Here is a 72,089-nt window from a genome sequence, read left to right on the forward strand (position 1 = left end):
CGCTTTGCCACGGACAGAGCTACCGCCACTCATTGGGGGTGGTTTAATTATGTCAACAGGAGAGCTCTCTCCTGTTGGCACAGAGCAGCTACACGTGAGATCTTACAGCAGCACAGCGGTGCCACTGTAACGTCTCTAATGTAGATGTAGCCTTGAGCTTGCTCATGTTTGGGGTCCATTGTGTGAAATGAATAGCTTATCTGTTATTGTGGGCCAGGATTGTATGGAACCTCTCTCTAGGAGGGAAATAGAATGTGAACCCTGGGAAGAGTTATGAACGTCAAAGGACTACACGGAACAATATGCCAGACAAGACTGGACCTTTGGGACGGTGTCATGTGTTTTGCCTAGGGAATCTGTAGGGGGAGATGAATGTAAATTCCCTACCTCTGGCTATACAAAAACCCAGGCTTTTGAGGCTATACCCTGAGGAGGGATCCATTGTCTGCTGATTACCTGTTTCCAGAGTCTCAAGATGAAAGGCCCAAACTGTATAAAGGAAAGACTGAACTATTCATGGGTGTGCTAGTTCTGAGCTGAGGCTGTTATGAACTTGTAATCACTGAAAAATCCTTTTGTGGGGTTTGAAGGACTGACTCCTACTGGGAGCCATTGCTGGAGTTGGGACATGACCTCTGGTAAGATTTTTAGCATGCATGTAGGTTCTGTTATTGTTTTAAAATGTTTTTTTCCCCCTCAGTAATTCTTTCATTTTAAGAATCGATGTGCTTAGTAGAAAGAGGTGTGGGGCAAGTTATAATTGCTGGCACTTGCACTGTTTATAGCCTTTGGAAAGAAAGTGAAATGCAAACACAGGCCTATTTAGGCAGTCTAGATTCCTTGGAATATCACAGTGCAGGCAGGGACTGTGCAGCCTAGAAAAAAAAAAGTCAGGAGGGGGAGAGACACAGGTCTCTGCCCAAGAAAGGGGATGACCAAGGAGCCAGATGCCTAGGTATATGCCCTCAAGGGACTACAGAGGGGGAATACAGGTGCTGTTGCCCTGAATTGTGACAGTCTCTATCCTTTAACAAGTTTTAAGAGAAAATATAGTCCTAGTATAGGTATTGAAACTCCAATGAAGTGACACCACGGTCCACTTTGTCCCCTACTCTAGCATTTAGGTGAGCCCCATTTATAAGACTCTTCTAGGTCTGGATTCAATTCTCAGCCATATCACTGACTTATGTGTCTTTGAGCAAAGTCACTTAATGTAATGTGCCTTGGTTTCCCCAACTGTAAAATGGAGGTCATAATAATGCATGCCTTTTCAAAGCACCTCTAGGAACCTGGGATAAAAAGATCTGTTGTTATAAAATGAGTATCTGAAATTAGTGTTATTCCTGATGTGTTTTGTCCAGTGAGATAACTGATATATTGGTTTAATTTGGTATATAATCGGAGGTAGTTCTACTGGAATAAGAGATCTTCATGTTAATAATAAATATGTTTTGAATGGATTGATTGTTCAAACACCTAAATGATATGAGCTTACTGGATATGTGACACAGTGCAATTTGACCTCACTGGAGAAAAATGTGAATCTTCCCCCTTCTTTCTCATTTTTGCTGCATGGTTTTGTTCTGGAAAAAAAATCTTGAGCTCTAGAGTTAAAAGGCTGGATTCACCTTGTCAAAACGGTAGTCATCAAGGTACAAGCTCATCTTTCAAGGTTGTTTATAATGGGATATAAAGGAACTCAAGAGTCTGAGTTGCAGAAATTATTCAGTTTACAAAAATAAAATATGATGCTGGAATTCTTAAGTGATGAGCATCAGTTTGAGGCATCTAACAAAAGCAGTTCTAGGCCTAGCAACCTTGACTGTCCATTTAAGAAAGAAGGTAATAAACTGAGGTCTCACTTAACTAGAGGGTATTACATTGGATATTGTATAGTAATTCATAGATATTCTGCATCTTTACTTAATGATTTTGCTTTGACTAAATTGATGAGGTATATTCAGGTCAATTCCTTTCCAGTGTTATGATGCAGTTATTTGATGCAGTAGAGTGCTAATACAGCAGTGGGAGGGTGAAGTAGACAATTTAAGTGACCAAAGCAGTTAGGAGTTGATCCACTGCTTTAACGAGAGTTTTCCCATTGACTTGAATGGGAGCAGGATCCAGCTCCGAGTTTACACAGTTACAATTAACGCAGAAGATGAAGAATGTCTATCCAAGACAAGTGTATGGTAGAGGAAAGATACTTATTTATCTAAGGGGTTTTCTTGGAGATGTTAGAATTATTAAGTGTGTATGAAATGATACCCTGAATATCTATTTTTCATCCTTGCCCTGACAGGAGGGGATTCTGGGAAATAGTTAAAAAAATCAGTTATAAACATCTTAAGGTTGTATTTTTTTAACTTGAGTTTATCTTTCCCTCCCAGTCTCTACAACAGAAAAAGCAAAAGCCCTTTGATTGCTTCATATGCTTAGCATTTTATACTCTGTTTACACTGGCAGTGAATAAAAGCTTGGCTTCTACATCAAACCCTCCAGAGTCCAGTCAGTAGACCCACTGCCAAGGTTATTTCATGCCCTATGTTTTAGAGAAAAAAATTATCTGAAAAGAATAGTAATTAAAACACTACATTTATAACATATGATACCAGCTGGCTCAAGAGATGGGTAACAGGAACCTTTCATCTCCCCATCACCAGGCTGAATAGGTTGCAGATCTGTGGTGGCTAAGACTTGTTACCATCTACAGGTAACATCTTTTAAAACCTGCAAATTGCCCCCATCTGGGATTGCTTAGGCAAGTGCCCATCTGGGACTTCTAATTTTTTGCTCTTTGTTTATTTTATCTCTAGCTCTTCCACCTGCTTCTCCCCAACCCATTCTGTTTACCTTTGGCATCCTTTCTGACATATCAATTGTGAGCTCTTTAGGGAATGGTTGTTTTTCTGGACAGTGCCTAGCTCAATGGGGGCGTGATCCTGGACTGAAGTTCCTAGGTGCTATTGAAATACAAATGATAATAAAGGTTTGTTTTGGCCAATAAGACAGGAGTGGACAGTCTCAGTCTAGTTTGTTGTAAGCAAATGTTCATATCACATATTACACAATCTCAGTCCTCTGACTGGAACACCACAACAGATAAAACCATACACTTGATCATTATATTCACTGTTTCAGGAAAAAAAGTTGATGTGAAATCCTTACCAAACATCACATCCACCGTAGTCTCTCCAACACCAAGAGGACAGCTATACATTCCCTGAAATCCAACCAGCAGACAGTGATCAAACCAGCAGACATTGTATTTCTCAACTTTGATGACTACGTTAATAAGGCCAACTGACAACTCTCTGACCCCAACTACAATAAAGAACTCAAAGAAGATCCCACACCACAGTTTACCCAGGAATTTAAAGATCTAATCAAATTCTTCCTTGGACAACTCCAAGAGCAACTCTACTACCTCATTCCCCATGAACTTTCTTCAGGGACCTCCTACATGCTGCCCAAGATATACAAACAAGGGAACCCAGGCAAACCCATCATATCTGGCCACAACAATCTTATTGAAGGGATATCAGGACTCATAGAAACCATCCTCAAACCATTCACCACACAAAGGGTCAGCTTCCTCCAGGACACAATCAGGTTCCTCCAGAAACTCGGCAACATTAACAACCTCTCTCAGAACACCATCCTTGCTACCATTGATCTAACCTCCCTGTACATTAACAACCCTCACAATGACAGCATTGCTGTCTGTCTCAAATATCTATAAGACAATGGACAACCCTCAAATATCCATCTCAAACACATTGCCAAACTCATCCATTTCATCCTCATCTGTAACAATTCTACACGGAACAATAATCACTTTTTCCAGACCATGGGTACTAGGATAGCTCACCAGTTGTCCAACCTCTTCATGGGCCACGTTGAGGAAGAATTTCTGCATAAATGCACTGCAAAACCAATTATATACCTGAGGTAACATCTTCATCCTGTGGACAGAAAGTAGACTCTCTCTGAGATTTGCACCACAACTTCAACAACCACCACCCATCTATTAAAATCTCTCTAGAACTCTCCCACACTAGCATCAACTGCCTGGATACCATGATCAGTTTCAGCAACGAAACCTACAGACAACTATATATAAGAAACCCACAGATCACCACACCTACCTTCATGGATCCAGTAACCATCCAAAACACCCAAGAAATCTGATATCTACAGCCAGGCACTCAGATAGCATAGAATATGAGAGAGAAAGAGTCCAGGATACACATTTTAACATATTTACAACTGCCTTCCCCAAACAAGGACACTCCAGAGAAGTAGATCACATCATGGAACAGGCCACCCAAATACCCCAAGAGAACCTGCTTCAATACAGAATTAAAACCCCTCCAACCACACACCCCTAGTTGTCACCTGTCACCTCACACTGGAACCCATATGGGGTATCGCTAAACAATTACGATGACCCATATTCGATGGGGACCCAACTTGAAAGAAATCAATCTTGCATCCCTTCTTCTGGCCTTCAAACTACCCCCTCCACAGACTCTCCAAACTCATCATAAGAAGCAAGCTCCTCACAGACCAGGACACACCAACTCAAAGCAGCACCAAACCCTGCCATAACAACAGATACAAAACCTGCAGACATATCTCCATGGCTATAATGATCAATACAGCCTGCAACACACCTCTGAAGACCATGGGTTTTACACATGCCTATCACAACCCATGGTGTGCCTCATCCAATGTACTAAATGCCCTTAATAACTATGTGGCTGAAAATAGACAATCACTATACTTTTAAATGAACTCACACACAAAAATAAATGACAAAAACACTATCACCTGAGCGAGAACACTTTTCACCAAGTGATCACTCTATATCTGACCTCTCAGTCTTGATCTTCCAAGGAAAGCTGCACAACACCTTCAAAAGATGAGCCTGGGAGCTTAAATTCATAACTTTGCTAGACATTAAAAATCATAGACTTAGAGACACTGGATTTATGGCTTATTACAATCTTCTATAACCCACTAACACACACACACACCACATTTTTTTTTTAAACACAGAGGTGTTAACTGGCTACATCACCTTGAATGGTCCCTTGAAATATGTGTTAACTATGCTAAACAAATCTGTTCCACCTTGTATTTAGCTGTGATACTGAGTACATTTCCCAGATCGGAAGAAGAGCTCTGTATAAATCTGAAAGCTTGTCTCTCTCACCAACAGAAGTTCGTCCAATAAAAGATATTACCTCCCCGACCTTGTCTCTCTCTACCATCACAATTAGCAGCCTCAGAAAACAGAAGAACAAACTGATATGGAAACAGAATTACCATCCTGGCCCTTGAGATGATCCCTTTCCACATTATTGTTGTATAAATTGGTCAGAATCAGGGAGGTGTGGAAAAGGAAGGGGTATTAAGATTTCAATGCTGCTGCCCATGATGTGGTAAATAAGACTTCAGCGTCCAGAGCTGTGCTCTCAAGCCAGCATTTTGCAATCAAGCAAGCAAGGAAAGAAATACAGCTATAATATATGTATTTATTTTCAGGTTTTCAATTATTTCTTGATTAATTCTCTAACCTGCTGTTTATTTATCCCTTTTCATTTCCTGCTTAGCATTTAGAGAAGAATGCATTACTCCAGCCTAATGAAGAGAACTTTCAGCATGAAATTTGCACGATGTGGGTAGTGGAACAGTAATTGGTTCGAAAACCAAAGCATCCAGAAAAAGAGTATGAAACTAATTTGAAATCTTGTTAGCTGGATAATAGCTTTACCTTACTATTGTCACATGTTAAAATTCTTCATACCTAATAAGCAGCATTATAGGTACAGCAGAATGCTAAAATGCATGTATTACTTCAAAAAAATATGCATTCATGATATAGGCCTGCAAATTACAGACTTTCATACCCCCCTGTTTTACAGTGCGATATCATCAAAATTAACATGACAATATATCATTATAGGAAAGGATTGGCTATCACCCTTATGCCAAAAGCGTAAATGTTCAAAAGGAATTTTATAATACAGCATAATTCGGCAAAGTGTCTTCCAAAAACATTAGCATTTACTCAACAGAACACACAGAAGAGAAATATGTAGAAGGTCAAACATATTCCAGTGCGCTAGTAAATAAAGTAAGTAGCGTAAACTAATAAGTCAGACTGTTCACTGTTTGTGCCTCTTATTGGTAGCCAAGTATTAAAACTAATAACACACATTTAAGTCATAGACATTTCAAGGGGATTGAGAACTGGGACTTCTGAGTTCTATGCCCAGCTTCACTTGTGATTTTGCTCTACAGCAGTGGTGTCCGCCTCCTCAGCCTGAGAGCTGAATGCACTATTATTACAAAAAATGTAAAAGAGCCAGAATAAATGTTAGCTTTTCACTTATAAGCACAATACAAAATTTTACTTAACTTTTATTGTCCTCCTAATGTGACTCTTGGGGTTACTTATCTCCACAACAGATTGTTTACTTTTAGTTGACTCTGAGAGGTTGCCAAGTGTACCAGGCTGGCTAAATTCATATCCTTGAATTGCTCCCCTGCAGCAATGGAGCTGATTCAAATTCTTCAGTTTAAACATCATAATAGGGCACAGCTTTCTACCTAAAGTACTTATATGGTCCCCAGATAGTATGAGTCTTGGAATCTTTCATGTATTTATCATCACAAAACCCCTCAACTATACAAGGAAGCCTGTAGCAGGACAGGAAATTGAACTTATGACTCCCAAGTCACAAGCTAGCATCCTAATCACTATCCTTCCTATTGAGGCTACGGGAGAATATTTTCAGTTCATAATCAAATACCAATTTTCTTTTCAATATAGTCACCCTTGAGAGCAACGATCCCTGGTGATCCCTGAGCTAAATGTTGGACATCACCACTGGAAAGCAAGTTAACTCAGGCAAGTCACATCATCTCTCTCTGTACTTCAATTTACCCATCTTTTAAAAGAGGAATAGAATTACATACCAACCAGGAGTTTAAATAACTTATATGTGAAAAACACTTTGAGATCCTTGTAATGCTCGTGGATATATTAATTATATATTAAAAGTAATCGTTATTATTATTGTTATTATTATTATATATTTTATTTGAAGACTTCCAAAGGTGACACACTTTTATACTTTTAGGTGTATTCTTATCCATCCAAACACTCTCTCACGCACATATGTGTACCAGACCACACAGCAGAATAGGAAGGGGGAGGAACCATATCAATTCGTTTTAATTATGTGAAAGAGAATTGTGACAGCATAAAGAATCTGAGCATGCTGGGCTGTGACTAATACCATACACTGAACTGACCAAATTCTGCCCGAGATTATACTCCATGAAACCCTTTCAAGGAAGTCAAGGTAAATCTTCAGTAAGGTTCTGATCTTGAGGCCCCTTGGGACAGCTCAAATGGTTAAAGTTAGGCATATGTTTAAACACTTTGTTAAAGCGGAGCCTTAAATTGCAAATATGTTTGCAAACTTTTTTTCTGCAATGTTTTATGCAACCCTATTAAATACCAAGGTATGTGTACATATTTGTTGCATGTGACTATATGTATTAAAACTCCAGAAACCTTTGCAGGGCTTTCTCCACCCACTGCTGTTGCTGGGATACAGTTTGTAACAATGGGGTAAATCAAGCCCAAACACTGTATCCAGGCATTAAAGTTAACAAACATATACAGAAATAGATGTTCACAAAGACTGAGACACAGTCAGATAGTACAGATTTGTTTATTTACACATGGGCACTGTCCTCTGCCCCTCTGACAGAGGGGAATACAGAAAAAAAAACATTCTGGAGTTTTGAATCCGTGTTCAGATAAGGATGTGAGATGTTTATGAAATTAATTGTCTGGTCCATACTGATGGTTCTTGTAACCACTCTTATCCATATTATTTGTATTGCAGTAGAACCTAGAACCCCCAGTCATTGACCAGAATTCCATTGTGCTAGTGTGTTGATGGGACAGGGGGAACTTTTCTCTGTATGGTCCACTAGGAAGAAAAACAATTCAGTCAAACTTTTAGCTTGGGGTGGGGTTTGGGGGTGGGAGGTGTGGGTGGAGTGTGTTAGGAAAATGTTGTGCTGCAAGATCCCGACCTTGCCACTACACCATCCACTCTACCATTATAATGATTGGGATTTTCCGTAGTCTGCAAGGAGTGTGGAATATTGTTTTTTTCTGTGTTTGACACTGGATTGCCCCTCCTTTCCTTAGTGACTGCACTGTCATTGTGTTCCTTGGAGCTGATAACCTGCAGCCTCAGCACAAATCAGGTTATACTGCATCCAGTTTATAGGCTGCTTCATTTACATTGATTAATAATGACATATTTAAAATGATATTGATAACATAAATTAATTTCTGAATTGCACATTAGTAAGTAATTAATTTCTTTGCTCTGTGAAACTAAGATATCACTGAGGAATGCATGTTATCTAAATATATAAAGAGAAGAAATGTTGAACTGAAGACTCCATTAAATGTAAAAACTGATTTTTCCATTTACCCTCTTGTGAATTTTTTTTCCCCAGTGCATTTATTTTTCAAGGGTATGGAGAGAGTAACCTCTCCAGTGGTACTTCCAGTGGTAATCAAAAGATCATACATGCTCCTTTCAACCAAATAATGTCATTATCAAGGCTGTTAAAACTGGTGTTGCCTTGGAAACATAAAATACTGACGCTCCAGGTTGGACTTTTGAGTTCTCTTGCACATTCCTCTGCAGGCACAGTAATGAAAGAGTGGATATGGCACTGACAGACCTGTGATGATAGGAAGAGCTGGAAGGACCACCTCAAGTTACACAGATGCTCCTTCAGCCACCTGGATTCCTAAATCACTTAAACATTATCTCCTCTTCCTCCCACCACCATACAGCATTGTTACCTGTTTGGAGCAAGAAATAAAGAATAACTTAGTCAATTGAAGCGTAGATAAGTGCTGTATAGGATGCAGTTATCTGAGTTGAAATTTAGCCAAGGTACTCAGGCTAAAAACCCTATTCTTATGATCACGAATGGCCTTGGTTTCACATCCCATCCAAAAGGTAGCACCTCCAGCAGCATGGTCTCTCTTGCCACCATACTCTACTGCCTCAGAGTGAAGAATGCCACCCAAGACACCAACTTCATTTCCAGTGGCATCTGGACTCTCCCTTCCTGACCAGATCCATGGCCCAATCCTGACTAGCCAGGAGGTGAAACAGGATCACAGCTTCCAGATGTCTGATATATCATTTGTGAACATCATCCTGTTCAGAACAAAAGATCCTTTATACAGGCAAATTCATTACTGGCATAAGAAATCACAGCCCTTATAGAATTCAATGGGAGATGTGCCTGCTAAACAAAGGGCTGAATTTTGTCCTTTTGTATTGGAAGATAAAATTTAAAAAGAGAAAATATTTTGGTGGTGCTTTAAGACATTAATAAGGTCTCCCAGCAAAAGCCCCTTTTCTTATTGCTGTTTCATCTCCTCAGTTTGGGCAAGACCGCAAATGCTTACCTTTATCCCGAAGTCATTTTCATCTTGCCTGAACTTTGCTCAAAGGAAAAGAGTTGCAGGCTAAGTGTAGGTTTATTTTCTCCAAAGTCAGATTGGCAGAAACCCTGGTTTGTTTGGTTTTTGTTGTTGTTGTTGTTTTGCTTTCCTCTGCTGTATGGGGCATGGGTCACTTGCATGTTTAGACTAGAGTAAATGGTGGATTCTTTGTAACTTTGAGTCTTTAAACCATGATTTGAGGACTTCAGTAACTCAGCTAGAGGTTGTGGGTCTATTACAGGAGTGGGTGGGTGAGATTCTGTGGCCTGCAATGTGCAGGAGCTGAGCATGATGATCCCTTCTGACCTTAAAGTCTATGAGTCTGAGTCCATTCAGCCAGCACTTTCTGGTTGGGAGGTTAATGCAATTGAGAGCTGAGGTATAACAACCTTATTTTATTACAGAGCATGTTAGGACTGAAAGGTATCTAAAGAACCAAGTCATATGTGTGTGGTGTGCATATGCTGCACCTATATTTACAGTTATATCATGTATATGGCTGATATTTTGGCTGACATACTGCATACTTTAAACCACAGTCAGATATTTATCTAAAAACAAACATGTTGTTATAGAAATGCACCTACTCTGAAATGATCAGACAAGAAAGGGCTTTTGAAAGAAACAAAGCGTTCCATCCTGTCAGAAACTTTTCCTTGGCAACTACGCTGAGACCATCCACAAAGGTGTCCAATCAGTGCCCTTCATGTCAGCAGTTTTCAGATGGTGAAGATGTCTGTTCACTAACAAACTGATTTAGAAGTGAAACATTGTGTCCCACTAGCCAGTTTCCTTTGACATCTAACTTCCAAGTGCAAGTTACTATTTGAGAAATTTGGATGCACACTAGAGATTAGTCAAAATATCTGGAGCAAACAACCCTGCTCTTCATTGACGAGAGTGGTTCAGAATTCAAACTCAAATTTGGATTGAAACTTTGCAGCTGGTCTATATTTCTATAATTGGCAAGAAACAAAAACAAGACCCACACCACCACCACAACTAACATTGATATGTTCAAAATCTGGATCCAGAGCTGATTTTTATAGCTTCTTCCTATCATTAATTTATACATCATATTCAAATAGCAATGTGATTTTATATCAGTAGTAATTTGACTGATTGGAAATAGTATAACTTTAAATGCTTTCTGGTGATCAAGGGGAAATTTTTGAAATTGGATATAACACAGAGAGTATATCATAAAAATACATTACATTTGTAAAATAAATGAATGGATCTGGTTGAATTATTTATCGTGAGTAATTTATCCAGTAAAGTTTGCTTTTTTCAGTTCATAAATAAACAATGAACAGGTTGCCACATTTACTATTGGTCAATGAATAGTTGGGTGAACAGATTTTAGGTTTTAGTTTGTTTGCAGTCTGGCCACTATTCATGTATTCATAGAGCATCACATGGAAAAATCTTGTGAGGGCTTGCTAGAAAGATAGTGTCACTGATCAAGATACTGTATGAAGGTTCAAAATACTGACTAAGGACAGAAAGCCTCGTGTGCTGTGGGGTTGGATCTTATCACCTATTTTTTCTGTATTGTGATAATTATGGGATGTGAAGAGCAACATCAAAGGAAGATACAGGAATTACATAGAGTAAAAGGAATTTTCAGGTGATATTGTTCCGTTGGACACAGATTATACCATGAAAAAAGAAAAGGATCAATATCAAACATGAGGTCACCAAAGTAGGATTAAAAATCAGCCAAAAGAAAATGAAAGCCACGATTGTTGAAAGAGGAGTCCACAGTGATGTGGTATATCTGATTGACAGTGAAGAATACAGCATGATTAGCGAGTTTGTCTTGGAAGCACAATTAATGTTGATGCTCAATCCAGCTAAGGAGGTGAACACAAGCATTGGGAAGGCAAGTGGTGCTTTTTTGTTACTGGCAAATATTTGAAAAAACAAGGAGATTCACACAAGAACCAAGACAAAGTTACAGTGTTATTGTGATACCCACATTTTTGTTATATGCTTAGGAAAATCAGCATATGCTAGATATCCCGAACAGGAAACTTAACGTATTCCATCGGAGATGCTTGTGGAGAATACTTGGTGTGTGTTGGTGAGATAAGTTAACTAATGCTGGTGTATTACAAAGGACTAACCAAAATATTGTAGATATAATAATCTGGGAAGGAAGGTGGAAGTGGTTTGGAGATGTGGTATGATGTCAAAAAACAAATTCCTAGACAAGTCCTCAGTGGAAGATAGAAACAATGGGGAAAAACAGATTACATATAAAAAAACCATTGAGAAAAATGTAACTGTCATGGAAACAGACCACAAAGAAGCAAGAACTGTGGCATTAGAGAGAGGTGGAAGCACAGAGTTGTCTCGCGTCACAAGGCACAGAAACACCTAATCTAATCAAATCTGCATGATCACTGTTAATCGTTCACTTACTCAGAATGTATGATTGGTCACCTAACTCACTTGTTTCTATTTCCTTATTCGATGACTTAAGTGTTTAAAAACAGAAGTCTGTTAATATCCATAAACTGTGACTAAATTGTAATGTTTGAATCTACTGTGCAAATATTTCAAAGCACATTTCACAATGGTGGTGAGAACCACAAAAAGTCTCAGGAAAAAAGGCTGTTTGAATATATTTGAATAGAATGGATCTCAAACAGCCTCAAAGTAAATTGTCAGTTTGCATTCAAAAGAATCATAGAATCATAGGACTGGAAGGGACCTTGAGATGTCATCTAGTCCAGTCCCCTGCATTCATGGTAGAACTAAGTATTATCTAGACCATCCTTGACAGGTATTTGTCTAACCTGCTCTTAAAAATCTCTAATGATGGAGATTTCACACCCTCCCTAGGCAATTTATTCCAGTGTTTAACCACCCTGACAGTTAGGAAGTTTTTCCTAATGTCCAACCTAAACCGCCCTTGCTGCAATTTAAGTCCTCTGCTTCTTGTGCTGTCCTCAGAGGTTAAGAAGAACAATTCTTCTCCCTCCTCCTTGTAACAAACTTTTATGTACTTGAAAACTGTTATCATGTTCCCTTTCAGTGTTCTCTTTTCTCGACTAAACAAACCCAATTTTTTCAATCTTCCGTCATAGGTCATGTTTTCTAGACCTTAATAATCATTTTTGTTGCTTTTCTCTGGACTTTCTCCAATTTGTCCACATCTTTCCTGAAATGTGATGCCCAGAATTGGACACAATACTCCAACTGAGGCCTAATCAGTGCAGAGTATAGCAGAATAATTACTTCTCGTGTCTTGCTTACAACACTCCTGGCTAATACATCCCAGAATGATGTTTACTTCTTTTGCCTATATGCACAGACTTTTTGCTGCATTCCCCTTGCTACTGAAGAGAACTATCATCTTCGGCAATGTAAAATTTTGTGTAACCTTAAAATGTAAGATACTGACTTATCCTTAGAGTTCAACAGTTTATGGAATAGATGGTTTTCAGGGTCTAGAAGTCGCTATGGAGATGTACACAAGAGGAGACTTTTCTGGCTTGAGAGGCTGGTAAAAAAGGTTGAGGCACATGAGGCATCAATCCCAATCTGTACTGCCTCCTCCAGCTAGGAAACCTACTGTTACCCAAGTTTGCTTTCATTGTGACCCATTTTCCCTGTGCTGCTAGTTCACAACACCTTCCTCAGACCAAGATCCATAGAAGGGAAGCAGGGAAGATAATGGAGCAGGTCATTAAAGAAATCATCTGCAAACACTTGGAAGGTGGTAAGGTGATAGGGAATAGCCAGCATGGATTTGTAAAGAACAAATCGTGTCAAACTAATCTGATAGCATTCTTTGATAGGATAACGAGCCTTGTGGATAAGGGAGAAGCGGTGGATGTGATATACCTAGACTTTAGTAAGGCATTTGATATGGTCTCGCATGATATTCTTATAGATAAATTAGGAAAGTACAATTTAGATGGGGCTACTATAAGGTGGGTGCATAACTGACTGGATAACCGTACTCAGAGAGTAGTTATAAATGGCTCCCAATCCTGCTGGAAAGGATAACAAGTAGGGTTCCGCAGCGGTCTGTTTTGGGACCGGCTCTGTTCAATATCTTCATCAACGATTTAGATGTTGGCATAGAAAGTACGCTTATTAAGTTTGCAAACGATACCAAACTGGGAGGGATTGCAACTGCTTTGGAGGACAGGGTCAAAATTCAAAATGATCTGGACAAATTGGAGAAATGGTCTGAGGTAAACAGGATGAAGTCCAATAAAGATAAATGCAAAATGCTCCACTTAGGAAGGAACAATCAGTTTCACACATACAGAATGGGAAGAGACTGTCTGGGAAGGAGTATGGCAGAAAGAGATCTAGGGGTCATAGTAGACCACAAGCTTAATATGAGTCAACAGTGAGATACTGTTGCAAAAAAAGCAAACGTGATTCTGGGATGCATTAACAGGTTTGTTGTAAACAAGACATGAGAAGTCATTCTTCCGCTTTACTCTGCGCTGGTTAGGCCTCAACTGGAGTATTGTGTCCAGTTCTGGGCACCGCATTTCAAGAAGGATGTGGAGAAATTGGAGAGGGTCCAGAGAAGAGCAACAAGAATGATTAAAGGTCTTGAGAACATGACCTATGAAGGAAGGCTGAAACAATTGGGTTTGTTTAGTTTGGAAAAGAGAAGACTGAGAGGGGACATGATAGCAGTTTTCAGGTATCTAAAAGGGTGTCATCAGGAGGAGGGAGAAAACTTGTTCACCTTAGCCTCCAATGATAGAACAAGAAGCAATGGGTTTAAACTGCAGCAAGGGAGATTTAGGTTCGACATTAGGAAAAAGTTCCTAACTGTCAGGGTAGTTAAACACTGGAATAGATTGCCTAGGGAAGTTGTGGAATCTCCATCTCTGGAGGTATTTAAGAGTAGGTTAGATAAATGTCTATTAGGGATGGTCTAGACAGTATTTGGTCCTGCCATGAGGGCAGGGGACTGGACTCGATGATCTCTCGAGGTCCCTTCCAGTCCTAGAGTCTATGAGTCTATGAGTTCAATGTGAGAATTTAGGCCAAGAAGAGTAAAGAATCAGCATAGAGTCAACATTGCAGGGCAGCAGAGAGATGAACTAGTGGCAGATGAAAGATAGCCAAGGAACACGCAGTAGGACAGAACTTTCAGATCCTCAGTGGGGGGCTAAGGGAAGGCTAGGAAAGTTGGAGGAGCCTCATTTGATAGGGCAATGAGAGGACTGAAGATCAGAGGACAGAGACATCTGCCCACTGTGGGGGAAGGAGAGGAAAACCAGGACTAAAAAGTTTACTCAATTCCAGTTTCTCAGCAAAGAGTCCTAGGGCTAGTTTATTCCTAATTAGTCCTTATGAAAAAAGTCTTGTAGAATTTAGTAGAAAGTTCCAAGAGAACTTCTATCCAAGAATTTTATAGGATGGCTCAAAGACCCACAGAAAGAGTACTGCTGTCCATTAACTTGTACAGCTTTTCAGAGACGCTCTATAGAATACTGTTGGTTTTATCCCTGTTAAATTCAAATTCAATAGCTTCCCTAAGGGAGTGCTGTATGTGTCAAAGACTTGATTCAGTTACATAAAGGGATAAGGGAATTACATTATATAGAACTAGTATACAGGGAGATGGGAGAAGTAGTTTTGTGTGGCTCCAGATTTATTTAAGAATGGCCTGAATTTGTAGATAAGGCTGATTAGAAAGTTGGATGAACATAGCAGAGGTGTATGATGTCAAGCCTGTGGAACGTTTGGAGGCATTTTATAAAATTCTGTGATTAACTGGGATAACATGGAGAGGAGGGGATGATTTCAAAATGAGTGTTAAGCCTCATGCTTAGATATTTGTCATGGTTTTCTCAAAACCGTTTCCCATGCACTTTTCTTGCTATTCTTATCTGTGTGTGTGTGTGCGAGTATGTGTGTTTGAGACAGCGCATGTAATTATATGCACTGGAGTTTATGCAAAGGGATTATTTGCAATCAGTGTATACTGCAATTAGCAATCAGTATTGCTAAAGGCTTTAGTGTTTCTTTTTGTTAATACAGAATACTTTGCACATACTTTATTTCTAACATATTGGTATGCCTGGGCCTTATTTATTTATTTCATCTTTGTAAAATGTGCCTAATACAGTGTTCTGGGCAAATGCACAAACAACAATGCAAAGCAGTGTCTCCACAAAATTCTCTGTTCTTTCTCCCCCAACCCAGTAGCTCACCCTTCCTCACCAAAAAAGCCTGGTAGAACAAAGGGTCCTAGCTGAATGACCTGATTATCAATAGACTTGGGCTGTGCTGAAACAAGGTGGGGAAAAGAATTCCACAGCTGAGGACCCTCACCTTGCCTCCAGCTCCCTCATGATTAAACTGGGGGAAGGAGGTTGATAGTCTCAGCTGCTTTGGTATCACACAAGGAGAAAGATGGTTTCTAAGGGCCAGATTTTGAAAAGTATTTAGGCACTTAAAAATGCAGATGGGTGCCTAGTCGGGTTTTCAAAAGTGCCTAGGTGCTGAACTCCCTTTGATTTCACAATCTCCCACAGTAATGGAGGGCCATATAAAGACCATTTCAACCTGCCTACATCTTTACATCAGAACCACACAAGATTCTTGGCACTCACAAGATCTCTCAAGCAAATATGTCCACCCTCTAGTTCCTTCAGCAACAGAATTAGATATTACTACAGAAGATGGTGTTAGATGGTATCTGCATTGCACAATCTTAAATTAGCATTTAAAAAGATAATTATCTTTTAATTTGTTGTACATGGGTTACTTAGACCATGAGGTACCTGCTGTGTTCCTATTGTCCAGATGTGCCTAAGAGCAGGCAAAGTATAATACACTGTTGCAACTAATGTTCTGGCTTGCACCTCTGGCTAAATCTAAAGATTTTTCTGAGAACTTTTACATGCTGGCTGCTAAGCAGTTTAAACTGCTGTTTAGAATGCTTTCTCTTTGGAGTTTCTTATTTATGTTTAATAAAAATAAACTATTTTGTTAAGGATATCCCAAGTGGGTGCCTTGTGAGTCTTCAATGCACAACCAAATGAACTTGCAACACGAGACACGGCTACTGCCTTAACAAAAAGGACGCTTACTACATGCAGCACTTCTATACATCCCCACTTCAGAGACTGGCACCAAAGACACAGGCACAGTTTCTCTCACAGCCAACACCTGTGACAGCTAAACATGAATCAGTGGAGAGGATGGATACTGATGGAGCCAATGGCAAGAGGAGGGTACTTGGCACATTCCAACACTGCTGCCAGTGATAAGAATGAGCAGCAGCAGGTGCTACAAGGATTTGCCATGCCAGAACAGGTCATTTTCTATCTACCCATCTGGCATCCTGTCTCCAAGAAAGGCCAACATCTCATACTTTAAAACTTGTCCATCTAACCATGATGCTAGACCACTGTGGGGGAAACGTCGTCCTAATCCCATCTGGTGATCAGTTGATATCTAGAAGCATGAGGATTGATAGCCCCTCATTTTATCCAAGTCAGGGTAATGCAGAAGTTATTCATATCCGTATAAATGTCTCATTCATTTTTGAAGCTTACTTAGCTGTTTTCAGCACGGTCATGGAGATTATGGACACAGATTCCTTTGTACATTATTACAAATCCTTTTTACAGCTTCTTTGGATTCATCCCTGGCATGAGTGTGAGACGCTCCATTTGTTTTGGCAAGAACATTTTTGAAATTTATATATATAATTATATAGGTAACCTTTCTGACAGATATTTTAAATTATCAAAGCTAATACAACCTACACATTAAAAATGATTAATAGTACGCTAAATGACTGTGCTTCCGTGTCTCCTTGCTTGTTAAGCATGTCGTCTGGTATGTCCTTGGCTGTTCTCACATCCCTAAGTCACAAGCATTCAGTCAACTATCGGAAATGAATTTGAGGTGGTCTCAGACGAACTCCACGTGTGTAAGTACATGTTCCTGTGACAAAAGCCTCGATACCAGTCGGTGCTATTTGTTGGTAGTCTCAACAGAAAGGTCAAGACTTGAGTGGATCTGGAGATGAAAGTAACTTTCAACCATGAAAGAGCAAAATTGTGGCAAGGATTGCTAGGGTGTGAGAACTTGTACAGAATTGAATAGCAAGGATGAGGCAAGTTTGTACTGCTGCTGCTTGTGTTGTACTGATTTTGTAGATAAATGTAAGACACCCTTCAGACTCTGTCTATTTGGCATCTTTTCCCAATACTGAACTCTCACATAACAGGCCCAATCTTCAGCAATGACTTCAGTGGAGCTACGACAATTTAAATTACCTGAGGATCTGCCCCAATATTTGTTTTAATGCCACAGTGAATAGGGACACTCAAGCACAGCTGGATACATGCATTACATTTGTTGGTTTTTTTCTTGTCACTCAGGTCAGAAATTAGTGAATGCTAGTAAATTATCTGAGTCACACTGCAAAGTTTGAGTATTCACTTCAGAGGAAACTTTTTCTTTCCCCAATAATCTTTCCTTCTTCCTCAGTTTCTGTCTCTTTCTTTTCTTTTTCCCTGGCCAGTAGGAATTGAAATAAGCCCCATACCTAATTACCAGCCTCAGCAGCAGCTCAGAGGATGATGAAGAGATGAAGGTGGAATCTAAAGTGACAGGAGACAGATGAGACCAAGCTTCAATGGAATTTAGGTTAAGAGAGGTGACCGTTTTTTCCGCCATGCAGTCTGTCTCCACAGAATTGTCTTGGAATCCCTACGGGAGTCTAATGGAGCTCTTTACCTCACTCACTGAACAGGAACTAGCGTCACCTGCTGTCAAGGCACCCACTCCCCATATTATTGTGAGGAATAACATCTGTCAGGAAATACATCAAGCCCTTTGGGATAATTCCAGTCACATGGAAGCTCCGCTTTTCTCCAGAGAATGACAGTGAGCATTTAGAAGCAAAAACCTCTTGTGGGTAGTATTGCTGAGAAATTCAGCTGTACTATCTACATGATAGTTTGCACAGTGTTATCCATTATGCCCTGCATTGAGTCTAAGCCTTACAAAGTTTGCATCTTTCCCAAAGACAGTAAAATCATTCATAGTCAAGCCTGAATTGACCTTCAGTCATAAACTACTGTATGCTAACAGCCCAGGAGAGACATAGGTAGCCTCTTCATTATTCTGTTGACAAAGTTACTGCATATTAACTGTGTACAGATTAGATGCAGAAAATGTTACCAAACCTCTTTGGAAAAACTGAAAAAATCAACAACTAAACTATGTTATTTTGATCAGAAGAAAATGCAGGGTAAGAAAGCTGAGTGGAAGTAAAAGGGATGAAACAGGGAAAGCTGACTAGAAGGAGCTATATCTCTTAAGAAAAAGGAACTGGATTTCCATGCCCATTTGGAGTGGACGCTGGGTGCAGCAAAACCTGAACCAGATTTCTCTCTTCACCCAGAATGGATTCTCAGCATATTTCCCAGGAGAAGGGAAAGCCTGAACTAGCTTTCTGTTGCTCCCTGGAATGGACTTTACAAACACATCAGGTGCTCTAACAATTTTGCTGGTACAGAGTGTAACTACCATAGTTATTTCTACCTTCCAACTCAAAGTGTGGGTTACAGGGTAATTATAACTTTTGAATCTATGAAGAATAATTACTATGTACAGTAAACTCTGAGGAATACGTAATGACAGAGTATGGGCAACCTCAAGTTGTCTAAATTACGTTTAGATAAGCATCGCAAAGATTCTTGTTTACCTAAACCTCTTTGGTCTAAACATTGGTCTTCATCAATGAAAAGTGGCTTTCTCCCATGTTGGTAGTGCTTCCAGATCCCCAAATCTTTCTTGTGGTATTTTTATGCTTCTACATCCAGTCCTGGCTCAGCCCAGAAAGTACACAAAAATGAATACGAGCCTGTTTCAAAGTCTACTGCAGTCAATGGGAGTTTTTCGGAGCAGATTCACTGATCCTTAATATAACCAAATATGCAGATTACCAAGTAAAGACATAACATTTGCAATCACTAAAATAAACTGTATTATTCCAGGAATGTTTGGATCAGGAGCTAGATTGAAGGCCTGATTCTCCTGTCACTTATACTAAGTTTACATTGGTATATCTTGATTGACTTCAGCGGAGTTGCTTCTGATTTATACCAGTTTTAGTCAGAGGAGAATCAGGTCCTAGAGTCAGTGGGAGCAATCTGGAGCTAAATCAAAGCCCACTTGGGTCCATTACCAGAGTGAGTGATCCAGATCATAGGGAACCCAGACATTAGTGGTTCATATCAGTATGTTGAAACTGGGATATATTGAAATTAGATATTTTTGAATTTCCCAACCAGCCAGTCAGATATTATATTTTTCCTGGATCCAAGCCTTTCCATTAGGATCCAGCCCTCCGGTCATCTGAAATAAATGATACACATTTTTTAGTCCCCCCAGTTTTTGGAATGCCTGCTGGAAACTGGATGGTGTCACTGAATTCATCTTCACTTGAAACATTGGCCTTAATTCATGGATATTCCACCCATTGGTTACTCTGTAAGGTTTTTTGACAGTCTCAATGAAGTCACTCTAGTCTACATTCTGGGTCCCATCTTTGTCCTGAAGCAAATCACAGCCTCAGGACCAGTCCCATTTAATGGCTACACTGACTGCAGATTTACCCTTTCATGCAGGAGGTGGTGACAACCTTACAAGTAGAGCTGGCAGCCTAAGCACAGCCAGAGAGGCAAGGAGGGTGTGGGAAACACTAGGATTCCCATGTGCCTGGCAATCAGTTGTTCCATAAAGCTATTAAAAGGATTGGAGGACATCATGACCCCATAAAGTTAGGCAATTTCCTTGATCTTCTAATGCCATGGGAAATCATTTACTGGGCAACCTTTTTGATAAAATCTCTTTAAAATACACATAAGTATATGAATCATCAAAGTCTGTCCCACAGGAAATCTGCAAACATGGACGTAAGTACACACTGAATGTATGCACTGCAAGAGTGGTCTAATTTCTAACCACGTGCCAGCCTTCATGTTTGTGTCCTTCCAAAGTGGAACTGGGAGGTTCTGGTCATAGATAGGAACATCACAGATGCCTCTGGTGTTTTTTGCTCTGTTACCTACAGGGAGTAGGTGGACCCCTGGATTCAGAACCTGGCTGATGAGAGGAGGAGGAAAGGATTTTTGTAAATGTAAGGGCTAGATTATGCACCCATGCAGAGCTAGGCACAGGTGGGGAATGGCATAATCAGTTGCCACCTTTCTGGCATGCCATCTCTTCCTCCTTGTGCTCTTGCACAGAAGTCTGGCAAAATCACGGTCCTGGTGCAGAAGAGCTAGCAGAATCTAGTGCAGACTGTGCTGCTAGATTCCTCAGAGGGCTAGGGAAGGACTATGGCTGAACCCCTACTTTGCACCCAGCCACCACAGCACAGCCTGTAAATCAGTAGAGGTCAATAAGGCCCATGCTCTTCCAGTGTTCTCAGAGGCACTGGTCCAGATCCTCACATGGTGAAAATCAGCATAGCACCATTAAATCCAATGGCACTGCACTACTGTACCCCAGCCAAGGAACTGTCTACCTGCCTTAGGCGTAATGCCGACAAGACCAGTCACCAGTGAACAATCTTCCCTCCTACAACTCAGGCAGTGGCTTCGAGCCAAAGACTTGCCCTAAATATATTTTAAAGGCTGCCCATAAAGTCTGTCGTTGATTGATCTTTAAACCATTTTTTTAAAGCATATATCTTCACAAAAACTTTGCAATTCATCCTTACCTGAAATGAAACAGGCTTTTATTTGCTTCTGGTTCCCACTCATAATTTTGGCCAAAAATATACCTGCAATAAAAAATCCATAAGTATGTGTGATACAGTGGACAGCCCTTCATTGTGCCCTTCTGCACAGGGGAACGTGACGGTATCAATGATAAGTGTCTAAAAGTGGGTCGAAATTGATGCTCATTGAAGAGAGGGATGGGAAGCAGTGGTTAGCACCAAACACACGGTGAATGACTGTGTGGAAACTTCCTTAACTAACACAACCTGATAACATACCTCAGTACTTCGCTGTAGCAACCTTAATTACAGTATTTTATTACCAAGCCCTACAACACAAGTCTTTCAATTCAGAAATGCAGTGCTCTGTGTTATTTCAGTAATGAACCCAAATACATCTTTACCTATATACCTCAGTGCTATGTCGCACTACCCTTTTCTGTTCCAGCCCTTACATAAGTCTGTCAATACACAAAGTTCGACTGCACTCGGAGAGAGTCCTCTGAGAATGTCAACCTCTATTTGTGAAAAAACCATCAGAATCGTGAACCTGTTCTTGCCATTGCATTTGAATTGAATGGCTCTAGTGGGGAAGTGGGATGGGGTCTCCACCCAACACAAGGCGTGAAGGGGTAAAATGGGACAATTAACCAATAGGCTGCTTTACCTGGAGGAAAGCCAGGGTGTGCTAGAGCCTAATTGTCTGATGAAGTCCAGTAGGGGTCGGGGTGGAGAGGAAGCTGGTAGCAGGGGGCTTCAGGGAAGTAGTCTGCTGTCAGTCCCTGGGAGTAGGGAGGTGTGTCTGAGGCTATTGCATTCAGTACTCTGTAGTTATTCCCTGGAGGAGGGAGTTTGAGCTGATACACCCATAGAGGAGGGGAACCAGAAGCTGCAGGAAGGAGCCCAGGGAAGGAGCAACAGGATCTGAGGGAAGCACAGCTGCCAGATATAGGTCCCCTGGACTGGAATCCAGAGTAATGGGTCGGCCCAGGTTCCCCTACCAGCCACTCGGAAAATGGCATCATCAGGGCAGTGCTGGAGAAAACTGCCTGAGACCGTTCTTGCAGAAGGACTTTGGTACTCCCGAAAGGGGAAGCCACATAGTGACTGAGGGCTGAGTCACAAAGAGGAGGCTGCAGTTCCTGGAACTAAAGAAGGGCTGCAGAGAGAGGAAGAGAGAAAGTGATGGAGTGTGACCACTGGAAGAGGTATCAGCATGGCACAGCTAATCCCCAGAACTGCAAGGAGGCGGGGCCATCCAGCAGTGAGTAGGGACCCCCATCACAGGAAGACATACATGAATGCAACAAAATACAATACAATGTAAAAGTGCAGTGTGATGGTGCTCTTCCCCATTTATTCCCTGAGTTCTTTTATGGGTATTGTGACAAATGTGGAAATGTTGGTGATTTTTTTACGATTGCTATGTACATCTGAGTTTCCCTCTGTGTGTTATACTCAGTGGATAGCAGTACAAAGGGAGGGAACAAGTTGTTTGACTCACACAGATGCCTGGTTGGAAACCAGAGTCATTCAGAAACTGAACAGAACCTACACATGTGAATGGAAGATCAGAAGAAACCCCAAAAGCCAGGATAGTCATACCAAGCGACAAACAGCCAAGAGGAGGAGATTCCCACCACCCTCCCACCTCTCTGCAGGGAAGCAGAGCAAAGGCCCTGAGCTGGAGGTCAAAGGGCAAAGGTGTCAGATTGACTGTGTTAAGTGCTGAGCTCTCAAAGACATGGGACTTTGATTTGGGACTACAACAAAGAAATAGCAAAAGGAAGTGAAGATGGTTCCTACAGGATCGTGGCTCAACAGTGCCCTGGAGTTGGCTAGTCTGTGCTTTGCCTTAGCTTCTCTATGCTGATCTAACAACTTTCAAATTCTGTATGCCAGGAGACTAATCAATTGTTATCTTATTTTGAAAAGGCTGCCTGGTGTCACTGTGCAGACGCTTACTGAGAGCATTGCTTCCCGAAAGGATAAAGAGCAAGCCTCCTGTCAGAGTCTGGCTTGGTGGGACTCGTTGCAGGGAGCCATAGAGGGAGATGGATTGCTGGCTCCGAAGCCCAGTTCCAGAGTTGTGAAGGCCACAGACCTGCTCCTGTGGAACTGTGAGGATCCTTGGCGTCCAGCACACTACCACAGTCAACTCTCAAGGGCCTGGTTATAGGCTAGGGCATAGGCTAGATTTTGTGAATCTGTGACAGGTATTTATTACCCCTTGAAAAGAGCACCAAACTTAAACTCCTTGGGCCTGAGGCTCATATATATATATATGATGCAACATTTACTCCCTCAGGAGCTAATTTGCCAGGAATGTGAGGCACAGTTATAATAGTGGACAGTTCAAATGGCCAAATCCAGCTCTCAGTCATGTTGGTGAAAATGTCAAGTCAATGGAATTAATTGGATTTACACAGGAGTAGGAATGAAGAGTTCAGATGACAGTTCATAAAGACTTCCAACAGTGTCACAGGAGTGTTCTGGTGGCCTTGAATTTCTGGTCGTACCCATGCCAAGGTGTATTCTAATAGAGCCATACCTTTCTGTGTGCATGTTTGTCATTCCTATTACTGATTTACTGCCACTGGTTCTTCATCATATTAGGGAAAGAGTGTTGTCCAATGAATAAAGAATGGGATTGAGTGCTGTAATTCCTTGTTTCTTCTATTTCTGGATTTGCCACTAATCTGCTATGATCTTGGGCAAGTTATTTAACATCTCTGTACTTTGATTTGCCCATCACTGCTGGATTAATAATTACCTATCTCACAGAGACATTGAGAGGCTTAATTATGGTATGTCTATACTACCCACCGGATTGGCAGGTCGTGTTCGATGTATTGGGAATCAATTTATCGCGTCTCATCTGGACACGATAAATTGATTCGCTAATCGATGCCCGTACTCCACCTTGGCAGGAGGAGTGAGCGCAATCGACGGGGGTGCTGCAGCAGTCGACTCGCCACCGTGACGACAGCCAGGTAAGTCGAACTAAGATACTTTGACTTCAGCTACGCAAATAGTGTAACTGAAGTTGTGTATCTTAGTTCAAACACACACACACACACACACCCGCTAGTGTAGCCCAGGCCTTAGTTATCATACGTAAACTGGTATGAGGTCCTCAGATGAAAGATGCAAAATATTTGAGAAAAGACTAATTACAATGCCCAGGACATCCCAGTGTCCTCTTTCCAGACTGAGCTCCTCTTCAGTCTAGTGTCCAAAATCCAGGTTTGGAAAATGTTGGTTTGCCCCTCCTGCATTCCCCACTTGTGGCACCGAAGATGTTAAAGCAGCAAAACACCTACTAAGGGAGCATTTCCTGCTTTGTGCCAGCTTTCTGAAATCCAGCGCAAATATGCTGCTAATGACATCTTTCAGAAATGTAATTAGCCCTCATTCACGGTGAGGTGCATTAGGGAGGATTCAGAGACTCAGAGGAGTGGGCTCCACTGGGTGAACACACAGGCTTATGCTTTGAACAGCATTGGGGGCGGGGGGGAAGGACAAGGTTCTAATATTACTTAATTACCCCCAAGACATCAGTGGATGTAATTGAGCTTGGAGGGCTAAATGAAGGCTGCATGTGTGATCCTGGCAGAGTCTGATGCATTTATAATCATACCACTTTGCAAGGCAAAGTAGGCCCTCGCAGGAGGGAGAATAAAATGGCCCAGGGAAGAGACATAAGCCCCCTGAGGATTCCCAAGACAACTGTGGCATTTGGGTTCTTTGAGGAAGACATCCGTCTGTCCACCTTGAGTTTTGCAACTACAGCTTGACAAATGAGGAATGTGGAAGCAGGAGACAAATCTGGGTTAAGGCACCAGTATCAGATTAAAGTTCTGCAAACCAAGTGTGATATAGGTGATAATGGAGCACAGACCAGATGGAAAATAAAGTAGCTGCTATACTGCTAGCCTCAGAAAATATCTAGATAGCTGGGAGTGAGGATCACACCCAACCGCCATGCAGTGATATAATTCCCAAAAATACTACTGCCATCACAAGGCAAGAATTGCATCAGCATGTTTCCAGGGGCGGCAGGTTTGTATAATTTTTGGTGGTGCCCAGAACAGGTCCAAGTCCCGCCCCCTCACACACACTTGCCTTGTAAGCCACATACAGTAACTCCTCACTTAAAGTCATCCTGGTTAATGTTATTTTATTGCTATGTTGCTGATCAATTAGAGCAGTGGCTCTCAAACTTTTTTTCCCATGGACCACTTGAAAATTTCTGAGGGTGTTGGCGGACCACTTAATGATCTTTCCAAATGTTGTTTGTACCGTTAGCTGACCAGGGCCATCCTTAAGTATATGCAGCATAGGCAGCAGCACCAGCCCCGCAACCAGCCCTATCCCCTGGCCAACCCCTCAGGCTGCACCCACTGCAAGGGGCAGGTCCATCCCTAGGAGGGTGTGGGGGCCCAGACAACTCCCTCCATCCCACCTATTACCCTTCCCCCCATTCTGCCCCCATTCCACCTCTTCCCCCAGTGACTCCGCACTCACCAGCAGTGGCAGGAAGCAGAGCAGCCCAGCCCCAGCTCGCTCTACTCTGCTAGCTCCCAGCCGTGGCGCTCCGCTTCCTGCCGCTGGCAAGTGCGGGGAGGTTGGGGAAGGGATCGCCCCCCACACTTGCCGGTGGCGGGAAGTGAAGCAATGCAGCCCCAGCCCACTCTGCTTCCCTTGCCCTGGCCCCAGCCATGTCGCTCAGGAGAGGGGGTAGGGAAAGGTTCCCCCCAGAGTCGCCAGCGGCAGGAAGCGGAGCCCCACAGCTGGGAGCTGGCGGAGTAGATCTGGCTGGGGCCACGTCGCTCCACTTCCCGCCGCTGGTGAGTCAGGGGGGAACCTTTCCCTAACCTCAGTCCACCCCCGCACCCCCCAGCAACATGGTGGGGCCAGGGCAAGGGAAGCAGAGTGGCTGGGGCTGCATCGTTCCACTTCCTGCCACTGGCGAGTGCAGGGGCTGTCCTTTCACCAACCTCCTCGCACTCACTAGAGCGCCATGGCTGGGAGCTGACAGAGTAGAGTGGGCTGGAGCCAGGCTGCTCCGCTTCCTGCTGCTGCCAGTGAGTGCGGGGGGGAGGGATCCCTTCCCCCAAGCCCTGTTCCCCAAGCGACATGGCTTGGGTGGGGCAAGGGAAGCGTAGGAGGCTGCTCCTGGCCCCCTGCTAATCCCCTGGGCCACTCTGGGCATGTGGGGCCCCCAAAAGTGCCCTGCCACAGCTTATGCCTCCTAGACTCTGAGGGGGGGAGGCCTGGGGCCCCACACAGCTGTCCCCTTTCTAATGCAATGAATGTGCCCTCTCTCCCCTGCTATGGCCGTCCCCGAGCTGGGACTGGGAAGAAGTGCGGGGGGGGGTTCTCTCCCTCAGCCCCGAGCTCAGGCTGGAAAGGAAGGTGGTCTCTCCCCAGCAGTCACAGCCCTGGAACCTCTTTCTCTGGCCACCATAGCCCTGCATGTCCCAAATTCCCTCCATCTCCTCTTATTACTCCACTGCCCCCTCCCACCTACCCCCATTCCCACAAGGCCACCACCTCACCTCACATGTGCGTCTTCTCCGGGGTCCAGGCACCTAATTAGTGGAGTCAGGCCTGCACGGCTCCACTAATTAGGTGGGTGGCCCTTCATTCTCTCATGTGCAGCTGCCCAGGAGTGCACTTTAGAGGGAACTATCCGCGGACCACCTGAATGGAGCTTATGGACCACTGGTGATCCGTGGACCACAGTCTGAGAACCTCTGAATTAGAGAACGTGCTTGTTTAAAGTTGCACTATGCTCTCTTATAGTGTTGTTTGGCAGCCACCTGCTTTGTCCACTGCTTGCAGAAAGAGCAGCCCATTGGAGCGCTGGTGGTGGGGGCTCAGAACCAGGGTAGGCAACAGCCCCCCTATCAGCTCCCCTAAGTTCCCTGTGCAGCTGACACCCAGCAGACTATCAATTGCTGGGCAGTTCAGGTGTCCCTCCCACTCACTGCTGTGTACTGCTCCTTCCTCTGCCTTGGAGCTGCTCCCCTGAACCTCTTGCTTGCTGTGCAGGGGAGGAGGGGGAAAAGGGGTGCTGTTGTCAGGGTCTCTCCCCCCCCCATTCCTGCCCTTCCACCTCCACAGAGCAGCGGGGACACGATAGGGCTCAGAATGGAGAGAGTGTGTCTCTGTCTCTATCTGCCATGCTGTCTTCCTCCCTCCATTCAGGCTGCCTTATAGAGTGTGAGGCTGCATTAACAACGTGTTAACCCTTGAGGGCTCAGCTGAGTGCTAGTTCACCATTTAGCAGTAAGGCATTCCCGGGGAAATATCCCACCCCCGCCCCTGACCCAGCCCCGACTTCATCCGACTCCACCCCATCCCTGCCTGTGGCCCTGCCCCCATTCCAACCCCATCCCCAAAGTTCCCACCCTAACTCCGCCCCTCCCTGCCCCTATTGGATCCCTTCCCCAAATCCCCACCCTGGCCCCGCCTCTTCCCCCAGAAAGCCGCATTCCCCCTCCTCCCCCTCCCTCCCTGCCCCATGAATCAGCTGTTTTGCGGTGCAAATGCTGGGAGGGAGGGAGGGAGGGGGGAGAAGCAGGACGCAGCGGCACTTTCATGGTGGAGGCGGAGGTGAGCTGGAGCAGGGGGGCAGGGCCACAGGCAGCTGCTGGTGGGTGCTGAGCACCCACCAGTTTTTTTCTGTAGGTGCTCCAGCCCCAGAGCACCCATGGAGTCGGCACCTATGACCACCTCAACCAAGCTTCACAATCATCATTGCTGTGCACAGTATTAAATTGTTTAAAATTATACTGTATATATATATATATATATATATAAAAATATAGTCTTTTGTCTGCCAAAAAAAAATTCCCTGGAACCTAACCTCCCTATTTACATTAATTCTTATGGGAGCCCCCTCCAGTACCCCCCTACACCACACTCACCTTGCACCACTGTCACTGCACATGCCCTTAGGGCCCCTCTCAGGTTCAGGAAGCCCCCTTGTCTCCCCTGCGGGGAAGGGGGGGACTGCCATCACATGTGCACCTCCTCCCCTATTGCTGCCCCTGTAGCCTCACGGGGTGGGGCTACCCCTTGTCCAGCATGGGGCAGGAACAGTGACTGCAGCCAGGGGTGTGGGGGGAGCTGTGCTGGCGGAGAGTCCCGCTGGAAAATGAAAGGGTCTGAGGCAGAAAGGCAGGCTCAGGGTCAGTCTGCCCTGGCAGTAGTAGATAGCAGGCACTAGGACCCTGCGGCGGCAGTTGATGCAAGGAGACGGTATCCAGCTGCAAGGGAGAGACAGGGACGCTCTGCTCCAGCACCCTGGGGAGGTGCGAGGGGACAGCAAGTGGAGGCTGGGGGACACTCGGGGGAGGCACACAGGGGCGGCAGGCAGGGCCAGGAGAGAGACCCGGCCCTGAACATTGGTTGAGCCAGGTTGGTTGAACTCAACCGAACATTGGTTGAACTTGGCGCCCCTGCATGTTTCTGATGCTGATGCCTATAAAGCATGGAATTTATGGGACTGTAACAACCCAATATGGCTACCAATAAAAGCTACCTCACAGAAATGGTGTGAGATTCCTTAATTAATGTTTATAAAGGGCTTTGAGCTCCTCACATGAAAGGTGCTATTAGAAGAACTAAGTTTTGCCCCCCAAAATTAGAGGGTAATGATACTTGGTAGATCTAGAAGGAATTACCAACCATGAGACTAGCAGTTAGGTTAGGGTGACTGAAACCTTCATCACTTGCATACACATGGTGGGATATTCAGACATGCCTAAGTGACTTAGCACTAGTCATTTAGGAGCTTCATCTGGTTGCCTGTATTCTGAGAGTCAAAACCAAATACTCTTGCACAATCATTTGCTTCTTTCCTTAATTTTTTGTAAAGACCTATTTGGGTTGTGGTGGGCTGCCTTGGAAGTATGTTATAAAAGACTGATCCACTCAGCCATTTCAGTGTTCAATCCAGATTACATTTGGGGGGTATCTCCAGGTGTTTGAGCATGAACAGGAATCTGAGTGCAACCTGGCCTTGCTGCTGTACTGCTATGAATCTCTGAATGCTGTAGGGGGTGGGGAGAATCTTCACTGTGGAACAAAGTCTATGAGGATTTAATGACATGATACCCATTAACATTGGGCTCATGTTGCTAAAACCCAGCACTTAAAATCATCCCTTATATCCACAGTATCAAAAGACCAAAGCATACTCACAGAGCCATTCTAGCCTTGATTTATATACTATACAGAAGGAGACATTAAACTCCAAATGGTTTATGGTAATTAACTCTCATTTAAATATGATAATGGTAACTATTGCTTCCAGTTTTACTCAGCCTGGGAGGGATGGGAGATTTTAAAATGTTAGTATATTTTCCTCTCTCTCTTGGTCTTCCCATGAAAGTTTTGTTTTAGGCTGTCCCAGAATGAGGATGTTTAATGTCTTAATTGTTTCAGTTCTAATAATTGCTGTGAACCGTCACCACAGGAGAGAAGGTTTTTAAAAAAAATAATGGGAAAATCTGCCTGTGGCACTGATGTATTAGCTGAATACTGCTCCATTCGGCCTGTTTAAGCACCACAATGGGTGACAAATAGCTATTAACACAGAGCTCCTTGTCACTGGAGAAATGAACACTTTGGAGGCCAGACAGCCTTAGGTGTGAACAAAATACATTATTTTTCACCAATTAATCTTTTTCTCATTTTTCATGAAGCTCTAAGGGCTCAGAGCCCTATACTGGGACCAGTGCAGAGCTGCATTGCCCCAGGAAACATGAGGAAGCATTCTGTAGCTCCTGCTGTGCAAAGGCAGTGAACTGTTTGCTACATCCCTTCATGGTGTGCCATTGGCTCCCCTCTGTTGCCAACCAACTCAGCCAGTTTGTGCAAGGGAGAGGGGACATTGCCTCACTTCTTCCCAGTCTTTTGGGGTATTGGGTCCCCCAGGAAGTATAGAAAGAGAAGCTGCTACACTGCCATCCTGTACCCACCAACCCAAATGAACAGCTTGCAAGTGTGCTCCAACATGGGGATGAAAGGCTTATTACAGCCTCCTCCTGCACATCTGTGTAATGGCCAACAATGTTACTTCTGCCTTCCCTTTGGTTGGATTCCATTGTGTGTGTGCGTGCAAGTACATGCACACAAAGTGTTTAATAATCTCCACAGTAGCCTGTGTGTGTACATAGTATATGAAGTTATGCATTTGTGTAAATCTGTGTGTGACGTGCATGATATGCACTGCAGGTGGCAGTATTTACATGTCAGGGCCACCATCTTGGCCTGCATACCAAGGATCTGCCAAGCTTGAGCTAAAGAGCCAGACTCTGCAGCTGGGACTGTAACAGACTCTCATCCCATGTGGCTCAGGCACAGAGGGAGATGTATAACACTGACCAAGGGTTAAATACCACACACGCCATTCACAACTACACCTGGGTATGTGCAGAGCTCTGCATACATACTGTGTGTGTGTGCAATTTATTTGCTTATGAATTTATGTTAGCTTGTGTTTGTGTGTAAGTATCTGTGTTTCTCCAGGCGTACTTATTTGCTCTTGTGTATGGACTTTGCACGCCATGTGTGTGTTGAGAATATGCAATTTGAATGAGAGCAGTTTATAATAATATACAGGACCTTTCATCCTGAAGGATCCTAAAGTGTTATCAGAATATGAACTTAATCTGGTGTTCGCTATGGTCCCTTTAATCTGGCTAAGCCAATACAAAGGGATCATATAGCTAGTAGATACATTTATGCTGGAGAAATTCCCCAGTGGGTATCCCTGGATGACAAAGAGCCAGTGCAGCAACTCTACTCCATCTGCACCAGCTTCCTCAGCACAGGGCGCATGGCCTGGGAAAACGAGGCACAGCTGTGTTCCAGCAATTCCTGGATGCTCCAGTGGCTCCTAGAGTGGCCCAAAGCAGCCCCTGGGCAACCCCAGAATAGATGTGCTACAAAGATAAACCATAGTTCGCCCCTCCCTTTCAGGTTCTGGCTGCAGCCAAGCTCTGCTAAGCATGAGACTTGAGCCCTACCCATTTCATGTTATCCATCTCTAAAATGTAGATGGGATCAATATTACATGTATCATTGTTCAGAGGGAAGTGAAAATAATACAATACATCCAATTGAAATGACAGGATGAGTTGTATGTGCACAAAATGTAAATACCAAAGTTGGACTTTAACTTGACTCATGGCCTGACAACATTTCTCTCATGTCATGGGATAAAGGCTACAAGTGATTAGGACACTTACATCTCATCTGGAAGAATTTCAAGTGTTGCCTCTGGGTCTGGCATCCAAAACCAACTTCCCCTCCCACTATATTCCTGGACAAGCAGAGAAACTGTCAGTGGACCCTGAAAACGTGGCTGTACTCTCTATAGCATGTTTCCTACTAACAATTTAGCATTTAAAACCAGCACAGGAGGCTTACTATTTAGATCATGTGTGGCTTCTTCACTGCATGGCAGTGGTCTCACTCAGGCCTTTCAGTTTCATTCTGTTGCTTCGCTCTCTGTCATAATTTTAGCACACACGGTTTTCTGCAAAGGGATCATCAAGTGATTCCAATGTACGCATGAAAGAACTGCAGCCATTCTAATCCCTTGATGACAGCCTGTGAGATTTGTGTTTGCATTAAAAAAATTAAAGACTTTCTACTCCAACAACTCACCCCAAATATGCATACTAAATAGAATGCTACCTAAAAAGTTGAGCATAATCTTCATCAGAAAGTAGCAATCACTGAATACATCATGAACAATGACATTGGGGAGGGCATTGTTCTTCTTCTGCCCGACAGACCATGCTGAAACACCTGTTTCTTATCCTGAAACCATTTGTAACTGTCACCACTGAAATCAGTGCTGAAAAAGTGTAATTAAGTCAAGTTATCCCAATCATCCACCTGTTGAGAAAAACATCCAGGAAAAATAGAGGCAAAAGTAGACCTTAGTTAGCCCATGTGTACATCAAGAATATTCTTATCCATTTGTCCACTGGAAAATTGCTTGCCATGAGGGAAAAACCCCAGACTACATGCTCGGTACTCTCTTAAATGTTCCCTCCTGGTACAGACATCTTCCAGCTGACACTAAAGACACAGCTGGGTGGCTATAGGCAATTTTTAACTGATGAAGTATAGACACTGACACTTTCAATTAATTTTTTTCCTTCTCCTCCTGCAGCTACAACAGCACAGATCCAACAGAATACTAGCACCTGATTTCTGTCTTCTCCAGCACTGGCACCTCCAGAGGCAGTCTAGCACAATGTAAGTGTTGATAGTGCTTAGGGTGACTAGGAGGGATTTTGTTTTGTTTTTTTAATGAAACAAGAGAGACCCACCCATCCCAAAATAGCCTGGTGGTTTGGGCAATTATATGGGATGTGGGAGAAATGAGTTCAGGTCTCTGCTCAAAATGAAGCAGAACAGGAATCTGATAGCTTCCTGCACTGTAGCAGATTCCTTTTCAACCCCAGCCCTGCAGGACACACACTGCCCTTCTGAAGACTTTATCCTCCTTACTTAAGCACAGAACAAGCTTGGTTCAGTGTCCTTACTACTTTGGTACATTCCTGTCTTCTGACACCCCTGCTCCTTCCCCCTCCCTACGCACACACACATTTTTTCCCCTCCTTCATACCCATGTCTTATACACACATTGCCCTGGAACAATCCAGAAAATCCCCCCTCTCCCTCACTTAGGCAACCACACTAGAGGAATTATGTCCCTCAGATGACCTTGAAGTAGGTATGAAATCCTGAAATTTCAGGAGGCTGAAACATTGCAAAAGGAAAACATTCTGTTCTCTGCTGCATTTCAAGTTTTCCTGATTATCAGAGTAGTGGTCTTGCAAGCAGGAGTTAATCCATTAGTGTGTCTAGCGGGAATGTGTGTGTGGTCTCAAGGTCAAGCCTAACATAAGAAAATGGGGAAACAAACAGTGAATCTTACCCATATCCACAGATCAAGCTCATGCTTTTTTTCAGTAGCCAATAGCTTCTTTATTTAAAAATTTCTCCCCTCATATCCAGCACAATGCAGTCTTTTAACTGAGAATGACAGTGTATCCTTGCCAAGTTTCAGATGTCAGGCATTCTGCCTCTGGCCCGGGTCAAAAAATTGTGGTAAGAATGTTTTTAAATGAGGAAAAGGATGGTTTCCAGTCTCTCCGTTACCAAACTCAACAACAGTCCAAAAAACAGTTGAAGCTACCAACACAGAAACACACTCCAGAGACAAAGAATGGAAAGTTTCATCCCCAAAAGGTAAATCCTGTTGTAAAGTGAACATTTGATTTATAATTGGAACTACTTTGCAACCTTAACTGTAGTAGATGTAGTGACCACTGTAGTAATTTTCAGTGAGTTCTTTCTTTACAGATTTTACTACTATTAACAATTAGACTAGTCCACACGTGTACAGCATCTTTCATCTAATGTTCTCACACAATCCCTGTGAAGTAAATAATACAAAGGGGTGCTAGTCCTTATACAGTTAAAGCTGTAGCTAGCTTCTCATTCTACGCCCAGTTTTCATTTAGCCCTGCCTTCCACAGCTTTATCAGAAACAGACTGATACAAGCACAGCTCATTCCAAGGTCAGATTTTTCTAGAAAGTCACACAGCTCACAGGAGCTTCACTTAAAAACTTCCATCCTTCACTTTTCATAGATTTGCAAAAAACTTCCTTGCTTCATCACATGCCCAAAACAGATTAATTTAGGGCTTATCTACCCCAGGGATTTTAGTGCACAATGCAGCTAAACCAGTGCAAATCCCTAGTGAAGATGGGGCTGCATGGATGCAAACTAATTAGAGGCCATATGACTTACCCCAGTTGAATGCACTCTTGTTTACACTAATGAAGTATGTCTGTGCATGGGGATTGTGCTAGTGCAACAACTCCACTGTAGACAAGGCCATGGAAACATCAATTTTCACTCCTGCAGGTGTGACTATTGAATACAAATCCCTTTGATAGGTTTTGAGGGCTGCATTATAGGGACTGTGGAGGTTTTTAAGGTGTTACCATGAGAATCCAAAACTTGTGTATATTTTGACGTGTAAACGTGTATATTGAACACATACACAAACACAGCAGTTTCATAGTTTGATAGCACATGCATTAGGACTGGTCAAAAATCATTTGTCTAAATTGATGTCCTATGGAAAATTAGGTCTTGACACAATGATTTTTTTTCCATAAAACATATCTACTTCCTATGGAAAATTCTGAGCTTCCATTGACAACTTTTGAGCCCCAAACTCACAGTTTTTGACCATTTTTCACATGCATCAATCTGATGCACACTTTGTCAAGAGTGCATGGCCCCATGGATGCTTTGCAAAATGTGCAGAGCACAGATGCAGACAGCTACACTGGAGGAAATGGATGGCCAGGAAGCACATCTGTCCAGTGGGAATTGGCTGGGAAGAGTAAAAGAGAGAAAGTCACAAAGGGTTTGGTATGAGAAATAGGAGGAAAGAAGCGACAAGTAGAGGTTGAAAGATGTCTAGGAATGAAAGAGTCCATGCCTGAGCAACTTGCAATGGTCTTTAGGGGCTCCTGTCTCTCAGAAATTCATACACCTAAGAGAAAATCTTTGTTAGTCTGGAGTTAAAAATGAAAGAATCTGTCACTTTCTTAATTTAAAAAAACTTTAAAAGAACATAGGACTTTGTAGTTTTCTCAGAAAACAAAAATGTTAGAAAGCCTTGAAATTGCACATTAAGGTTCCACTTTTCAGAAACACACAAACCATTCATGCAGGTAATGTAACCCAAACAACCCTAACTCTGCCTCATAGCACCATTCTGTGAACAACCAAAAGCTCTGAGAGAGTCTTATCTATCCACAAACACACCCCTAGGAAAAAGGCCTGCAGAATGTTACAGGAAATCAACCAATAGGCTTCTATAGAAATTAAACTGGGATCTAGAGAAATTATTCTAAGAAATAATTCTATTTAATAGAGAACGTTTTTTAATATGCCATCCTATAGAATTTAATACAAAATACATACCTCAATTATAGAATTCTATAGGTTGATCTAAACATTCCATAGAAAATATATCACTATTAAATTATAAAAGGCTTGCTCAAAAAAGTTTCATAAAAGATCACTGGAATGTTCACACACCTTTTTTAGCAGCCCTGGCCCAACTTTTGAGTGCAAGTTGGCTCAATTTTAAGTAAAATGGGAGCCAAATTTATAGTTTTACATCAAAATAATGTAAAATTCACAGCAGCGAGATTTTATGGCTTGAAATTCAAAGCAAAACTCAAGGAATGAGAATCAAAGGAAACAGCCATGCAAGCCTCTAAGGTGTAAATCCTCCAAGTTTTGCATAGTGCTAGTGGTGACACCTACTGGTTCTCTGTGTATGGCTTACTTCTGTGATCTATTTTTCAGGACTTCCCACAAAACATCACTGCTGGGCTGAGGCTGCAAATCAGAACAACAAACAGTAGATGGACAGAAGGTTGTTTTTAAAAAAGGAGTTACTGTTATTAGTAAATATGTTAATTGCCAGAAAAAGCCCTTTCCACGGAATGTGTTCTGTCTTCCCCACTGCTGTACTAACCTGTATCTTCTGTCTTATAGTCAGTTGCCTAGAACGGTGTTGTGCCTGTTACCACGGATTGAGGGCTGCGCCATAGCGAACTCCAATCAGATGGTCTGGACATGCCTGAGCTGAAGAAATATTTTGTAATAAAATGACTATCCCAGACTTAACTTTAAAAAAAGCACTTAATACCTGTATTGGAAAACGTGCCCTCATAGCAGCCAGTCTGCCGCAGCAGGGCCATGAACACTCACGCTCTCCACACACAAATACCACTGAAGAGTTTCTTTTCTTACAATGTATAGTGTCACAGTGATCACTAAGATGCTTTTTGGAACTTCTCCAACCTCTGGGCAAAAATTAAGAGCAGCCAGACCTTGTCTCAATTTACCTTCTGAGAAGCCTGAAAAGGCAACGCTTATCTGTCTATCTAATTGCATATCTCACTCCCCCGACCACCATAGTATCTGGTTGTAATTGAAATGAATGTGATAGGTTTGACCTACTCTCTAATGACAATTTGTGCACAGTGGAAAAAACTAATACTGCACAACTGGACATGACTGCCCAAGAGACCCACAATAGCACTAGTTAGGACTGAGGCATACTGGCAAAGTTATGAATCTAGGAGTGGAATAGCAGTGGGTCCTGCAGGTGTATAGACAGCTCTGTGGAGAAGTCTCTGGACCAGAAGAGCAAATTGTGACCCAAGTCATGGTAAATATACGAAGGACAGAGGCGGGATAGCCCAAATGAAACAGTATCAGAGAGGTAGCCATGTTAGTCTGGATCTGTAAAAGCAGCAAAGAGTCCTGTGGCACCTTATAGACTAACAGACGTATTGGAACATGAGTTTTTGTGGGTGAATACATGCATCCGACAAAGCGGGTATTCTCCCACGAAAGCTCATGCTCCAATACAACTGTTAGTCTATAAGGTGCCACAGGACTCTTCGCTGCTTTTACAAATGAAACGGTGCTGCAGCTCAAGACTGAGATGCCTTGATAACACTGCACATGCACATGGGATAAGCTTGCACATCTGCTTGCACTCTAGCTGATTCTATGAGCCCCTTGCTTTTATAAGCACTGAGAGCCCTAGCTCTCCATTGCTTTGCCCCTTGTGTATTCATCTGAATTAGAGTGCAAAGCGGGTGTAAAATGCAACCACTAGGAATGGCTAGTGCTTTATATCTTCTCTCCATTCCCTTTACGCAGATGTAAGTGACTACACAAGATGCAAGCATTGGGGAATAAGGCCCTAACTCACCCATTTTTCTAAAGAAAAAGAAAAAGCTAACAACAAAAGACAAGACTTTTGCAACGTGAATGGGAAAAGTAGTGTAGTATCCTGGCTAGCTACTGGAGATGTTGTCTAAGAAAGAGAAATTAGCCCTGCTCCTCTGTGCTACTGCCTGGGCCAGCGCTGTATTAGTCTACAAATGCCTTTCAGCTGGAAAAATCTTTCAACCTAAGGCAGAGGGAAATCTTCCTGTACTCCGTCTTGTCCTTGATATCTTTCTCAGCTGATGCAAGAGAGAGGGAAAGGCCCATGGACAGTAATTGTTATATAGGGGGCAATTCTGACAGCTGTTACTATCTGGGTACCTAGACGTAAAATGAATGCCTGCAATATTTATACATTATCACTTATAATAAGTAGCCTGATTTGTCAAATGGAGACAGATTCAAACATGTCAGTTAGGAGGGAAATGCTACACATTATTTATCAGTGTCACAGATCCTAGTGAGCACCCTTTCCTTGCCACTGGCTAGGACTTCTGGGAGGGGAATCCGGGCTCCTGCACTCTGGATTCTCAGGTTGTTTCAAGCTGTAGGAGCTTGAAGGGAGTCCAGCCTCTCTCAGAAGACAGGATACTGGACTAGATGGACCTTTGGTCTGACCCAGTATGGCCATTTTATGTTCACTGCTCTCAGGTGTGGTGTCCCTAGACACACTTTCAGAGTGCAGACTTCTATCCAGCACCCCCTCAAAAAGTTGGAATCCTCAGTCCAGCTGTTCAGCCCCTGCAGATGCAGAGCACAAACCACACAAAATAATAAAACACACTAAATGCAATGTCCCTCACTAGCTCATCCTTGGGGATTATCTGTGTTCCTTCAGTCAGTCATGCAGGCAGACCAGCATGGTCCTCCACTCCCTTACTACCCTATCCCTGTATAGGGTGACCAGATAGCAAGTGTGAAAAATTGGGACGAGGGGGGTCATAGGAGCATATATAAAAATAGCCCCAAATATTAGGACTGTCCCTATAAAATTGGGACATCTGGTCACCCTACCCCTGCAGCAACATCCCTCATCTTAATCTGTTGCAAAATGCCTGTCCCTGTTCCCCTCTGTGCAGGGCCGGTGCAACCATTTAGGCAGACTAGGCAGTTGCCTAGGGTGCCAAGATTTGGGGGCACCAAAAAGCGCCCCCAAATTTTTTTTAGGTGGTTGAGCGGCCACTGCTGCTGGGATCGAGAGGGACTCGGAGCTGCCGGCAGCATCCGCAGCCGGCAGCCCAGGGTGTCCCCTGGGTCAGGGCGCCGCCGGGGCAGCCAGCAGCCCAGAGTTTATAGGGGGCAGTTCTATATGTTTGCGGTGCTCGAGCACCAGGGATATTCAGGGCTGGGGGCCCTGCTCCAGCAATATTTGGAGCTGGGTCTCTCCCCCGGCCCTGCCTGGATCGGGCCCCGGCCCCGCGGGTCTCCCCCCTCACATGCCCCGCCGCATCCGTGCCTCACAGAAAGCAGCGCAGCACCTCTCCCCTGCCTGCTTCTGTTGCTGGAGCAGAGCGGCTCCCGGCAGAACTGCTGTCTGCTGTCCCAGGGTCCTCATAGACTCATAGACTCTAGGACTGGAAGGGACCTCGAGAGGTCATCGAGTCCAGTCCCCTGCCCTCATGCCCCTAGTGCCCCTCATCTACTGGCAGGGCAGGCTGCCCTTACCCTGTGCTTCCGCCCTCGCCCTGAGTCTCTCCAACACCCCAAACTCCTCAGCACCCCACACCCTAATCCTCTGCCTCAGCCCTGAGCCCCCCCACATCATGAATCCCTCATCCTCAACCCCAATCCTCGTCCCCCTGCACCCTAATCCTCTTCCCCAGCCCTCAGCCCCCCGGCATCATGAACCCCTCATCCTCAGCCCCAACGCTCATCCTCCTGCACCCTAATGCTCTTCCCCAACCCTGAGCCCCCCCTGCAGCATGAACCCCTCATCCTCAGCCCCAACCCTCATCCCCCTGTGCTCCCTCCTATCCCCAAACTCCCTCCCAGAGCATGCACTCCCTCCCAGAGCGTGCACCACCTCCCCTTTCCCACACACTCCTTCCCACCCCCAAACTCCCTCCCAGAGCCTGCAGCCCTCACCCTTTCCTACACCTCCACCCCCAGCCTGCACCCAAACTCCATCCCAAAGCCTGCACCCCTCACCCCCTCCTGCACACCCACCTCCTGCCCCAGCCCGGAGCCTGCACCCAGCACCCAAACTCCATCCCAAGCCTGCACCCCTCCTGCACCCTAATCCCCAGCTCAGGGCCTGTACCCCAGAGCTCTCCCCCCAAACCCCTTCCAGAGCCTTAGGCAAGTGGGGGCGGAGTTTGGGGGGCAGGTTCTGGGCACCACCAAAATTTCTACAAACTTGTCACCTATGCCTGGGTCAGCGTGCCACCGGCAGCCCAGGGGTTCCACTGCGCAGTTGCTACTTCACTTCTCCCGCCTCCCAGGCTTGCGGCGCCAATCAGCTGTTTGGCGCCGCAAGCCTGGGAGGAGAATTAGAGCAGGACAGCGTGCTCGGGGAGGATGCGGAGCAGAGGTGAGCTGGGGTGGGGAGGTACCGCAGGGCTCCTCGGGCCAGGGGGAGGGGAGCTGCCACGGGGGCGGCGGGCACACTTCGAGGTGAGGAGCTGCTGCAGGGCTGGGGGGGCGCAAGATAGAAGTTTCGCCTAGGGCGAAACTTCCTTGCACCGGCCCTGCCTCTGTGAGTCCCTTTATAGATCCTGCACTGGGTCAACTGATTCTTTTGTTCTGCTCCTGGTAACTTTCCACTACTCTCAAGCTCCCCATCCCTTCAGCTGAGAGGGGGAAGTCTCTTCACTCACTGTTGTCTCTGGCCTGGCAGAGACATGACACAACCCTGCTAGCTCATGGAGGGGTCCACATACATATAGGCTTTCTGTGACAGTCATTTCATGATACAATTTCATAAAATCATCCACAGTTCAGAAGTGGTACAGACAGAACCTCCATTTCACCCCAAGCAGCTCTCCAGATGCTGCTTCCCAAGCACCACACAAACCAGAGAAGATTTTATTTACTATATTTTAAGTTTCTGATTATTGCTGCTCAAATGGTCCTTGGTACTTAGAGGCAAAAACTATAATACTATAAGCTGGGCTGCCCCAGTGGTTTGGTCCCAGTATAGTGCGTTGCCATGCAAAGGATCTGAGTTCAGTTCCTAACTCTCTGGGTTGGCACAAAGTAGAAGTGCTGCAGCAGAAATAAGAACCTGGGGTGGGAAAAGAATGCCTCTTTGCTGCCCTTTTCTGTAACACTGACAGACATCACTACCGGGGGACCCCTGAGCAAGGGGACAGAGTCTTTATAACAAGGAAGCATAGGGAGAAGTGTCCTGAGGTAAAATTTCCAAGTGAGATGCTTGGTGGCGGCAGCAGGTAACTGATACCTGGTCATAGGAAACCCAGTGTTGTGACAGAAGACAGTGGAGCTACCCCAATTTACAGGAGAATCAGGCCTTTTGTTTTTATCCTGTCTGTGAAGAACCTAGCGGGCTGTAAGCAGGGGCGGCTCCGGGCCCCAGCACACCAAGCGCGTGCTTGGGGTGGCATACCATGGGGGGCGCTCTGCCGGTCGCCGGGAGGGCAGCAGGCGGCTCCAGTGGACCTCCCGCAGGCGTCCCTGCGGAGGGTCCGCTGGTCCCGCGGCTCCGGTGGAGCATCCACAGGCACACCTGCGGGAGGTCCACCGGAGCTGCAGGACCGGCGACCAACAGAGCGCCCCCCGCGGCGTGCCGCCATGCTTTGGGCGGCGAAATGGCTAGAGCCACCTCTGGCTGTAAGTGCTTATATGACTGTGGTGAAGGAATGACACAGAGGAGTGCTTGGAAGAGACTGTGTCTCAGCCACATGACATGGGTCAGAGTTACAAAGGGTTATACCCAGCAGTAAAGTAAATTGAAACAGAAGAGGGAGCTCACACTGCACTAGCTGGGGAGGAGCACTGCTCTCCCAGCTCAGGGACAGGATGTGTTGCTCCCCTCTCCTTTGAGGACAAGAATGGGAAGCTATACTTCTCTTGCTGTAGCCCGTCGTTAAATCCCATCCCACGTCTGCACCGCTACCCAGTGGCAGCTGTTACATGTTCCCTTTGTTTCTTTTAAATCAAATAAATAATTAGGAGTTGGTTAGAGACTCTGGAGGAAAATGAAGCATCAACAAGAAAACGAAACAAACATATTTGCCATTTCTCTCACTTCTCCCCTCCCCGCCCCCATCATTCTCTAACAATTTCTTGAAATAAAATGTAACTAATATAGAAAATTAATACAGCACTCCAAGATATCTCAGGTGACTCTCCGGTTAGGTGACTTGTATTCCCTTAACAGATGAGTGGATTGTTTTGCTTTGTATTACACATCTGTCGGTAACCACTATCTCTGAACATCATCAGTGGCTTCCTGAGCCTATGGCCATTTCTTGTTATCAAAATTGTTCCTTCTGCAGTTGCACATTCCGTTACTGAGAAGGATCTGCCACCTGAAGTCTGTATTTTCTGCTCTTGGTACAGTTCACCATCAGTGACTGGGTGGGTATGTGTCAGCCCATGTGCATCAGTAGTAACAATCTGAATAACCTCACGAAACAGACAGTCAATGTCCTTGGTTTTGTTTAGACATCTCCTATTTCTCCTGTAGGATTGACCCTCAAGGCTGGTGATAACTTTGCTTGGAATTGCATAGTCTCTGAAATGGTGACCATAATAACACATTGGTATGTTGTAATATTCTCAATGCTAAGATACACTTCAGTTATTTCATTCCTTGCTAAAATTCATCTGAGAAGCAGTTTTCACTAGCCCGGCAAACGTCCAGTTTTCTTTTTGAAAGTCAAGTCCATTTCTTGCAATAACTGTACTCTGCATTGATTATCAATTATACCACAGATAATTGGCTCTCTAATTAGTCTAACTGTCCATATCCACATGACAACCACATAGGTCTGTGAGATAATGGTCAGTAGTCTCACCTGACAGCTTGTTTCTTGTAAAAAAAAAAAAAAATTGCCTTCCTCAGGGTCATTGTAGTGTTGATCACAATATTCTTGAAATGTAATGAATTTCTCTAGCACTATGCACTGTCCTCCCCATTCCCACTGGCATGAATTGTAAGTCTGCGGTGCTTGTGGACCTGCCATTAGACAGATTTCACCCTCTTTGATTTTCCTGCAGTTCCACTGGCTTCCAGGAAATCTGGAAGTGCTACAAACAACCACTTCCTTCCAGCCACTGCCAGATGTCCTTCTGGAGCATATGACTCAGGTGGCTTTATTTGCTCCTGTTCCACCGAAGATTCAGTTTACTTCTGACATTATTTCCTGTCCTCAGTCCCTTGACGCCAGTCAAGTCACATGGCGGGGTCAACATTCTTTTACTCTTTACAGCTAATATTTAAGTCCTTTTTGCCCCTTTATTTCTCCTGCTGAGTTTGTGTGTCCTGGTGACCTCATTTCTGCCCATAGAGGGTAATGTTCTTCCAAAGCTGCTACAGAAATCCCCATTCACCACAGCTCTACTCCAGACTCAGTTAACAAGCTTGTCATTTATTATTTGCCACTATCACCTATGCGTTAACTCCAGAACCTATCATCCAGATGTGCCTCCACTTTTTCAAGGCTCATAAAGTCTCACTTTATATCCCAGTTCAGGCTTCTTTTTCATAAGCCACGGAATCCAATGTTCTCCCAATCTGGTCCCTTTGCTACCCTCTCAACAGCCCAGTCCTCCACCATCCCTGATGGACCAGTCTCTGGAATCTCGGTTGGGGAGACCTTTCTTGGCAGCTTCAGCAAGCCAGGACTGAACCAGCTCCATCTGGGAAGGCTCCACACTCCCTCCCACAACTGACTTTCAAACCAACTTTCCAAGGTGGCCCGTAGATGTCCAAAGGGCCCTCAGAGGCCTTAGGTCACAAACCATCATTTAACTGCCACCTACATATTTTACCTCCCACGTACCTTGTACTTATAATAATATAAATGCAACACATAGCCTAACATTCTCCAGAGATTCATTCCTTGATATACACATGAAGGTTCAGAGTCATTCCAAGATCCCAGGTCCATACAATCTAGACCCTGTTCTTGCATTGAGAACCATGCAGACAGGGCCCCTACACTATGTAGAACCCTGTGGAGGATCAGGGCCTAAAAAGCCAACATATAGATGAAGGTGAGCAAGGATCTGTAATGAGAGTGCAGTTAAATAGTGAGGGCTTTGCTTGTCTGTGGTTCCTTGGGCTATGGCCAGCTTTTTTATTTTATTTCATAGGAGTTTCAGCTGGTTAGCACTTCTCTGTCCATTTAGGTACTTATACAGCCCTCATCCCCATAGCATCTGAGCACAAGCATTAATGGATTTTATCCACACAACACCCCCAAGAGGTAGGGGAGTATTATCCCCATTGTACAGTTGGGGGACAGAGCCACACAGTAGATTAATTGACTTGCCCAAGATCACAGAGGAAGTCTGTGGCAGAGGCAGGAATTTACACCAAGTTTCTAGTGCGCTACTCATTAGACAAACCTTCTGTATAGTGAGGGCTAGGCCTTCTGGAAGGCATGCATTTTCAGGAGGGAGTTGAATGAGAAGTGGGTTGAAGCATGGCAGAGGTATAAACTGACCATCAGGAAGTTTAGACTTGAAATTAGACGAAGGTTTCTAACCATCAGAGGAGTGAAGTTCTGGAACAGCCTTCCAAGGGGAGTAGTGGGGGCAAAAGATATATCTGGCTTCAAGACTAAGCTTGATAACTTTATGGAGGGGATGGTATAATAGGATAGCCTAATTTTGGCAATTAATTGGTCTTTGACTATTAGTGGTAAATATGCCCAATGGCTTGTGATGAGATGTTTGATGGGGTGGGATCTGAGTTATTACAGAGAATTCTTTCCTGGGTGTCTGACTGGTGAGTCTTGCCCACATGCTTAGGGTTTAGCTGATCGCCATATTTGGGGTTGGGAAGGAATTTTCCTCCAGGGCAGATTGGCAGAGGCCCTAGGGGTTTTTCGCCTTCCTCTGCAGCACAGGGCATGAGTCATATGCTGGAAGATTCTCTGCATCTTGAAGTCTTTAAACCATGATTTGAGGACTTCACTGGCTCAGACACAGGTTTGATACAGGAGTGGGTGGGTAAGATTCTGTGGCCTGCATTGTGCAGGAGGTCAGACAAGATGATCATAATGGTTCCTTCTGACCTTAAAGTCTATGATTCTATGATTCTAGGGCCAGGTCCCCGACACAGGAGGCTGAATAGTAATAAGTACAAAGATCAGAGTGGAAGAAAGACACAAAGGGGCAGGTACCATAGCGGTGCAGAGCAGAAGGAACCAGGAATCAAAAAGAGTCAAGAGCAGGAAGGTGGTAGGCAGAGATTATCTGGGAAATAACAGCTTTGGAGCCTGCAATATTGTTCCAGGCCTGTGCAATAGGCCTTTAACCTATAATCAAATGTGACTATAGTCCTTTGTAATGACTTTTCAAATTAATCCACAGGAACAGACCCACACAAAAAAAACCAGAGGCCTGAAAGGAGGATCCAGAGCAGTGATTCTAGAACTCTATATGAAAGGGCACAGCCATTAGAGATGGATCGGAGACAGAGGTGAAAGTAAGCCGGTACGGTATGGTATGGCGTACCGGCAAGAGCCAGTACACCGTGCCGGACCGCACCGGCTTCCGCGGCTGGGATTTAAAGGGCTCTGGGCTCCCCACGGCTGCAGGCAGTCCAGAGCCCTTCAAATCCCGTCCACAGCTCCAGCAGCCGGGCTGGGGATGGGATTTAAAGGGCTCAGAGCTCCCGCTGCTGCGGGAAGTCCAGAGCCCTTTAAATCCTGCCTGCTGCCCCAGCAGCCAGGCAGGGGCTGGATTTAAGGGCTCAGAGCTCTTGCAGCTGTGGGCAGCCCAGAGCCCTTTAAATCCCACCTGCAGCTCCGGCGGACAGGCTGGGGCCAGGATTTAAAGGGCTCAGAGCTCCCCCGGTTGCAGGCAGCCCAGAACCCTTTAAATCCCGCCCATGGCTCCAGCAGCCGGGCTGGGGCCGGGATTTAAAGGGCTCAGAGCTCCCACAGCTGCAGTCAGCCCAGAGCCCTTTAAATCCCACCCACAGCTCTGGCGGCTGGGCTGGGGCTGGATTTAAAGGGCTCAGGGCTCCGCAGTGGCCGGCGCCCTGGACCCTTTAATTTGCCCCTGAGCCCCGAGGGCTCCCAGCCCCCTCTGCAGCTCGGAGCACTGGGTTGATTTAAAGGCCCTGGGGCTCCCAGCCACAGCTGGTGCACCAGGGCCTTTAAATCTTGAGAGGCCCTGCCTCTTCCGGTTGAGACCACGCCTCTTCTGGATGAGGGCCCCTCCTTAGGACTCTGGCAGTACCGGTAAGTCATGTAAGTTACTTTCACCCCTGATCGGAGAACAGTAAATAGAAATGTTGATAACAATGCAACCTTAGTAGGTTGTGAATTCACTGTTTTTGCAGTATAATCCTCACACTTGACCTACTCTGCCACATGATCTCACATTACCAGCTGTGGGAATTCACAGGTATTAAATTAGCTGCAGCAGGTTTCCCTGTTATTCCATGAATACAACAGAAACATCAAGAGTTACTCTGTGTGTGTACGAGCTTCCTTAATTGTAACTGCCAAGCCATTCAATCCAAATCTTAAGCTTGGATCACCCTCTCAGTGAAATCAGAGGGTGAACCCTTGCCACCCTTTCTATGGGCAGGGAGGTCCCTAAACACAGCAGAGCTATGGGGATCATCTGTATAAACAGTGAAGCACGCTGCAGACAGGGCCAGCTCAAGGATTTTTGCAGCTCCAAGCAAAAAAAAAAAACAAACCTCTGGGAGCACAACTGCAAAAGAAAAAAAAAAAAAGGTGTCCGGAATGCAGCCCCTGAAATTGTGCTGCCCCAAGCATGTGCTTGGTTTGCTGGTGCCTAGAGCTGGCCCTGGCTGCACAGATGCCCCACTGGGGGACTCTACTCCCCTGCAATATGTGGAGCAATGTTCTGCTGTGGCTCCCTTCCTAGCAATGTGGGGAGACTGGGAGTGGTGTAGGGAAGGGCAAAAGTGTGGGCAGTGAGTACACAATTACAGAAATGGAGGACATGGGCCACTACTCTAGCTCAGCCCCATGGAAGATTCTGTGCAAAGCAAGTTCCTCTGGGATTTGTGCCGGGGCGGAGGAGCTGGCCCCCAGTGCTCACAGTTATAGAGACATTATACTGATATCTTGATAGTCATAGCACATACTTTTAACAGTGAAGTTATGAAATTAGCTCATGGTGTGGTAATGCTCACAATAGGTAGCACTGATGAGAACCAATGTGGGCAGGCGCTGTACAAGATTCCCTCCAACCCCTAGATCAGTCCCAGCCTGCAGCACCACCTTCTTCTGTTCCAGGACTGGGCCCACATGCAGCTTTGCCAGTGCCTCTCATTCCTAACCTATAGCATTTACTGCTACATCAATGTGTCTTTTCTGCTAACAGCATAGTGTTTTCGTAATGGATGCAAAGAATCATAAGGATCTAAGCTGAGGCACTTGTGATCTAAGCCAGGTTTGAAGGACTCCAAGCCTGCAAACTCATGTTAGCCCAATTCACCATCCAATTTCTGTAGCAGCCAGATCTAATTGGTTCCAAATGTGGGTTTGGTGAGCATTTTGCACACAGAATTCCTCTGCCTGCTCAGAGCTTTTTCAAATCCATACATTTGTATTAAATGGGCTTTTAGAAATTTGCTGGCACTTTTCCAGCTCTGACAGCCCTGTTTTTATTTCAATTGCCTTTAAGCTACTTTGTGAGATTTTCATACATAAATATGGAAATATGCAGAAGCCCTCAGCTTTACAGGATCCAACCCCATAGTGAAAATGTATCCCAAATGATCTTGCCTCATTCCCCCTTGCCTATGATTTCCCCCTGTTCCTATTCTTTGCTCAACAGCAACCCCTTCTGGTGTATGAAGAGCTGTACTCATACCCTCTCAACTGTCCCTCATACTATGTACCATCTGTCATTTTAGTCCCCAGTTTCCCTCTTCCAAATGAACTTAGAGCTTGCCTACTGGTTATGACCTTATGCAAAAAACATATGTTAATAGAATTACTTCACCCAGTTAAGTCCCTCCCTCTACTGTTTGTTGCACACATTAGGGGGCAGTGTCAGGTATCACCTGTTCATCCCTTGGACCCTGAAAGCTTTGTCTGTATTGTTGAACTCCAAAAATGACTCATCTCTGGTCAACCTTTGCCAGCAGCTTTCTGACTGCAATACAGGACGCTAAGAGGGGCTGCAGAGGTTATAATCCTCCGTGAACCCCCTGAGAAAAAAAAGTGTATTGACCAATTTTCTTGTTTTAAAATAACATTTAGTTTAACACAGACAGGAACATTTTCAACAGTAATCTCTAAAACTGTTGGCATAATTCGTGTACCTACATAAAACACATAAAACACCACTGCATGTGGTGATTGGCCAGACCTGGCACTTGCAAATTAAGTTTGTGCGTACAAATCCGTGTCTTCGCTCAGGCACAAATATCCCTCCCCTTTCCTTGTCATTTTAAATGCTAGGTGAAGTCCCTTGAAATTCTATATATGTGTCAAATTCATTCCTGATGCAACTCAGTTGACTATTTTAGATATTCCATAAACTAACTAGTTTAGTCAACAGCCATACTTGATATTCTCTATTGTAAATATAGATGTGTTCTGAACTGAGACGTTCAGATCTAGAGCAGGACTCTCCCAAAATTAAGGACTTTCTTAAAATTAGCTCAGAAATGAGGTTTTGGCTTGAACCACACTAGACTAACATTTTAGCAAATCTATAATTAAACATATGGGCATTGATTTTTCACTAAGGCTCCCATCTGATTCCCATTCAAGTCAATCTGAGTTTATTTATTGATTTCAGTGGGAATAGATGGGTAGATAGAGTGTGTGTCACAGCCCTAGAAAAGCTCTCCCTGCTGGATGTGCACCAGCCTGCTGTGTTTAGGCCCCACACACTGGGCCTGAGGGCGTTTAGGCTTCCCGAGACTGAGCAGAGCCCAGGCACGGCTTCTGTCATTGGGTTTCTAAACACGCTCTCAGGATGCAGTTCCTCTGTGTAGCACTCCCTTCTGATAGCTGAAATCCCACAGTCCAACTGAGTAGGCCACAAGACTAGTGTCGGCTCCCCAATAGCTTACACATACCCTTTCCCAGAGCTTCGCACGTGTAAGCACTGCTTTACCTCTCCCTGGGCAGATGATAGTTTAAGCACATAACAAACAGGCTTTGTAAAAGGAATTCTAAAGCAATTACTTTAGCTAGCACAAAAGATATACAGAGCCAGACAAAATAATACATGCATTTCCTCACCACTCAAGTGCTCTTTGGGCTCAGGTCAGTCTTTTAGAGAGTCCAGAATCCTTCCTCTCCTCCTGCTGTCTTGCACATGGAGTCTCCTCTCACTCCTGGAGTCAGCTTTCTGCTTTTGGTCTCTTCTCCCTCTCTCCAAAATGGCCAGGAAAATAACCTCCCTTTTATAACCTCCAGCCTCTTTTGTCAGGTGACCCCCTCATTAGCTTTGTCAGGTGTTCAAAATCCTCCCTACACACACACACCCCAGTGAGCTGTTCCTTAGTTACCAGCTCACCTGGGCAGCCTGGTTCTTCTGGGTGATAGCTAACTCTTTTTCCAAGAGCGCTTCTGTGTGAACAAAGGACCATCAAGCTTTAACGATTGTCCACTGTCAGCCCCGTTTCACTGCCACTTGGAACTCCAGTCCACCATGGAGGTAAAAAGTCAAAGGAGGCAGACAAGCCCCACATTCAACATGGAGTTTGCAGTCTGATCGATATATATATACAGAGAACGCATGATCTCAAACACAATTCATAAGTTCATAGACAGATTTCACAAATTGTCACTGTGTGTGTGTGTGTGTGTGTGTGTGTGTGTGTGTGTGTGTGTGTGTGTGTGTGTGTGTGTGTGTGTGTGTGTGTGTGTTGTTGGGGGAGAATGAAGAGGGCATGGATGGGATAAAGTATGTTTTCTATTTCCCTCCACTGTCCCTGTCTTCTCTGCTGTAAACTGAAAAAGCACCAGGAGAGGAATAAGTGACAATGAAAGTGAAGCTAGAGGTGTGCCAAAGCCATATTCTTCTTCCTGCCCAACATTGGCAAAGAAAAATTCTGAGCACTGGTCTTTGGGGTAAGGTTCAGCATGTCATGCAGGGACTTCAAAGCGGGGAGGTGACTCACAATGATGTTAGTGGACTAAAGCCCTGCAGGGGCTCTTGGACAAATTTCCTCTCTCTCTTTAAAGCACACTTTACCTACCACTGTGTCAGGGTTCCCTCCCTACTCTGAACTTTAGGGTACAGACATGGGGACCCGCATGAAGATGCCCTAAGCTTATTTCTACCAGCTTAGGTTAAAAACTCCCCTATTCCTTGGATTAAGTAATGCTGCCACCACCAAGTGATTTAAACAAACATTTAGGGAGGGTCACTTGGAGCCCTACCTTCCCCAAATATCCCCCCAAACCCCTACACCCCTTTTCCTGGGCAGACTTGAGAATATATCCTCACCAATTGGTACAGGTGAACACAGACCCAAACCCTTGAATCTTAAAACAATGAAAAAATCAATCAGGTTCTTAAAAGAAGAAAAGGTAAAAGAAGAAAAGGTAAAAGAATCACCTCTGTAAAATCAAGATAGTAAGTACTTTACAGAATAACAACAGACTCAAGAACACAGAGGATCTCCCCTCCAGGCAAAATCTTAAAGTTACAAAACCAGGTATAAACTTCCCTCTTAGACAAAGGAAATCACAAGCCAAAATAAAAGTAAGCTAACGCATTCCTTCACTGCTACTTACTAATACTAGTTGGATTGCTTGCTTTCTTGATCTGTCTCCAAGCACAAAGAACAGACAAAACAAAGCCTTCCCTCCTCCCCAGATTTGAAAGTATCTTGGTCCCGTTATTGGTCCTTTTGGTCAGGTGCCAGCTAGGTTACCTGAGCTTTTTAACCCTTTACAGGTAAAAGGATTTTGTGCCTCTGGCCAGGAGGGATTTTATAGGACTGTATACAGGAAGGTAGTTACCCTTCCCTTTATATTTATGACACACTGTAAAACAAAAAGCAAAACTACAGGGAAACACACCATCTTTTAAGTCCCAAACCACCTTCTCCTGCCAAACTTGCAGCAACCTTGGTGCTATCTTCAGTCACCCCATGGAATGACCAAGTGATAGCAGATACATAGCTTGCCAGAGATTTGACTATGCTGAATGTATCCTTCTTCCTGGGCACCAAACAGCGACAGCCAGACTGCAGCATTCAGCTGGGATTCCTCAGGCCTGTTCTCACAGCCTCCTGGAGCGCTGCCGCTGCCTCTGTTTTTAAAGTTATCAAGATGGTTTCACATTTCCTCCTGCTTTTCACTGTGCGGTTTAGAATTCCTCAAGCGTGAAGGTGGAACTCAGCTGTCACACACAGAGACAGTGAGGAGACAGCTTTGCTTCCTGAAACCCAATCTTGCCAGGGATGAGCTGGCCTCTGCGATATCAGTGACAGCAGCACCTTTTAAAAACTAACTTCTATTTATTTTCCTTTACCAAAAATAACTGTTAAAAGCAGAAACTTGTGGTCATGCTGTGGAGGGGAGAAGAAACAACTCAGAAACAATCCCGCTGACAAATCTCTTTCCTTGGGAGGGAGGGGGAATCCTATGGGGCCAAATGAATATAAAATAGTAGTGCCAACTATTGCATAGTGCTTTTCATCCATTGATCTCAAAGTGCTTTACAAAGGAGGCTAGTAGAAATTATCCCCATTTTACAGATGGGGAAAATGAGGTTCAGGCAAAGGCATGACTTGCCCAAGGTCACTCAACAAACCAGTGGCAGAGCCAGGATAGAGCCCAGTCTCTTGTGTCCAGTCCAGTGCTTAGGACTGCTCCAGCAGGGATGTGCTGAGGGACAGAAAGGGGCAAAAGGAGCTCCTTCCCCATCTAGTTCTCCTATGCAAGAGGTAGCCATATTCCAGCATCCAGCATTCACCAAGGGTCAGTGGAGAAGGATGCTAGGAGGGGGCGTGTCAGCTGACTTGAATGGGCAGCACAGAACGGCAGCACTGCAGGATGGGCAAGTGACACCTTTTCTTAAAAGGTGAGCAACCCCCCAACCAGCATTCCCTAAGGGCTGCATCGACTTGCATTACCTGGCCATGCAGGAGCGCAAGGAGCCATAAGAATCCCATTTACATCTCAGCATGGGCTACTCAGCTCTTTTGTCCAGGCGCACAGGAGAAGGTAGGCACCATCCCTTCACGTACACCTCCCTTTCCTCTTCCCCGTGCAGCTGGGCAGGGAGGGATAAGGAATGTGTGGGGCTTTGGCTCTGCCCCTCCACATGCTAACCAGCACAGCTGAGCCCAGGTTTGTGTGTGGGAGAGGATGTTGTAAGTTGTTGCTGCTAGCCTCCTGGAGATCAAGGGGAAAGCAGGGAGGGAACCATGTCTCAGGGGCAGGGCTGGCTCTAGCAATTTTGCCGCCACAAGCACGGCGGCACACTGAGGGAGGCGCTCTGCCGCTCGCCGGTCCTGCGGCTCCGGTGGACCTCCCACAGGCTTCCCTGCGGGGGGTCTGGTGGTCCCGCGGCTCTGGTGGACCTCCCGCAAGCATGCCTGTGGATGCTCCACCGGAGCCGCGGGACCAGCGGACCCTCCACAGGCACGCCTTCGGGAGGTCCACCGGAACCACCTGCCGCCCTCTGGACAACCGGCCGAGCGCCCCCCGCGGCATGCCGCCCCAAGCACACGCTTGGCGTGCTGTGGCCTCGAGCCAGCCCTGCTCAGGGGGTGTCTCTGAGGCACAACACATCTGGACATCACACCCTGCTCCAGGCTAAGGCTAAAGGCACGGTGTAGCCCTATACCTTTTCTTGCTTTTTGCATCATGTCCCCAGTTACCAGTACTCAGGCAGCGCATAAAATCCTAGGCAGTTCTTCTCTGTGGTCCAGGACTTTGGAACAACTGCAGTAGAGACTGTGCTTGAAGATTCAGTTCTGGAGAGTTACACGCACACATCACTGTATCATTGGGCAGGGACACCAGGGCACCAGTTAGTTTCACGCAAATCTCCAGCAAAACTGGAGTCATTAAGTGAAGTTGAAAGTTCTTCACCTTAATACTGAGAGTTTGTGTACTGTAAGCACCTTGAAAGCAGGGCTCATATGTCCTCTTGGTTCTGTCCATTGATGAGAACAACAGATAATGAATAATGACTGAAGGCTCGCATTAATCTGTGATACAAACAGATTATCCAATTGGACAATGCAGGTCTCAGCTGTGCAGCTTTGGTTAGTGTGCTGACAAGTTTGCAAAGTATCGGCAATGCAGATCCACGCGTCTCTGGATTTTATTTGCCATTCAGCTTTCCCCATAAAATACATAAAAGAAATAATTACTATAATAAAAAACAGCAGTAAACAATAAATACAACGCATGCAGTCACTGATTCCTTGCAAAATTCACTATTTCAAGCCCCACAGGGCCTCCAGGGAGGGTGACACCAGCCTGCTGCCTTACCCTGATTGAAGTATTTCATTAAGAGGACTTCTCTGTGCTTCTTCAATGGATTTTTTGGGGGGCGGTATGAGAAACATCCTCCTCTTCCTTGGCCTATGTGAAATACATGGGCAGGCTCAGCCTACTTCCAAGTGAATAACTCTCCACATCACACCCAGCTTTGCTGGCAGTTTCATCAGAGAGCCCAGAAATCAAGTAGCCTCTAGAGACTGAACTAGTTTCATCTTTTGAGGTGCTTTCTCCAGGTAAGAGTTTAGTGGAGGACACTAGACTCCATGAACTTGAATCTTCCCACGCAGGATTGGCATTAATCACAAATTAAATTAATGGAAGCTACCTGCCCGCTGCAGGGAGTAGCTGCATGGTTGTCAGTCTGGAGTCTATAACTGGCACTATAATTCCCCTTAATGACAACACAAAACATTCTCTTAACACACTCTACTTTCTGTAAGGTGTATTTGAGCAGCTCCACAGTGATTGCTATCAGTGTCTTATTCATTTTCTTCCAACCTTTTATACAGTCTCTTCTTCTACTTTATTCCTAAACATGAATCATCCTATTATTAACTTCTGACACCATTAGCTTTTGCTGTCACCAGAGCTGACAATTCAAAGGCCCCTGAGAGCTGTCTGCAAAGACACAATAAATGAGATCTCTTAATTAACACCTCCCTTAACTAAATAAATTAATTTTATGCAGTTGATATGTCATCTTCGCAGCTTGAGGGTGACTGAATAACCTCTCACTAGTTTGAAATGTTCCTTCTTGGCAGGCCAGGCGTCTTCCAGCCTTTTGCAGGCTGTTTGGCATTGTTTCTGGAAACAGAAATAGTTCTGATGTGGTTGGAGCTGTGCAATACTTGATCGACTGAGGGAGTCCAAAGAAGTCGGAAAGTGGTTACTGTGCCACTATCTTGCTGAGCCCTTGTCTGCACTCAGCAATGCAGAGGTAAAGCTTTGCCCAGATCAGGCCCACTGGTCCAGCAACAATACCCATTTGAGGAACTGAATGGCTCAGAAGCCTGGTGATGGGACACGGATCCTTTCCTCTCTAGGTCACTGCTTAGAACACAGCCAGAGTCAGCAGAGACTGAAAGCCATTACTCTGACAACTTTCCGGGCTTGTGTGAATTCTTTGGTGATCTTGGACCAGTCCTTGGAGGACCAGGTGACCCCATCACCAAAGCATTCAGCCTAACAGTCATCCTGTCTGTAGTCTCAGTAAGGAGGTGAACACTGAATGCTTAGAAAGTGCTACAGTAATAATGATTTAGAACACTGCAATTACAATGGGGCTACTACACTGCTTTCAACCATTACTACAGTTCTTTGAAATAAAGGAATAGTGAACAGGCATGAAGACTACGCTACTTTCTCTTCCCTGCTGTTAAGCCTGTACTGATACTAGCCATGCTAGTCATTGGAAAGAGAGCTTTTGTCTCCAGTGATGTCAGCCTGACACGCTTTCACAGCAATATGTTGACTTTAAACAAAAAAATCAAAACCTATCCCTGGATTTGACCAGCTCTGTCCTCCCATCAGGTTGGCCCCCACAAAACCCACTGCCCTCTCCAGGAGTGTCATATCCTTTGTAGAAGGCTCTCCCCAAGCACTGAGTTTCTGCAATTAGGACACCTCGTGTTCTTCCCAAACAGCACTGGGAACAGAGCAGATGCCCTGGTGTTTTCAATCTTAGTGTCTGGAATGGATCTTCCCATCACAGAATCAGCAATTATAGTCTTTGGATGTCAGTGTTTGCACAGTGAGTCATTTGCAGATGGGAAAGAGGAGAAAAACCCTTCAAGGGAGGTTTGGGAGTAACCTTCCCTCAAAAAATGGTTTTTGAAAATGGATGGCCTTTTGTATTCTCAAGGCAGCATATTTACTCTTCTGCAGTATCTGAACCAGGGTTAAAGTCATCCCAGACAGGAATAGTTTAGCAGTATCCAATGTGGGAAATGAACTATATCAGGGACACTGAAATCCAGCCTCTATCTTCACTTCAGTTCAAATAACATTGTATTCTTTTCATAAAAGTGAGAGAAGTGTAGACTACAGCTGGCCCAATACATGGAGAAAGGAGTCAAAGCATGTGCAGACACCATGTTATGTCTCAGGGCCTCATTCCTACAATGAGCACCAAGCGTGCAGACCCGCTGCCACTGACTTCTTAGTCACTGAGTCTGGCTTGTAATTTAACTCACAGCAATCTCAGAGATGGGACCCCAAATGAATGGAAAATGAAGACAAGGTTTCCACAAACCCTCAGACCAGAACCACAGAGTTTTCCTCCACTGTGGCCGTGGTGAATTGGCAGTCACGGTCTTACCAGTGGAACTCCACTCACTGAGCAGGTGTTGTGAACATAAGCAGCGGTGCAGGCAGAACAAGCTAAATTTATATTATTCACAACAAGACTGCAGCAGAACTTAAAATTATTTTCTCCCCTACTCCTTTTGCTTAGTAAAGCATGTCAGAGAGGCTTTTACTTTAAAAAAAAAGAAAAGAAATTGATCCTTTCTTTAAAGAGACTTCGATTTAAAATCAATTTCCCAATTAAAAACATAAGGCTTACAGTGGGTGCAGAATTTAAACTTGGTCTGTTTGTTTGTTTATTTCTTTTTCACAAATCAATGCACCACCTGAAAATGCACCACACTTTCATTGTCACTACCTTAGACCCATTGTGTTTTGATGAGACTTCCTATTTAATCTTTTCAGGACTGTTTCCCTATTATAAAGCCAGTTTAAGGAACAATGGGAAAAGGCCCTAAACTGACCCAGCCAAGCTTCATCCCTCTGCTAAAAGACTATTATAGTGATTACAAAAGCAAAGCAGTGCCAAACTTCGCAACATGGCTGGGTGACTGACGGGATGGCTCTGCCATGCTCCTAGCATAGTCCCGGCACTGCACTCTGCTCCTGTAACAGTAGTCATGTTGCTGTGCATAACCCTCTGCACATCAGCTGTTCCACAGCAGGCCATCCAAGTGCAGTCACCTGTTTAGTGTTTCCATTTGTTCCTGTTCCAGCCAGGGACTAAAGGAGGCAGGAGACAGGCTGAGCAGAAAGTGGAAATAATGGAGTTTTTGGGGCCAAAAGGGGCATGCTGCACAGGCAAGCAGAAAGCCAGTCAGCAGCCTGAGAAGAGACAAAGAACAGCGGCAGCCCGGGAACAGTTGGGGTCTGGAACCGCCATTTCTATTGGCTTTGTGGCCCACATGCCAAGCAAGTTTGGCTTCCATGAAGACTCCAAGATCCACATTCAAATGGTAGTGAATTAGCCAGAGTTCTGACTGCTCAGACATTAACTAACTGTTTTAAAAAGAAAACCAAGTGGCCTAACATCCACAAAAAGTGCACTAGGGAAGACAGGTCTGACACAAACTGTCCCACCACTGTGCTTCTTAATCATCTCTCAGCACTGACTGCAGGACTATAGTATTATCAGACCGTTCAACCTAGAGAGCAAGGTTTAGCAGGATACTTATTGCACTGCCTACTGGTTATCCCCCAGATTATAGTAACTATACACCCCTGCCTAAACACTCCTGGCTCCTCCACCCGCCTAGGCTGAGTGAATCATTTCTTAGGAGCAGCACACTCTGCTCCAGGGAGGGCCTGGCCCTAGGCATATAAACAATCCGCCAGCACAGGAGGAGGAGGGTACCTCAATCTCAGGGCTAGTCATTTTCATGCTCCCATGCAGGGTTGGCAGGAGCATGACCTCCTCTGCAGTGTTTGTAAGGGGCATTGTATGAATTCAGGCCTACATTGTGTGGTAGAATCCAGCCTCACTTAGGAGGCAATGGGTTTTGTGAGGGAATGAAGCCATTTGCATCAAGGAATACAGTCACTCACGCTATTTAATGTTCCTTAACTCGAACAAGAGACAGAAGAAAAGAAACTGGCTTGTTAAACCTTAATATCAAACTAACTGTTCAATTAAAATCTGAGCATCAGCATCTGCTCCACTGTATAAAACCAAAACCAAACCCCGTCCCTGTTCCCCTCTCTCCCCCACACATTGGGCAGTCTCTAGCTCTACAGAGCATTTTATGTTATCCTTTGTTTGCTTGGTATCTGTGCGGGGGGTGGGAGGATGGGTCACATAAAGTGCTCCCCTCCTGTCAGCATCGGTGATGGTACGCTGGCTGGAGTTTAGAGAACAAGAAAGTTTGTTCTTGGCTATTAGTCTGCTGTGATGTGAGAAGCCAAGCTGCAAGACCGGGCTTCTTGCACAGGCTGCAGTTCTTACCCTACTGCTATTGAGCAAGCAACATGTCAGTAACAGAAAGGGGCAAGGTGAACATGGAGGCAGGAGGCATCACAGGAAAAGCAGCAACTTTTGCACATCTGTCCTGACAGCTTCCAAAGTTTAGACTCCTTTGTTGCATCTTCACTGACAACCATGGCTCCTCTCTACCATGCAATTCCTTTCACCCCCAACCACCAGCAACACCTTCAGAGGATGTAGAGTAGGGGGATGGTAATGTTTTCAGTGTCATTAGCACTGAATAAGTCAAGGGGCTTCACCTGTCTAATGTGTCACAGCCATCTGGTCTACCCAGGAACTGGTCCATGCTGTTATTCTGTATCATGCCCTACAGCAACAGCAATGAGGAGTTGCCACAAGAAGGTTTTCATCTCTCTCTCCAACATCCAAAGCTGGCAGAGAGCATAGGGATATATGCCTTGTACCTTTGTCTTGGACTTTGGGAATTATTTCAATTTAACATGCACAGACTCTGCAGTGCCTAGTATAGATGTAAATGACAGCCCTTGCCTCAAAAAGCTTATTTGCATTATTCTCCTCCATGAAAGAACAAACCTGTTAGCCCGCTGCCCGGGAAATGTCTGGACGGGGCACTGGATTAACTCCCTGCACTCTGGAGAAGTGAAAGAGGCAGCTTTCTCTATTGGGGGTCGCTTTCCTACACACAAACACTTGCATGCGCATCCCACATATTAGCCTTACAGCGTGAAAGGGACTAGAAGTACTTCTGGTGAAATCATTATTCTAATCAGTTTTCATGTATTAACAGACAGGGAAAGATTCTCCCTGCAAGAGCCTCAACCTCGACTATGAAGGAAAAAAACATGTGAGAGGACATGAAGGGAAAAGGAATGGGGAGAGGTTAGGGGACAATTCTTCTAGAGTATAAAGGATTAAAATCTAAAGCAGCTTCTGGTGGGTTCCTCAATTTTCTGAGGATTTCTGCCTGGCTGATTGTATCCCCCCCAACCCCACTTTGCAGAGTTTAAAGGAATTATTTTAGGCTAGATTCTGTTGCCCTTACTAATACTGAGTAGTACCTTGCTTTCAATTAATTCCAATAGTTTCTTTTGGGCTACTCATAGTTAGGTGCTGCTTAATATAAGTAAGGGTGGCACAAGCTCACCTTTCATTAGCTTTTAGCATCTAAAACCCATCTGCGTAAGGTTCTGCACCATTTTTAAAACTGGTTAAAATCCCCTAGCAAAGTTTCTTCTATTTATTGTGTCACTAAAGAAGTCTAGTCCTGCTCTGGGAAACCTTTCCTGTGCAGCAAGGTCTGCCGAGGAGGATGAATCAGGGAAAGCTTTGCAATCTGACCTGTGATCCTGGCTTAACAAAGCTATGAAGAGAAAAACTAGATGTTGACAACACAGCGCATCACTATGTCAAGCAAGGTCATGCTGCTGCAATTGGGTTGGGATTCAGAGTTTCCATCAACTCAGCAGGGTGCAGTGAACATGTGTGGGCTGGAAAGTGAGCCACCGCAGGAAGAGTCGACTGTTTGGGCAGAGAGACAAATGAAAAGGTGGAAGAGGAAATAGGAAGAGTTAACAAGTACTGGATGTTCCTGTTCAGATCTAACTTGGAATTATTTTAACCCTCAGAAAACACAGATCGCTTGGGATACTACCACTACCGCTCATTTCCAAATTTCAAGGAGATTTTATGCCATTCCATTATGATGCACAGAGGATGTTATATAACTGGTTATGCAGGACATGAGGCATGTAATTAACATGTAAAGGAGTTGGTTACAAGGGCCAGTTGTATTTGGCAACATGACATTTACAAAAGCACATCTCTGCTATGTGTTGTCACAGCATGATGTTCAATATTACTATTTATCAAGAGAATGAAGAATCCAGCATCTACTAAAAGAAAGACTGAACAAGGGGTAGGTTGGGCAAAGAGGGAAGACACGGACATAAGCAGTAGGCTGCTAATGGAATTGTGGAAACAGGAAAGGGTGAGTAAAGGAGTGTTCTAGGGACTGAAGCACTGGAAAATAAGGGAGAGGAGTAAAGGAACCTGTAAATGCAGAAAGTAAAACTGGAAACTGGGGTTATTGAGGGAGAGAAAGGAAAAGTGTTCTTACTGGAGAGTGGTGAGGGGGTTATTATAGAAAAACACAGATGGAAGATGTCTACTGAGGATCAGAAAACTGAAGAAAGTTATTGTGATAAAGATGGGAGGAAAGTTTTTGACAGAAGAAAAGATGAGAATAGCAGATATCAAGGAAATAAATACTAGTTTTCCCAACTCATGAAATATTTGACGCGTTTCTTAAAGCCCTAATCCCTGGTGGGATTTTGATGAAATGAGACTCTTGTCTTTCATTTAAACAGGGGGGAGGTAAGTTTCTAGCAGCCTTCTGGTTGCAGGGAAAAGCTTGAAAATACGACCTAAGTGTAACCTAAAGGCTCAAAAACCAGAAGACAAAAAATAAAAAAATAAAAAAAGAGAGAAAAAGTTGGGTTCTTTTTAATTTGGGGCCTGACTCAGGATTTTTAAACAGTTGGGGTTGTTACTGAAACTGGAAAGGAGACAGTTTTTCCTTTAGTAGCTGTTTCTCACTTGGGGGCTTGTGTTCTGCCAATTATTCACCAGAACTCCTCCTGTTTGCTTGTTTCACACACCCCTATTATGTCTTGTCTTGAGCTAGATGGTAAACTCTTTGGGACAGGGCCTGTCTTCTATAGTATTATCTGCACAGCACCCAGTACAAGGGAGCCCTGTCCTGGTAGGGGCCATTAGGTTCTGTTGTAGTAAATAATAATGGTAACCTAGATAACTACCTGCCCTGAGATAGGCATGCTCCATGCCCTTCACTCTCTTTGCTCCAATTCATCCCCCTACTGCTGCCCTATGGTAAGATTGTATATCCATGCTCCATCCTCCCCTCCCCTTGGTCTCTGTATCCTCCAATTTCCCTCCCAGCTCACTGCTGTTATTAAAAGTAAATTAGGTAAACAACCCTCCCATTCCTCCTCTATTACCTCCTTTTTTCTCCCCAGTGGGATTTTGACATCAGGTACAAGTCAGCCAATGATTCCCCTCCTTCTCTTGCCTTATATATCTCCATGTGGCAATCCTATTGGTTAATACAATAGTGACATAAAACTTTTTTAATTAAAACCCAGCCCTTGGATCTATGCACTCCTAATGGATGCACCTCAGCAAAAAAATGCAGTTCAGATGACACTTCATTCATCCAGGCCAGATTAGAACTGTAGAAATAGTTCACCCACTGCACATACAAACACACAGAAAAATGAACACTGTACCGAATTTTTCTTCTTTCCTGCCATTTAATTAAACTAATTTAGTGCATGAGGTGAGATTGCGTCTTTTCATCAGAAAATAATGAATGCATCTTTCTTCAGTGACAATACTCCATGGGGAATCTATCACAGCACAGCGCTAGGGCTATTCATTAATACAATGTACATTGTTCAGCAGATCTTCCACTTGAATATATTCAATTTAAAGACTTCCTCAGCTATCGTAAGCAGGGCTGGCAGGTACAAGAGATTTTTAGAGTCACAGAGTTTAAGGCCAGAAGGAGCCAGCAGGGCGTCTATTCTGATCTCCTGTATATGCCGGCCACACCACCATCCTAACCTAATAACCAAAATTAGACCAAAGTACTTCACTGAAAACCAGACAGGCACAGGCAGAAAAGAGTAAGAACGAAGGCACACCAGTGCTTGAAGCCCCCCACAATGGCAGGGAAATGATTGAGATATATCCAGATAATTCTGGCAAGTGATCCAAACCAACAGCTGGCAGAGAAAGGTGAAAACCCCCAAGGTCTGACATGGGGGGAAATCCTTCCTGCCTCAGGTGATCAGTTAGACCCTGAGCATTTGATCAAGACCCAGCCAGCCAAGCACCTGAGAGTCAGAATGCTTGGTGCTGTCTGAGCCCTGCCCCCAAACAATGTACCATTCCAGCTATGGCGATGCCCAGGGGAAGGAGATAAAATACCTTCCAAGAATTCGTTGGTGGGGGGGGGGGACCTTGAAGTATGAACTTTAGGAGCATAAAAGACATAAACCAGAAGTGAGCCCCAGGGCTGTTGAGTCCTGCCTCCTACCATCACAAACAACCGTGTCATACAATTGCACTCATAAATGTGTCCAGCTCTCTTAAAACTAGCTAAGTTGCTTGTCTCCAGAACTCATGCTCGGAGATTGTTCGAGAACCTCACTCCTCTGATGGTTAGAAATCTTCTTGTAATTTCCAACCTGAATTTGTTCATGGCCAGCTGACATCCATTTGGTTTGATGCCAGCATTCTCCTTTAGCTTAAATAGCTCTTCACCCTTCCCAGCTTCTGCCCCTTGAATGTATTTATATAAAGCAATCATATCTCTTAACCCTAGGCTCCTCTGTATTCACACCTTACACACTATTGCAATAATATGTGTACAAAATATGCTTTGCAAGGTATCATATGAAAGCTAATAACACACTGCCTATTAATATCATTGCAAAATGCATGTGTTAATTGTATATGTGAAGTTATGAATTCCCTCTGTATGATATTACTAGAACATGTTCAAGACTAATCAGCCTAGCCTAGGTACAGGTGATAAACAGGTGTCCCAGACAAAGGAATGTGGGTTTCCTCAATTTACATATTACCACTGAACAAAGCCATTGAGCAAAACTGGCAGAGGTTATCTTGATCACAAGCTCAAGAGACAACGAATCAATATAGGTCCTGCACCACACAGAGGTCTTCCTGGGAAGTAAGACAAAGATATTTCTTTGGGAATATAAGGAACAGAAAAAGACTCAATTTTTATCCTTCACCTTAAGGATACAAAGAAACCAAGTGAGCTGATCTGTGTGATGGATGCTGGCCAGTAAAAAGCTGCAAAGGAGACTGTGGGTAAGACAAACAATTTTTAACAAAGCCTGTATCTTGCTAAGATTAAGTTTTAGACTTTTATATCCGTGTTTTCACTTTTATTTGCTTGTAACCATCTCTACCTTTATCTCTTACTTGGTATCACTTAAACCCTGTTCTTTTGTTAATAGACTTGTTTTACTTTTACTATAAACCAATTCAGTGCTTTGTTTGAAGGGAAGGGTATATTTACCCCAGTTAAATTAGTAAATTGTGATGTATTGACTCATTAACAGAGCAGCAAACTTAATATCTTCTATTAGTGTCCAGTGATAGCTACTGTAGGGAAAATGTCTGAGGAGCTCGGGGACTGGAGTTCACTGATTGTTACCTGCTAGGCGAGGTTTGATCTGGAAGAACCTTGAGAAGTTTACTGGTGAGGAATACAGACTGCTGACTGTTAGTTCTATCTCTAGCAAAGGTAATGCTTGCTGAGCAGAGAGGTAATATAGTGGCTCACAGTTCTGGGTATCCCCAGCAGCATGTTACATATCCCCTCTCAGCCTTCTTTCTGCAAGACTAAACAAGCCAAGGTCTTCCAGCCTCCTCTCATAAGATAGGCCTTCCATTTCCCTGATTATCCTAGTAGCTCTTCTCTGCACCTGTTCCAGTTTAAACTCATGTTTCTTGAACATGGGTGAATTTCATCCATTTCTGTCAATCCTGTCTTAAAGGTCATCCATATCTTCCTGTACAATGTGCTGATCCTCCTCTGTACTGATGATGTCTTCCAGGTTAATATCATACGCAGATTTCACGAGCACACTTCTACTTTTTGTACCCAGGTCACTAATAAAAATATTGAATAAGCTTGGTCCCAAGACTAATCCTCAAGGAACTGCACTGGTAACCTCCTTCCAGACTGATAATTTACCTTTCAGCACAAACCTGTGCCTTCTCCCCTTTAGCCAATTCCTTATCCACCTCGCACTGATCCCCATCTTCCCTAATTTAACTAATAATTTCCCATGTGGCACCACGTCAAATGCTTTTCTGAAGTGCAAGGATATTAGATTTACTGCTATTCCCTTATCTAAATAATCAGTTATTTTCCCAAAGAAGGAAATCAAGTTAGTCTGGCATGATCTACCTTAAGCAAACCCATGTTGCATTGCATCCCCATTTACCTCCATAAATTTAATTATTCTTTCCTTCACAGTTTGTTCTAAAACCTTGCAAAGGTCAGACTAACAGAACTGTAATTGCCTGGATCATTTGTTTTCCCTTTCTTAAATATAAGTACGTGAGCTATTCTCTAATCCTATGGAACTATGAGATTTGCTGTCTCGTATTTGTTTTAGATCACAGAGTTGCAAAAGTTAGGGAACATGGTCTGGTTCCAAACATTCAGGGCCATATTTTGAAAAGGCAGCTTCCCTTTGTGGATATAATCTGTACCTGTGAGATTTACCCACTCATATTTTCACATGGAACTGAATAGCAGGTGCATATTGGGTAATTCGAGATGCAAGGACTTTGCAGTTCATTAAGACATGCAAAATTACTGACTCAAGTTGATCCTGTGAAAGGTCAGGCCAGATTTCAATCTTTTTGCAAATGTAGGCCTCAGTAAGGGAGTTCCACTGAGTCCTGCATTTCCATTTGACATGTATTTTGGCTTCCTTACAATTAAAACAAGCTCTCTAGCCTGATGGTTTAATGGTAACATGCTGCAGTTTGGTTCACTTCACATCCTGTTCCCTTCACACCCTACACTCCTCAAGCCAGCAGGTTCTGGGAGTGCCACAGACGTGTGCTCAAAGACAGCAACATATATCACTGAACACGCAGCCTCCCTGGCTGATTAAGCAGTACCAGAGAGAGAAGTCCTTTCCAGGACTATGTAGTTATTATCCTCCTCATCCAAAAGCATGGTTGGGATGGGGAGCTGAAATGGGGAAACTGGAGAGTTGACCGTGAGGACGAGCACTCTCAACCCCTTGCAGAGATGCTAAGGAAAATAACAGTAGCATTAATGTCAACGCAATGATTCTCAGTGCAGCATTCCAAATGGACATTCTGTAGCTACCTGCTGCCAGGAAAAATGTGCAAATGCATTGTGGCAGCAAAGGAAAGGTTTAGACAGTTGACTGCCAATGCACCAGTAGCTTTTAGGGAGTGAACACATTACAAGAGAGAGAAACCTCAGGAGAGCGTTCCACTGGATATCACAAGCAGAAAGAGGGAAAGAAAGTTTGCTTCTTTCAAAATTAGAAGCTTTTGACACCCGTTTGCAGGCACTGCTAAAAAAAAAAGCCATCTCTAATTAGTCCAAGAGGGCAGTAGTACCCAATCTCTCAGTCAATACTGGTCACTGTGGCCTCTGTATGAACTCAGCTTGTGATTCACAGCCGCAGTGAAATGTATAGCTGTGAAAGAAAGAGAGAGAAAAAAAAAAAGGTGCTGGAAATGATATTCCACTTAATGAAGGGAGCTATGGGGGCAGTTTAACACTAGTCACAGATGTGGACAACTTGCAAAGAAAGGAAGGGGGAGCAGGGAAATATATTAACCCCAATTAGAGGACTGGAGACAAATACACCAAGCAAACAAAATATAGATCTCTAAGCAGAGATAAGATCAAGCTGTAAAATTTGGATCTGATTTCCTCAAACCTAAGGTGTTCAGATCCAGGGCATTTGGTTCAGATACAGTTCTAGTTCTTAAAATAGTATGATGAGTAGTATTTATATTGTGGTGACACCTAGAGGCCCCAGTTGGAGATCAGAGCCCCATTGTGCTGGGCAATAGATACATAGCCTGGAAAGACTGTCCCTTAGTTGACAAAGTAACTCAGAATTTTCAGCCAGTCACATCAGCAATGTGTCCAAACATTCTAATACCTCTTCCAAAATGTCAGAGGCAATTAATGCTGATACAATGTCAGTTAGACCTTTCCATTGTCATTATCTAGGAATGGGGACAGAGGTACTTAATATTGAAAATAAAAAGTTACCACCTTAAACATTTATTAAATAATAAAAACCTTTAAAATGCAGAAATTAGAAAATGAATTAACTATGATTATACGTGCTTAAATTGCAGCCTTCACTCAGGGATCATAATGTGCTTTGCTAAGGCAGGCAAATGTCATCACCATTTCACAGATGAGATAAACAAGGCACAGAGGACCAAATTCATCCTTCAAGCTCTTTCCTCAAAGATCTGAGTGTCCCTAGCCTCTGTTTGCCAAAAGCTGGGAGAGAACAACAGGGGATGGATCACTCAATGATTGCCTGTTCTGTTCATTCCCTCTGAAGCATCTGGCATTGGCCACCATCAGAAGACACAATGGACCATTGGTTTGACCCAATGTTCTTATCTTCTTATCTCACAATCTAAAAAGACAGGCTGAGAATCTAGGAGACATCTGAATTCCATTTTGTGACTATTATTGGTACCTCAGTTTACCCGTTTGATATTATTCTGTCTGACTACAGGAAGACAAATCAAAAGGAGCTTTTAGGAAGAGCAGTCAGGAAATGAAATCATAGCCAGAGATAAGAAATCTCTGGAAATAACTTCCAAGGAGTCAAGAGAACAATCGCTAGACCATTATTTGGGAAGATACTATTTCCAGGCACCAGCCAAAGTTACACAGCTGGTTTGCTGAGGGTCCAAGATCAAAAGGACACTAAACAATTAAAAACTCCCTCTCTTTCTCTCTCACTCTAGTGCAGGGGTGCTGGAACAATTTTTATAGTGGGGGTGCTGAGAGCAATTTGAATCAAACCATAAACCCTGCATATAATGGAAACCACTTTAAGTCAGGGGATGCTGCAGCACCCCCACGCCCTTAGTCCCATCCAGCACCTATGCCCTAGCGAGGGAGGGTGGTTCTGTCATCAGGGGACTGTTCACGGAGAGCAGATAGGCTCTGACTGAGGCACTGTGGGATGGGTCTGAGGCAGCAGGGTTTGCCAAAGATTTGAGGGAAATGGCAAGCTTGAAGTAAGACACAGGCTTGTAGGGTCTTGCCATTTTTAACCACGTTTTGACCATTTCCCCATATTCCTACACACCTCTGGGTGAATAAACAATGTTTATTTTGAAAAAGCCGGTTTGAGTCACTTTATTCAGCCACTAGTCACAAGCTCCCGGAGGGAAGTTTCTTGCAGGCACCTAATACAACTGAGTTAAGACACCTGGCAAAAGAGAGTGGGCTGGGGGTTCAACTCAGAGATCCAGTGTAAGAGTGGGTGACCCATGGATTCTATCCTCACTGTTGAGAGAGATGAAGGAAGACAAGCCTGTCAATTGAGGGGTGAGCTCAAGAGGAATTTCAAAGGAGTCTAAGGCACAGATTCCCTGTAACTGAGACAAAAAGCAAAGGGCAGGTCAGAGAAATAAAACATCACAATGAGCCAAATTTTTTACTGGCATGACTCTACTGGAGCTAATGGAATTAAGCCAACAGAGAACTTGGCCAATTTTTTTCTCTCTAAATATTAGTTATCCCCCAGCCTGGCCATTATTAGCCAGCTACTTTCCTGTAGGCACCATGATAGATGTGCATCTTGAGGAGGAAAAGAGGGGATTGGCCCTAAAGATCACAGTTCAGGGAGGGTGGTATGTGAGAAAGTGCAAAGATGGGTGTGGGAGAAGTGAACAATGGGGAGGCTGAGGCTTGTATCGCAGGCAAGGGTTTAGGTTTATGTTTGAAAATAATTAGTTTATTTATGGGGTAACCAGAGATTTAAGGTAAAAAGAGAGGATACTTGCCCTGGGGGAGGAGGCTTCACAGAGGATGGTTTTCTTGAGAGTCAGAGAAGTGTGTACAGGAGAGTCTGGTAGCGGGAAGAACAAAGGAGGGAGGACAGAAAATGGTGCCTGTTCTTCTATGCTTTGGGAGGTTTCTTTTAACCTTTTCTCCCCTTCTTCCTCTCGCCTTCTCTTTGCTTCCATCTTATTTCCTTTTCACTTTCCCTCCTCAGCTCTCATTTCATATCTGCTCCTCATTCTCTCTCTACCACACTTTGTCAGCCTATCATCCCACTGTCTCCTCCCTCTTTCTCCCTTCTGTTCTCCCCACTCCTGGTATCGGCTACGATCCAGTGCTTTCCTGTGGTGCAGAAACATGGGCAGCACCCCTCTGTCTGCATCAGGCTGCAAATGATGGAAGTGCAGCTGAGTGGCTAGTCTCAGCTCTATCATCTGTGTCTCTGTCTCCACATGGCTCTGACTCCACCTGAAGGGGAAGGCTGCCTGAAGGAGGTGTTCACTGGGAGGACTGGCAAGAGTCGAAAGATGGTGACTGTGGTGCATATCAGCCCTTCCAGCTGCCCACTCAACCTGCTGATGGGTAGTTTCCTTAGTAGATGGCCAGTCTGCTGGGGTTTACAAAAAACACCATTTTCTGTCAAATGAAAAAGACACACCACATCAGGCCCTGGGAATAGGACATTCCTGGTTTTCAGGGACACGTGGCTACCTTGCTTGTTTATAAGAACTAGGCATGTGTTCCTTGCTCATATTAATGTCCCATGGGGTGAGATCATGGTGAACAAGAGTCAGTTAATATTTATTATTGCAAGGGAGGGACCAGAGTCTTTTTGGAGGGGGAGAGAGTTTGGGCAGTAAGATGGATGGTGACATATTTTGCAGGACTAGCAAAAATGCTCCAGTTGGCCCTTCTCTGAATATGGAATTAAATCCATGAAAACAAACCCTGCCTGCACACTGGCCGGAGCCCCCAGCTGTGAGGGATATTTTGTTTCTGAAACATGACCAATCCAACCCCAGTCTCACTGGCACATGAATCACTCTGGTGTATCACTGATTTCTTTAAGCACCTGGCACAGACCCAAATGAGGTTAACTTTTCAGCAGAGTTTAGAATGAAAATTAATATGATGTTTTTCCTTTAAGCCACCACACACACACACACACACAGTGGGGGAAGGGAGAGGAGAGGGACCTTCAGTGCAGCCTTGTTTTATGCTAAATTGGAGTTCAAAGTAGTAAGTATGAACAGGGCTGCCCAGAGGATTCAGGGGGCCTGGGGCAAAGCAATTTTGGGGGCCCCTTCCATAAAAAAAGTTGCAATACTATAGAATACTATATTCTTGTGGGGGCCCCTGTGGGGCCCGGGGCAAATTGCCCCACTTCCGCCCCTCCCCCCGCCCCAGGGCAGCCCTGAGTATGAATTAAGAGCCATGAGATATGTTTCCTGAGCAGGCTAAAGCTACCTGTGCAAAGATAGCCACGCTGCAGTATCCCCTGGTGTCTTGCGGTGGAAGGGGACAATCTCTGTGGCTCCCAAGAGCTTTGAGACCCTGGGGTTATGGAGCATTCTATTGGTAACTGGCAGATTCTGTTCTACCTAGCTTAAATATGAAACTTTTAAAATAGGGACAAAGACCTAACACTGTGGCACAAAAAGGAATAGGAAAGACGGAAACAAGAAATGTTGTTAGATTAGCTGGATTTAAGACAAATTGTCAGTGAAATCTGGTTCATGAGCCACCACTTCAGAAGTAAGTCCATCACTGATGGTTGGTGTGGAAGCAAGTCAGTGTAGGAGGAAAGTAAAATAAACCTGGAACTTTGTTTAGGATTCGCAAGAGGAAGACAGGATAATTTCTGAATAATAGATGTGGGCAGAACACCCAGATGACTACAAGATATTGGGTGAGTTTGCTCCTAAGGATTAAAATGAGAGTAATTTATAGACTCTAATGCCAGAAAGAACCATCCTGCACATTGCAGACCACAGAACCTCACCCACCCACTCCACAATAGGCCCATAACCTCTGGCTGAGTTACAGAAGTCCTCAAATCTTGAATTAAAGACCTGAAGTTACAGAGAATCCACCATTTACTCAAGTTCAAACCAGCAAGTGACCTGTGGCTCCATGCTGCAGAGAAAGCTGAAAACTCCCATGCGTCTATGCCAGACTGACCAGGGGCAAACATTATAAGGCAGTGCAAATCAGGCAGAGTTGGAAAAAAAATAAACACACCCATAAATATACTAGGATCCTAACTATTAGCTGAATACTCAGAAGGTTCTTGTTCAGTTGAGCATTTGAGTCAAGTTAGTCCTTCTTCTGTCATGAGTGATTCATCTTGCTTTACCTGCTGTCAATTATCTGTTGGTGTTTCCAGGGAATGAAAAATCTTTGTGTGTCCCGACTGTCCTTTACTAACATAGCTTTGTTTTTTTAATGTAGTTTCAACCAAATATCTTCTCTATTTTTGTTTTGTTTTAATGGAAAAACAGTATGAATTACTCTAATCCCACAATAAAGGAAAATGGGTAACCAAGTTTCATAAAAGTTCAACCTTTATAGGATATGAACTATGTGCCTTTGAAATATGAAGTGACAGCCCTTCCTCACTTTGTAGCCCATCTGAATGCAGAGGTGTTTGTTTCCATATTTTCCCATCAAGCTGATACAAAATAGAGAACGATAGCTAAAAATGAACAAATAGTTGAATGGGATGTGATGTTCAGAATGGAGGCACTCTCTAGTTCTTACCAGGCACTAGATGCATTCAGAATTCTACAAAAATTAGCATTAGTATTATGCTTTGCTTCTTCAACAAAAGAATGGTTTAAATATCAGGATGAGGGAGTGTGCTTTTGGACAGAGATAATTAGGTGCTGACATTGAGACAATACATGAAGAATTTGTATTAAGGGTGGGATTTCAAAGGGCATAAGGGAATTAGATGCCCAAATCCCACTGGACCCTTAAGCCTGTCAGGCCCCTTTGAAAATCCCAGCCTTAAACGACAAGGCTGACAAGATTTGTTTAAATTTACTCCACTAAATATACATACTGGGCTACACAGATTTTGGTTAGAATGGAGAAGTGTTATTCTGACCACCAGAGGGACCCCATCTTATTAAGAGTTCATTTAATTCTCTTATTTATTCAGGTTTATGTGCCTTTCCTAAACTTTCTGAATATATTCACTGTGTTATAAAATACGCATGCAGAAGATTCAGACTGATGGATAAAAGGCTCCCTCTCACCAAACCTGCAAAAGTAAATCCCTCCCTACTCCATGTCCTTACCCATCTCTACAGCCCACATGCTCAGAAACCCCCCCAGAACACAAGGCCTTTTATTATGACTGAAAGGCCAACAAACTAGGGCTCTGTTGAACTAAAGTGGTCTCCACTGCTGGGAGGTAGCAGGAGAAGTAATCTCTCTAAGATCTGCAGAACCTAAGCCATAAAGGGCATTATAGATCCAACACCTTGAATTGCATTTGGAAATAAACAAGAAACTAGTGCAGACTCTGCAGCATGGGTATAATGTGTTTCTCAAGGGAATCACCACTAAGTAAGCAGACCAGTCTATTCTAGCTGAAGTTTCAAAATGCTTTTCATGTGCCCCAAATACAATCAGGTGACAAAGGCCTGGATAGGTGTGGTAAGGTTGGCATGCAAGAAAATAAGTTTTCTAACCTTCTGGCCTAAGACAGATGAAATCTCATACTCTTGGCTTCTGCAGCCTTTTTAGATAATATCCAGAAGCCAAACATCCAGTAAAACTCCATGTTGTGAAGCCTGATGATAGAAACCAGGCAAACTCCCTCAGCTGAGGGGACAGTTATCATCTCCGCCATTTCTTCTGGTTGTTTCCACAAACCAACCAAGATTTCGTCATGCTCATCCAGTAGTGATCAATGGCTCCATGTTTAGTTGGCAGCCGTTATAAAGCGGAGTGCCCCAAGGGTTGGTCCTGGGGCTGGTTTTGTTCAATACCTTCATTAATGATCTGGAGGATGGTGTGGACTGCACTCTCAGCAAGTTTGCAGGTGACACTAAACTGGGAAGGGTGGTAGATATACTGGAGAGTAGGTCTAGCATACAGAGGGACCTAGACAAATTAGAGGATTGGGCCAAAAGAAATCTGATGAGATTCAACAAGGACAAGTGCAGAGTCCTGAACTTAGGATGGAAGAATCCCATGCACTGCTACAGACTAGGGACTGAATAGCTAGGGAGCAGTTCTGCAGAAAAGGACCTAGGGGTTACAGTGGATGAGATTCTGGATACAAGTTGACAGTGTGCCCTTGTTGCCAAGAAGGCTAATGGCATTTTGGGCTGTATAAGTAGGAGCATTGCCAGCATATCGAGGGACATGATCATTCCCCTCTATTTGACATTGGTGAGGCCTCATCTAGAGTACCATGTCCAGTTTTGGGCCCCACGCTACAAGAAGGATGTGGAAAAACTGGAAAGAATCCAGCAGAGGGCAACAAAAATGATTAGGGGGCTGGAGCACATGACTTATGAGGAGAGGCTGAGAGAACTGGGATTGTTTAGTCTGCAGAAGAGAAGAATGAGGGGGGGATTTGATAGCTGCTTTCAACTACCTGAAAGGGGATTCCAAAGAGTATGGAGCTCGGCTGTTCTCAGTCGTAGCAGATGACAGAACAAGGAGTAATGGTCTCAAGTTGCAGTGGGGGAGGTTTAGGTTGGATATTAGGAAAAACTTTTTCATTAGGATAGTGGTGAAGCACTGGAATGGGTTACCTAGAGAGGTGGTGGAATCTCCTTCCTTAGGAGTTTTTTAAGGTCAGGCTTGACAAAGCCCTGTCTGGGATGATTTAGTTGGAGATTGGTCCTGCTTTGAGCAGGGGGTTGGATTAGATGACCTCCTGAGGTCCCTTCCAACCCTGATTTTCTATGATTCCTATGTCCTATCTAGTTCAAACCCCAATCCAGTCCCAATCTCAGTTACATACAGGGAGAGCCAACCAACTGCATCATTAAAACAGTCATCCAGAAAAATCCATTCTCTCTTTCCTAACAATGTTTCAGCTAGATTTCACCAGCCATGGACAGGAGTCCAATTCGCAATAATTTGATACACATAGCTGAGGAGAAAATGTTTAGAATTGGATTGAAGGGTTATACAGTGTGTAGTTTCCTAGTTTCTATAAGGATCTCCATATACGCAACATCTCATGGAGCTCAGATTTAAATTACAATGACTCAGATCCCTGGGGGAGCTGAACTCATACAACTCACACAGAAGCCTATGGGAATTTCTGGTGCTCAGCACTTCTTAGTATCAAACACTGTGTGTTTTGCTTTTCCAACAAGAAAATGAGAACAAAAATGTTAACCTGGTGGAGAACCCCGTCTGGATCCTAGAGATCTATTTTTT

General features: G+C 44.2%; 2 long non-coding RNA genes across 2 annotated transcripts; one reads left to right on the plus strand and one right to left on the minus strand.

Annotated features, from left to right (window-relative positions):
* Window positions 1-5,604: 5,604 nt before the first annotated feature.
* On the minus strand, window positions 5,605-26,113 carry LOC127054095 (uncharacterized). The gene is made up of 3 exons (XR_007775171.1): window positions 25,830-26,113; window positions 21,303-21,365; window positions 5,605-8,911 (listed from the first exon to the last, which is right to left on the minus strand). It is a non-coding gene; the product is annotated as an uncharacterized LOC127054095 (long non-coding RNA).
* Window positions 26,079-36,048, plus strand: LOC127054101 (uncharacterized). Its single transcript, XR_007775178.1, has 4 exons — window positions 26,079-26,152; window positions 32,503-32,588; window positions 33,400-33,587; window positions 35,735-36,048. It is a non-coding gene; the product is annotated as an uncharacterized LOC127054101 (long non-coding RNA).
* The last annotated feature ends 36,041 nt before the right edge of the window (window positions 36,049-72,089 follow it).

The sequence above is a fragment of the Gopherus flavomarginatus genome, chromosome 6 (genome assembly GCF_025201925.1).
Source record: "Gopherus flavomarginatus isolate rGopFla2 chromosome 6, rGopFla2.mat.asm, whole genome shotgun sequence".
NCBI classification, from domain to species: domain Eukaryota; kingdom Metazoa; phylum Chordata; order Testudines; family Testudinidae; genus Gopherus; species Gopherus flavomarginatus.